Raw genomic sequence first — 72,089 nt, 5'->3', positions numbered from 1 at the left:
AGGGCCCGTAAGCTGGGCGGGTGTCAGAAAACTGTCCCAGAACATTGGCAGTGTTCCCCTGCCTCTGCTGGATTGGAGTCGCATCTCTCTCGCCTGTACGCCTTGGTTGGGCAACGAACTCTGACCTCTGCCACTAGCGTGTTCAGATGGGAATTTTTTTAACAATTCTGCAGCAAGGGCCTTCTGGTACTGCCCCATTTTTGTAGACCTCTCCACCTCAGGAATAAGAGAGTGAAAGTTCTCCTTGTAGCGGGGGTCTAAAAGTGTCACCAACCAGTAATGACTGTCACCAAACATTTTGACAATGCGAGGGTCACGGTTAAGGCAGCGTGACATAAAGTCAGCCATGCGTGCCAGACTGGTAACGGGCAAGACTTCCGTGTCCTCACCAAGATGACGACTGACCATGCTCTTCTCCTCCTCCCCCCTGTCCTCAGGCCACCCACACTGAACCGATGGTATGACAGTTGTACAGGTACTACCATCTACAGCGCATGATACCAGCTCCTGTTCTTCCTCCTCCTCTCCCTCATTGTCCCCAATGCACGTTAGGATGAGATGAGGCTAGGCTGTGTGTAATCACCCGCTACGGCTTCTTGATCCCTCTCATCATACTCTGGCTGCAATGCCTCCTCTATAATTCTCTGCAGAAAGCATTGCAAAAGACAGACAAGTGGGATGCTGACGCTAATGATGGCGTCATTGCCACTCACCATCTTGGTGGACTCCTCAAAGTTTGTCAGGATGGTACATATGTCAGACATCCAGGTCCACACCTGAGGTCTTATGTGTGAAGTCTGACCTGAATATCAACGGCCTTGTTGCAGCTGGTACTCCACAACTGCTCTCTTCTGCTCACAAATCCTTTGCAACATGTGGAGGGTATAGTTCCAACGTGTGGGGACATCACACACCAGTCGGTGTGCCGGAAGCTTCAAACGCTGCTGCAACACAGCAAGGGCAGCGGAAGCTGTAGCCGACTTCCAAAAATGAGCTGACAGGTGGCGTACTTTGACGAGCAGATCTGGAAACTCGGGGTACGATTTGAGAAACAGCTGAACCACGAGGTTAAGCATATGAGCCAGGCATGGTACGTGTGTGATCTAGCTTCGCCTCAGAGCCGCCACCAGGTTACGGCCATTGTCACACATGACCATGCCTGGATGTACGTTCAGCGGTCTCAGCCACAGATCTGCCTGCTCTTTCACAGCTGTCCATAACTCACAAGCAGTGTGAGGTTTATCACCTAAGCTTATGAGTTTCAGCACAGCCTGTTGCCGCTTGGCTGAGGTAGTACTGCAGTGCTTCCAGCTTGTATCTGATGTGGTGATACCTGAGATGGAGGCTGAACATGAAGAGGGGGAGGAGGATGATGTGCAGGAGTTGTACACTGTGGGGGCAACTCTGGCTGACATAGGGCCCGCAATCCTCGGTGTGGGGAGGATGTGTTCTGTCCCAAGGTCCAACTGGGTCCCGGCTTCCACTATGTTTACCCAGTGTGCCGTCAGGGAAATGTACCGTCCCTGGCCACAAGCACTTGTCCACGCGTCCGTTGTCAGGTGGACTCTCCCAGTAACTGCATTGTTGACGGCACAGCAGATGTTTTGGGACACGTGCATGTGTAGTGCGGAGATGGTACACCGGCAAAATAATGTCGGCTTGGGGCCGAGTACTGAGGGACGGCCACCGCCATAAGGTTGCGGAAGGATTCTGTCTCCACCAGCCTAAAAGGCAGCATTTCCAACACAAGCAGTCATGAAATCTGCGAATTTAGGACTGTGGCCTGTGGGGCGTTGGCTGCGAATTTGCGCTCTCGTTCAAAGGTCTGGGATATGGACAATTGAACGCTGCGGTGGGACATGGACGTGGACGTTGATGCTGTTTCTTGAGAAACTGCCATAACAAGTGAAGACTGAGAGGAGGGTGCATCTTTGCATGCAGTATGGACAGGGGATTGCCTTCCACGCACAACAGGCGGTTCTCTTACATGCACAACAGTGGAAGAAGCAGAGGTGACACCCGCTGACACTGGTCGTGGACCCTGGGGTTCATCCCACAAAGTCGGGTGCTTTTCTGACATGTGCATGATCATGCTGGTGGTGGTTTGGCTGGTAGTTTTGTCACCCCTGCTGATGCTGGCATGGCAGGTGGTACAAATGGCCTTTTTGGGGTTCTCAGCATAGTCTTTAAAAAAATTCCAGATTCTGGAAGACCTACCGGTTGTACTGGCAACGTCCCTCGTGTTGGTGTTACGGGGAATGGTTGCCCGCCTTTTGTCGGCGGCCACCACACTGCTTCTTGCTGCCTGTTGGGGTACTCTGCCTCCCTCCCCCTGTGTGCTGCTGGCCTCGCTCTGCGTGTCCTCCTGCCATGTTGGGTCAGTTACTAGATCATCCACCACCTCCTCCTCTTCCATTTCCACACCACGGTTCTCCTCCTCACTATGTGGCAATTGTGTCTCGTCATCATCCACCTCTTGTGACAAATTGTCAGCGTCGCCTTCCTGTGGCCGTGGCTGTTCAAATATTTGGCCATCGCTACATGGGATCTCCTCTTCCACCACTTCAAGCGGAGCAGGCGAGGGGCTCAAATATGGAAATGGACCAGCTCTTCAGAGTGTCCAACTGTGGGATCAGTTGCTGTCTGACGACACTCGGCATGGTGGGAGGAAAGAACATCAGGGTGAGGAGGAGTTTGCAGTCGAGACTCACGGCTACTAACACTTGACCGTGTGGAAGACAGACCGGAGGTGGTGGTGCCCAGATAACTGGAAGTATTATCTGCTATCCAATTAATAACCTGTTCACACTGATCAGTTCGCAATAGTGGTCTTGTTGTGTGCTTCCCTAGTAATTCGGTCTAGAACTGGGAGCGAGAAGATGTGGCTGTTGGTTGTGGCACATTTTCACCTTGGCCACGGCCCCGTCCTCTGCACGCACCATCACCAGAACGTCCAGTTCCAGGTCCCTTGCCTCGCACCTTGCCCATTGTAAATGAAATAAAATAGCTTACTATCAATGGCAAAAGGGTAATAGATTAGGAGATTAGAACCGTGGAAGAGGAAAACCACAGTTCTATTTCTCTGGCCTACACCAGAATCTTTTAAACAGATATATTGGTGTCTGAACAGTCAGCGAGACACTGAAAATGTTTTTTTTATGGAAAAAGACAAAAAAGTGGATAATATAGAGATTTGAACCGTGGAACTGCAAAACCACAGTTCTAATTTCCTGGTGTATACCAGAATTTTTAAAATAGATATATTTGTGTCAGAACAGTCAGCGACACACTCAAACTGTTTTTTTTTATGGAAAAAAGGCAAGCAGGTTGATAACACCCATATTTGAACCGTGGAAGAGGAAAAACACAGTTCTATTTCTCTGGCCTACACCAGAATCTTTTTAACAGATATATTAGTGTCTGAACAGTCAGCGAGACACTGAAAATGTTTTTTTTGTATGTAAAAAAGACAAAAAAGCGGATAATACAGAGATTTGAACTGTGGAACTGCAAAACCACAGTTACAGTATAATTTCCTAGTGTATACCAGACTTTTTAAAATAGCTATATTTGTGTCTGAACAGTCAGCTACACACTCAAACTGCTTTTTTTATGGAAAAAAGGCAAGCAGGTTGATAACACCCATATTTGAACCATGGAAGAGGAAAAACACAGTTCTTTTTCTCTGGCCTGCACCAGAATCTTTTAAACAGATATGTTGGTGTCTGAACAGTCAGCGAGACACTCAAAATGTTGTTTTTTATGGAAAAAAGACAAAAAAGTGGATAATACAGAGATTTGAACCGTGGAACTGCGAAACCACAGTTATAATTTCCTGGTGTATACCAGACTTTTTAAAATAGATATATTTGTGTCTGAACAGTGAGTGACACACTCAAACAGTTTTTTTTTTATGGAAAATAGGCAAGCAGGTTGATAACACCCAGATTTGAACCGTGGAAGAGGAAAAACACAGTTCTATTTCTCTGGCCTACACCAGAATTTTTTAAACAGATATATTGGTGTCTGAACAGTCAGCGAGACACTCAAAATGTTTTTTTTTATGCAAAAAGGTGGATTATGCCCAGATTTGAATTATGGAAGAGGAAAAACAAAGTTCTAGTTATCTGGCCTACACCAGACTCTTTTAAACAGATATATTGGTGTCTGAACAGTCACATACACACTCAATTTTTTTTGGGGGGGTGGAAAATACCAAAAGGTTAATAAGATGCGTATTTGTACATTCTGACGGAGGGAAAAAAAACAAAACAGGATTTAGATGAAAAAAGAGGATTTTTCCTGGCCCCTGAGACCTGGGGATAAGTCCAGCAGGAGCACACAGGACTGTAATGCAGTGTTTGTTGGTATAACCACTGCATCTCCTATACAGCCTGCCTGATATCTGGGATGGATATTAGTCCTGAGAAGGACTGCTTGTTTGATTTGGCAGGCTTTAGAGACCCTACACTACCTATTTTGCACTATATATCTCTCCCTGACTCAGCAGCACTGACCCTACACTGTCAGATCCCGGGCGACTGTGTCCAAGATGGCGGTGCCCGGTTTTAAATACTCGAGGTGACGCTGTGCGGCCAGCCAATCACTGTAATGCCCACAAACAACATGGCTGCGGCATTACAGTGACTGGCTGGCAATCCCTGCATGTTCATTGGCTCTGTAAATAGCGCAAAACATGCAGTGCGGAGACCCGAGCTCCCGCCCAAGTAACCCGGAAATGCTCAGTGCTCGTCGAACATCTCGAGTAGTGAGATGCTCGGGCGAGTACCGAGCAGTGTCGAGCATGCTCGCTCAACACTAGTGAACACTCCAAATTGGGTCTCCATCTATTGGGTTTGGCTGTAGTGGAAGAGGTTTCTGTCTCCATTAAACTACTTCTACTCTGGTGAAATTGATGCCACTTTGGTGGTGCTAGGCCCTAATTTAGGGAAATGTAAATACTTCTGATTGAGTATCCATCTACTCGGTTTGCTTTAGGGGAAGACGTGTCATTCCCAATTCTACAATTTGTACTGTACTGAAATTGATGCCACTTTGCTGGTGTCTGCCACAAATTTTTGGAAATGTGGAGAATCCTGATTGGGTCTCCATATATTGGGTTTAGCTGTAGTGGAAGAGGTTTCTATCTTCATTAAACTACTTGTACTCTGGTGAAATTGATGCCACTTTGCTGGTGTCTGCCATTATTTTTTTGAGATATGGTGAATCCTGATAGGGTCTCCATCTACTGGGTTGGCTTTAGGGGAAGACATGTCGTTCCTAATTCTACAATTTCTACTGTAGTGAAGTTGATGCCACTTTGCTGGTGTCTGCCACTAATTTGTGAAAAATGTGAGGAATCCTGATAGGGTCTCCATCTACTGGGTTGGCTGTAGGGGAAGAGGTTTCTGTCTCCATTAAACTACTACTACTCTGGTGAATTTCATGCCACTTTGGTGGTGTTAGGCCCTAATTTAGGGAAATGTGAACACTCCTGGTTAGGTCTCTATCTCCAGGGTTGGTTGTAGTGGAAGAGTTTTGGTCTCCATCTATTTGTATAGTTATACTGTAGTGAAATTAATTATTTGGTGCAGATATTGTTCTCCAGAAAGGGGTACACAAACATGATTAACTCAAAATTGGCTTTCAATAAACAACCATCAGCCGCCCCATCAAACGCATCTGCTGCTTCTTCCTCCTCCTCTGTTACTGTGCCAAGTATTGTCACGCAGGTCACCGACCACAGAACTTACAGTTGTGTACTCGCTCCAGTCAGGCTGAGTGAGAGTCTGTCAGATGTAACAGAAGCAGACATGCCAACTGTGTTTGTTTCACTGAGCACACCACATGTTTCTCAATCCATCTTAACCTCTCCTCCTGCACCTCACTCACACACGGTCTAGCAGTTTGTCAGTTTCATCGTACTCTGCCCTCTCTCAGTACTGCAGCCAGCCCTCGGTCCTGCAGTTTTGGTTACGTAAAAGATTTACTCCTACACATGACAAAGCTAAGAGGTTGAACTCCACCATCTCCAATCTGTAGGCCATGGAAATGGTGGTCTTAGGCCCTAATTTTTTTAAATGTGAACAGTTCTGCTTGTGTCTCCATCTGCTGGGTTGGCTGTAGTAGAAGCGGTGTCAGTCCCCATTATACTACTTAAACGCTAGTGAAATTCATGCCACCTTGGTGGTTTTAGGCCCTCATTTTTTTAAATGTGAACACTACTGATTGTGTCTTTATAAGAGATGAGCGTTGTTCTACTCGAACTGTTCGCCAATCTCAAATTCGAGCTGTTTTGGGCGGTGTTCAAGCCGTTCGGCGAACACGAACAATTTGAGAAAAATTCGGCTGTTCGAGGTTATGTTCGATAACTGTTCGTGCACCAAAATCATAACTGGATTTTTTCTCAGTAATGATGAAAATTAATGTTAATACGCAGTTTGAGTGTACAGCGGGGTGGGGGGAGGGGCAGGGGATGGATCTCTGCAGGAACAATGAAGATCTCCATTTTTTTTTCTCTTTCCCGCATTTGCAGTGGGGAGGTGCAATCTGTCAGCCTATCAGCAGCGCACACACGGAGCGAAGTGCTTTTTTTCACACAAGCAAGGGCATGTGTCATTGGCAGTGTATGTCACATGTCCTTGCCCTATAAGACCAAGCCATTTTCCCCGTCGCCACCATTTTCTCACTGCTGCAGCTGCGTGTTAGACGGCACCGCTGTTGCTGTGTGCGCTATACCTTGTTAATTTCAAGCCAATTTTCGCACAAATATACAGATAGCTTGGGAGTAGGGAATAGTTGTGATTGCAGTCCTTTTAAGGACTAGGTTACAGCATTTCCTACGACTTTTATCAGGGAGGTCTGTGCTCTTAAATAGATAGATTGTGGAAGTAAAGACTAATTGTAATTGGAGTCCTTTTCAGGACTAGGTTACATCAGTTCCTATCAGTTTATGCCAGGCAGGTCTGTGCCAGTGCTGTGCAAGTTTTTTTCACAGCATTTGGCTGAATCTAGCAAAGCTAATCCTTTTTGGCCTATTGCAGAGTGTGTTAGTCAGTGGAGTAGCCTATCTGTGTTGCAAGATATACCACCTGTGTATAGAATACCAATTTTTTTACTGCACCTAGTGAAGTAAAATCTTTTGGGCATAGCATCATTCTATTAGTCCATCTATACTGACCTCCATCAGGTTGCAAACTGAATATAATTTTTTTCTGCATCTAGCTCTGAAAAAATATTTGGCCTTCTAGCAGTGTGTGGGACTTTCTCTATTAGTCCATCTATACTGACCTCCATCAGGTTGCAAATTAAAAATAATTTTTATCTGCATCTACAGTACCTCTGAAAAAATATTTGGGCTTCTAGCTGTGTGTGGGACTTGTTGTATTAGTCCATCTATACTGACCTCCATCAGGTTGCAAACTGAATATATATTTTTCTGCATCTACCTTTGAAAAAATATTGGGCTTCTAGCTGTGTGTGGGACTTGTTGTATTAGTCCATCTATACTGACCTCCATCAGGTTGCAAACTGAATATATTTTTTTCTGCATCTACCTCTGAAAAAATATTTGGGCTTCTAGCTGTGTGTGGGACTTGTTGTATTAGTCCATCTATACTGACCTCCATCAGGTTGCAAACTGAATATATTTTTTTCTGCATCTACCTCTGAAAAAATATTGGGCTTCTAGCTGTGTGTGGGACTTGTTGTATTAGTCCATCTATACTGACCTCCATCAGGTTGCAAACTGAATATATATTTTTCTGCATCTACCTCTGAAAAAATATTGGGCTTCTAGCTGTGTGTGGGACTTGTTGTATTAGTCCATCTATACTGACCTCCATCAGGTTGCAAACTGAATATATTTTTTTCTGCATCTACCTCTGAAAAAATAATGGGCTTCTAGCTGTGTGTGGGTCTTGTTCTATTAATCCATCTATACAGACCTCCATCAGGTTGCAAACTGAATATAATTTTTTTCTGCATCTAGCTCTGAAAAAATATTTGGCCTTCTAGCAGTGTGTGGGACTTTCTCTGTTAGTCCATCTATACTGACCTCCATCAGGTTGCAAACTGAATATAATTTTTTTCTGCATCTATCTCTGAAAAAATATTTGGCCTTCTAGCAGTGTGTCGGACTTTCTCTATTAGTCCATCTATACTGACCTCCATCAGGTTGCAAATTAAAAATAATTTTTATCTGCATCTACAGTACCTCTGAAAAAATATTTGGGCTTCTAGCTGTGTGTGGGACTTGTTGTATTAGTCCATCTATACTGACCTCCATCAGGTTGCAAACTGAATATATTTTTTTCTGCATCTACCTCTGAAAAAATATTGGGCTTCTAGCTGTGTGTGGGTCTTGTTCTATTAATCCATCTATACAGACCTCCATCAGGTTGCAAACTGAATATAATTTTTTTCTGCATCTAGCTCTGAAAAAATATTTGGCCTTCTAGCAGTGTGTGGGACTTGTTCTATTAGTCCACCTATACTGACCTCCATCAGGTTGCAAATTCAAAATAATTTTTTGTATGCATCTAGCTCTGAAAAAATATTTGGCCTTCTAGCAGTGTGTGGGACTTTCTCTGTTAGTCCATCTATACTGACCTCCATCAGGTTGCAAACTGAATATAATTTTTTTCTGCATCTAGCTCTGAAAAAATATTTGGCCTTCTAGCAGTGTGTGGGACTTTCTCTATTAGTCCATCTATACTGACCTCCATCAGGTTGCAAATTAAAAATAATTTTTATCTGCATCTACAGTACCTCTGAAAAAATATTTGGGCTTCTAGCTGTGTGTGGGACTTGTTGTATTAGTCCATCTATACTGACCTCCATCAGGTTGCAAACTGAATATATTTTTTTCTGCATCTACCTCTGAAAAAATATTGGGCTTCTAGCTGTGTGTGGGACTTGTTGTATTAGTCCATCTATACTGACCTCCATCAGGTTGCAAACTGAATATATTTTTTTCTGCATCTACCTCTGAAAAAATATTGGGCTTCTAGCTGTGTGTGGGACTTGTTGTATTAGTCCATCTATACTGACCTCCATCAGGTTGCAAACTGAATATATTTTTTTCTGCATCTACCTCTGAAAAAATATTGGGCTTCTAGCTGTGTGTGGGACTTGTTATATTAGTCCATCTATACTGACTAGTGTTGAGCCACCCCCGTAGTGTTCGGGTTCGGTTCGGTTCGTCGAACACCGGGATGTTCGAGGAACTGTTCGTCGAACTGTTCGTCGAACACCTTAGAACACCGTCGAACACCGTTAAAACCAATGGCAGGCAAACAAAAACACATAGAAACACATAGAAAACACCTTCAAAGGTGTCCAAAAGCTGACAAACTGCTCAGAAGACACTCTCTTTAAAAAAGCCGGCCGGCAAATTCAGCAGCGGCATACACCGGTACCCGACAATTTAGACAAGAAGGAATAGAGCATCACACATAGATTAGATAGATAGAAACATGTCAGTCACACATATAAGAAGCACAGTGACAGTGTTGGTTACTGCACTTGTCATTTAGTGTAAAGGATTTATTAAAAAAAATATTAGTGTTTTCATGCACCGTCTCTTTAAAAAAGCCGGCCGGCAATTCAGCATCTGTACCCGATAATTTAGAACAGAAAGAATAGAGCTTCACACATAGATTAGATAGATAGAAACATGTCAGTCACATATATAATAAGTACAGTGATAGTGTTGCTTACTGTACTTGTCATTTAGTGTAAAGGATTTATTTAAAAAAATAATAGTGTTTTCATGCACTGTCTCTTTAAAAAAGCCGGCCGGCAATTCAGCAGCGGTACCCGACAATTTAGAACAGAAAGATAGAGCATCACACATAGATTAGATAGATAGAAACATGTCAGTCACATATATATGAAGTACAGTGATAGTGTTGGTTACTGTACTTGTCATTTAGTATTAAAATAAAGGATTTATTATTAAAAAAATTGGCGTGGGGTTCCCCTTAATTTTAGGCTCTAGCGGAGGTTAAGCAGACGGCTGGGGCAGATGTTTGAAGCCTGGGAAGGGGGTAATACCCACGGAGCTTCCCAGGCTACTAATATCAGCCCCCAGCTGAATACATAGCCTTTACTAGCTATTAAAATGGGGGACCCCCCCAAAAAAAATGACGTGGGGTCCCCCCTAATTTAATAGCTAGCAAAGGCTAGGCAGACAGCTGGGGGCTGATATTAATAGCCCAGGAAGGGAGCCATGAATATTGGCCCCCTCCCAGGCTAGAAACACCAGCCGTCAGCTGCCCCAGAAATGGCGCATTCATAGGATGCGCCAATTCTGGCACTTAGCCTCGCTCTTCCACGCTGCCCTGGTGCGGTGGCAGGGGGTAATAGGGTTGGGGTTGATGTCAGCTTATAATGCCAGCTGACATCAAGCCCAGGTTAGTAATGGAGAGGCGTCTATAAGACACCCCCATTACTAACCCCATAGTCAAAGTTAAAAAAAACACAAACACCCAGAATAAAGTCCTTTAATTGAAATAAAGACACAATCCTTTATTGTTCTAAATTAAACCATACTTACCATCACGCCCATTCCAGCTGAAGCCAACGATCTCCTGCAATAAAAGAAAAATAATAAAGCAACCTCATCCTTACCTTTCCATGGTTCCCACGACAGCTTCAGCTCTGCTACATCGAGATGACAGGCTGGACCGCAGCAGAACGCTGCCATCCAGCCTGTCATCCCGCAGACACTGAGAAGCGCAGGCTTGCTTGCGCTGCTCAGCGTCTCTCTGTGACGACATCCAGATGAGCCGAGTTCATGTCCAAAGAACTCGGCTCACCTCATGCACGTCACTGACAGCGTGGGAAAATTCTCACGCTGAAGCGCTGATTGCAGGAGAATTTTCCCACGCTGTCAGTGACGTGCAGGAGGTGAGCTGAGTTCATTGGACATGAGCTCACCTCATGCACATCACTGACAGCGTGGGAGAATTCTCCTGCACTCAGCACTTCAGCGTGAGAATTTTCCCACGCTGTCAGTGACGTGCATGAGGTGAGCCGAGTTCATTGGACATGACCTCGGCTCATCTGGATGCCGTCACAGCGAGACAGTGAGGAGCGCAAGCATGCCTGCGCTTCTCAGTGTCTGCGTGATGACAGAATGGATGGCAGCGTTCTGCTGCGGTCCAGCCAGTCATCTCGATGTAGCAGAGCTGAAGCTGTCGTGGGAACCATGGAAAGGTAAGGATGAGGTTGGTTTATTATTTTTCTTTTATTGCAGGAGATCGTTGGCTTCAGCTGGAATGGGTGTGATGGTAAGTATGGTTTAATTTAGAACAATAAAGAATTGTGTCTTTATTTCAATTAAAGGACTTTATTCTGGGTGTTGTGTTTTTTTTAAATACTTTACTAGAAATTCATGGCGGTCATGTCTAATACTGGCGTGACCCCATGAATTTTGGGCTTGGGGCCAGCTGATAATACCAAGCTGGCCCTAACCCCTTTATTACCCAGTGAGCCACCGCACCAGGGCCCTGGATGAGTTGGGTACAGCGCCAGAAGATGGCGCTTCTATGAACGCGCCATTTTCCGGGGTGGCTGCGGACTGCAATTTGTAGCGGGGGGGGGCCCAGAAAGCTTGGGCCTCCCTGCGCTGCAGATTCCAGCCCCCAGCTGCCTAGTTGTACCTGGCTGGACACAAAAATAGGGCGAAGCCCCACGTACTTTTTTTTTAATTATTTCATGAAATTCATGAAATAATTAAGAAAAAAAGGGCTTCCCTATATTGTTGTGTCCGGCCAGGTACAAATAGGCAGCTGGTGGATGGGGGCAGCCCGTTCCTGCCTGCTGTACCTGGCTGGACACAAATATAGTGCGAAGCCCCACTTCAATTTTTTTAAATTATTTCAGGAAATTCATGAAATAATTTAAAAAAAATTGACGTGGGGCTTCGCACTATATTTGTGTCCAGCCAGGTACAGCAGGCAGGAACGGGCTGCCCCCAACCACCAGCTGCCTATTTGTACCTGGCCGGACACAACAATATAGGGAAGCCCTTTTTTTCTTAATTATTTCATGAAATAATTTAAAGAAAATTGACGTGGGGCTTCGCCCTGTTTTTGTGTCCAGCCAGGTACAACTAGGCAGCTGGGGGCTGGAATCCGCAGCGCAGGGAGGCCCAAGCTTTCTGGGCCACCCCCGCTGCAAATTGCAGTCCGCAGCCACCCCGGAAAATGGCGCGTTCATAGAAGCGCCATCTTCTGGCGCTGTACCCAACTCATCCAGGGCCCTGATGCGGTGGCTCACTGGGTAATAAAGGGGTTAGGGCCAGCTTGGCATTATCAGCTGGCCCTAAGCCCGAAATTCATGGGGTCACGCCAATATTAGACATGACCACCATGAATTTCTAGTAAAGTATTTAAAAAAAACACAACACCCAGAAAAAAGTCCTTTAATTGAAATAAACACACAATTCTTTATTGTTCTAAATTAAACCATACTTACCATAACGCCCATTCCAGCTGAAGCCAACGATCTCCTGAAATAAAAGAAAAATAATAAAGCAACATCATCCTTACCTTTCCATGGTTCCCATGACAGCTTCAGCTCTGCAACATCGAGATGACAGGCTGGACCGCAGCAGAACGCTGCCATCCAGCCTCTCATCCCGCAGACACTGAGAAGCGCAGGCTTGCTTGCGCTCCACAGTGTCTCTCTGTGAGGGCATCCAGATGAGCCGAGTTAATGTCCAATGAACTCGGCTCACCTCATGCACGTCACTGACAGCGTGGGAAAATTCTCCTGCACTCAGCGCTTCAGCGTGGGAGAATTCTCACACTGAAGCGCTGAGTGCAGGAGAATTCTCCCACGCTGTCAGTGACGTGCAGGAGGTGAGCTGAGTTCATTGGACATGAGCTCACCTTATGCACGTCACTGACAGCGTGGGAAAATTCTCCTGCACTCAGCGCTTCAGCGTGGGAGAATTCTCACGCTGAAGCGCTGAGTGCAGGAGAATTCTCCCACGCTGTCAGTGACGTGCAGGAGGTGAGCTGAGTTCATTGGACATGAGCTCACCTTATGCACGTCACTGACAGCGTGGGAGAATTCTCCTGCACTCACCGCTTCAGCGTGAGAATTTTCCCACGCTGTCAGTGACGTGCATGAGGTGAGCCGAGTTCATTGGACATGAACTCGGCTCATCTGGATGTCGTCACAGAGAGACGCTGAGCAGCGCAAGCAAGCCTGCGCTTCTCAGTGTCTGCGGGATGAGAGGCTGGATGGCAGCGTTCTGCTGCGGTCCAGCCTGTCATCTCGATGTAGCAGAGCTGAAGCTGTCGTGGGAACCATGGAAAGGTAAGGATGAGGTTGCTTTATTATTTTTCTTTTATTGCAGGAGATCGTTGGCTTCAGCTGGAATGGGCGTGACGGTAAATATGGTTTAATTTAGAACAATAAAGGATTGTGTCTTTATTTCAATTAAAGGACTTTATTCTGGGTGTTTGTGTTTTTTTTAACTTTGACTATGGGGTTAGTAATGGGGGTGTCTTATAGACGCCTCTCCATTACTAACCTGGGCTTGATGTCAGCTGGCATTATAAGCTGACATCAACCCCAACCCTATTACCCCCTGCCACCGCACCAGGGCAGCGTGGAAGAGCGAGGCTAAGTGCCAGAATTGGCGCATCCTATGAATGCGCCATTTCTGGGGCGGCTGACGGCTGGTGTTTCTAGCCTGGGAGGGGGCCAATATTCATGGCTCCCTTCCTGGGCTATTAATATCAGCCCCCAGCTGTCTGCCTAGCCTTTGCTAGCTATTAAATTAGGGGGGACCCCACGTCATTTTTTTTGGGGTGTCCCCCATTTTAATAGCTAGTAAAGGCTATGTATTCAGCTGGGGGCTGATATTAGTAGCCTGGGAAGCTCCGTGGGTATTACCCCCTTCCCAGGCTTCAAACATCTGCCCCAGCCGTCTGCTTAACCTCCGCTAGAGCCTAAAATTAAGGGGAACCCCACGCCAATTTTTTTTAATAATAAATCCTTTATTTTAATACTAAATGACAAGTACAGTAACCAACACTATCACTGTACTTCATATATATGTGGCTGACATGTTTCTATCTATCTAATCTATGTGTGAAGCTCTATTCTGTCTGTTATAAATTGTCGGGTACAGATGCTGAATTGACGGCCGGCTTTTTTAAAGAGACGGTGCATGAAAACACTATTATTTTTTTTGATAAATCCTTTACGCTAAATGACAAGTACAGTAAGCAGCACTTTCACTGTACTTCGTATATATGTGGCTGACATGTTTATATCTATCTAATCTATGTGTGAAGCTCTATTCTTTCGGTTCTAAATTGTCGGGTACCGGTGTATGCCGCTGCTGAATTGCCGGCTTTTCATGTTTCACTGTTGGCACTGTTCCCATCGATTTGGGCAATCACTGTAATGCCACAACCACCATGGCTGTGGCATTACAGTGAGTGGCAGACAATCCCTGCATGATTGGTGCTCTAAATAGCGCCAGACATGCAGGACACGCTTTTGGTGCACGAACAGTTATCGAACATAACCTCGAACAGCCGAATTTTTTGCAAATCGTTGGGGTTCGTCGAACAACTCGAACACCGCCCAAAACAGCTCGAATTTGAGATTGGCGAACAGTTCTAGTCGAACACCGCTCATCTCTAATACTGACCTCCATCAGGTTGCAAACTGAATATATTTTTTTCTGCATCTACCTCTGAAAAAATATTGGGCTTCTAGCTGTGTGTGGGACTTGTTGTATTAGTCCATCTATACTGACCTCCATCAGGTTGCAAACTGAATATATTTTTTTCTGCATCTACCTCTGAAAAAATATTGGGCTTCTAGCTGTGTGTGGGACTTGTTGTATTAGTCCATCTATACTGACCTCCATCAGGTTGCAAACTGAATATATTTTTTTCTGCATCTACCTCTGAAAAAATATTGGGCTTCTAGCTGTGTGTGGGTCTTGTTCTATTAATCCATCTATACAGACCTCCATCAGGTTGCAAACTGAATATAATTTTTTTCTGCATCTAGCTCTGAAAAAATATTTGGCCTTCTAGCAGTGTGTGGACTTTCTCTGTTAGTCCATCTATACTGACCTCCATCAGGTTGCAAACTGAATATAATTTTTTTCTGCATCTAGCTCTGAAAAAATATTTGGCCTTCTAGCAGTGTGTCGGACTTTCTCTATTAGTCCATCTATACTGACCTCCATCAGGTTGCAAATTAAAAATAATTTTTATCTGCATCTACAGTACCTCTGAAAAAATATTTGGGCTTCTAGCTGTGTGTTGGACTTGTTGTATTAGTCCATCTATACTGACCTCCATCAGGTTGCAAACTGAATATATTTTTTTCTGCATCTACCTCTGAAAAAATATTGGGCTTCTAGCTGTGTGTGGGACTTGTTGTATTAGTCCATCTATACTGACCTCCATCAGGTTGCAAACTGAATATATTTTTTTCTGCATCTACCTCTGAAAAAATACTGGGCTTCTAGCTGTGTGTGGGACTTGTTGTATTAGTCCATCTATACTGACCTCCATCAGGTTGCAAACTGAATATATTTTTTTCTGCATCTAACTCTGAAAAAATATTGGGCTTCTAGCTGTGTGTGGGACTTGTTGTATTAGTCCATCTATACTGACCTCCATCAGGTTGCAAACTGAATATATTTTTTTCTGCATCTACCTCTGAAAAAATATTGGGCTTCTAGCTGTGTGTGGGTCTTGTTCTATTAATCCATCTATACAGACCTCCATCAGGTTGCAAACTGAATATATTTTTTTCTGCATCTACCTCTGAAAAAATATTGGGCTTCTAGCTGTGTGTGGGTCTTGTTCTATTAATCCATCTATGCAGACCTCCATCAGGTTGCAAACTGAATATATTTTTTTCTGCATCTACCTCTGAAAAAATATTGGGCTTCTAGCTGTGTGTGGGTCTTGTTCTATGAATGCATCTATACAGACCTCCATCAGGTTGCAAACTGAATATAATTTTTTTCTGCATCTAGCTCTGAAAAAATATTTGGCCTTCTAGCAGTGTGTGGGACTTTCTCTGTTAGTCCATCTATACTGACCTCCATCAGGTTGGAAACTGAATATAATTTTTTTCTGCATCTAGCTCTGAAAAAATATTTGGCCTTCTAGCAGTGTGTCGGACTTTCTCTATTAGTCCATCTATACTGACCTCCATCAGGTTGCAAATTAAAAATAATTTTTATCTGCATCTACAGTACCTTTGAAAAAATATTTGGGCTTCTAGCTGTGTGTTGGACTTGTTGTATTAGTCCATCTATACTGACCTCCATCAGGTTGCAAACTGAATATATTTTTTTCTGCATCTACCTCTGAAAAAATATTGGGCTTCTAGCTGTGTGTGGGACTTGTTGTATTAGTCCATCTATACTGACCTCCATCAGGTTGCAAATTGAATATAATTTTTTCTGCATCTAACCCAGCCAATAGTTTTGGCCTAATACCACAGTTTGGCCACTCAGCTCTGCTCGGTTACCATCCATTGTTTTTTTGTGCAAACAACTCCAGAGTTGTGAATTAGTTAACCACCAAAATGAGTGGAAAAAGGCCTGCTGCTGGTGGAAAGGGGAATAGGCGTGTTGGGAAGGGGAAAAAAGGTTGTGTCCGTGGGGTAGGTGTTAAAGCAACAGTAACATCTGCAGAAGAAAGACCATCTTCCAGCCAAACTAAAATGTCTACTTCTTTTAGCGGACAATGTGATAAGATCCCTTTCTTACGGCCACGCCAATCGCTACAAATTCCAGATGAGGCACAAAAACAGCAGGTGCTTCAACGGATATCAAGTGCTCCTTTAAGTGGGCTCTCCTCCACATCAACTTCAACATCACAAATACTCCAGTCCTCAAAGGTGTCACCCCAATCGCACTTGCTTCCTCACAGCTCCCAAATCTCCAGCTGCCCGTCTGAGTATGAGGTAGAACAGATGGTTGAGTCTGCAGAGCTGTTTACTCATACTATAGCCTGGGAATCAGAGGTCGACTCCAGCGCTTCTGTGAATCCAGACGAGGAAATGATCTGCACTGATGCCCAGAATCTTTATGAGTCGGATCCAGGACCAGACGCAGAAGGTTCTGACCATAATGTAGACCCTCATTCCCAAACTGTAACTCCTGTTGGTGGAGACAATGAGGAAGACGATGATAAGACTCAAATACCTGATTGGAGCGACAACTTTAGTTTTTTGTCAGGGCAGGAACAGGTTGGCTCTGAGGACAACGGGTGTTATAATGCACAGGGTGATGATGATGAGGTTGGAGATCCCACTTACTGTCAACCCACAGTCAGCCAAGGGATGAGGTCAGCAGAGGAGGTGGAGGAAGATGCTAGTGACGACGAGGTCAGGTTGCGCCTTCCTGGACAGAGACGTAGTACTGGAAGCACGTCAACAACTGCATCCTCAAACACAACTCTGCCTCTCACCACAAGTCGTGGTGGCTCTTCAGGTCGCATGGGTGCTAAGCCTTGCATAGCCTGGGCATTTTTTCAGATCGATAAAGATGACCCAACTCGTGTTATCTGTAACATTTGTCAGCAAAAGCTAAGTAGAGGCCAAAAAATACATAGTTTGAGTACTTCACGCATGAACCGGCACATGGACATGAAGCATAAGTTGCAGTGGGAAGCTCAGTGTGCTACAATGCGGCCTAGCCGGCCGGGCCAACCACCGTCTGCCATATCTTGTGCATTCGCGGCCTCTTCATCCTCTGTGACTGGGGGGACAGCAGTCACACCTCTTTTGGGGCGCAGACCTGCCACCTCTTTACCCGCAACAGCCAGCGTGATTGGCAGGTCATCATTTTCTTTGGAGGTGGGAACACCAGCTGGTGTTGAGCGCTGTCCGACATCGATAGCACCACCTTTGGATCAAGGCAACCTAACATGTCCGCCTGCATCTTCCTCACAGACCGGCAGTTTGCCGGGGACACCCTTATCAACCCCGTCTAAGCACAATAGCCAGCCCTCGGTCCCTCAGATGTGGACAAGTAAAAGACCATTTCCTCCTAGCCATGAGAAAGCTAAGAGGTTGAATTTCACCATCTGCAAGCTCTTGGCTACAGAAATGCTGCCTTTCCGCCTGGTGGACACAGAGGATTTTCGAGACCTTATGTCCGTCGCAGTACCCCAGTACCAGATGCCCAGTCGGCACTACTTCTCAAAGAAAGGTGTGCCTGCGCTCCACCAGCATGTAGCACACAACATCACCGCTTCTTTGAGAAACTCTGTGTGTGACAGGGTGCATTTCACCACAGACACTTGGACGAGTAGGCATGGACAGGGGCGTTACATGTCGCTGACTGGGCACTGGGTAACTATGGTGACAGCAGGACAAGGGGCTGCTGTCCAAGTCTTGCCGTCCCCACGAGTTGTGCGTCAATCCTCTTTATGTCATTTTTCCTCCACTGCTTCTGCCTCCTCAACCTCCTCTCGGTCTTCCACCTGCACCCAAAGCCTGTCTGGTCATGCCACAAGCTTTCTAACTGCGCAGAAGGGATCCTGCACACCTCCTTACTATGCTGGCAGTAGGGCTCAACGTCATCAGGCGGTTTTTACATTGAAATGTCTGGGAAATGTGAGTCACACAGCTGAGGAGTTGTGGTCAGCTCTGGAGAACCAATTTCATGAATGGTTGTCTCCACTGGACCTGAAACCAGGGAAGGCCGTGTGCGACAATGCTGCAAACCTGGGTGCGGCCCTTCGCCGGGGCAATGTCACACACGTGCCTTGTATGGCTCACGTGTTGAACCTGGTTGTCCAGCAATTTTTAGCCCACTATCCCAGACTAGATGGCCTTCTGCAGAGGGCACGGTCGCTGTGTGCTCACTTCCGCCGTTCGCATCCCGCAGCTCAGCGACTTACATCTCTACAGAAGTCGTTGGGCCTGCCACTTCACCGGCTAAAATGCGATGTGCCTACCCGGTGGAATTCAACTCTGCACATGTTGCAGCGACTGTGGCAGCACCGACAAGCCCTGGTACAATACGTTCTGACGTATAGCCGGGGCCAACGAGATTCAGAGGTGGGGCAAATCACGCTGGAGGAGTGGTCTCAGATCAGCGACCTATGCACCCTTCTGCACAGTTTTGAAATGGCGACGAAGATGTTTAGTGCTGACGATGCCATTATCAGCATGACTATTCCGGTGATTTACATGCTGGAGCACATGTTAAACAGAATTCGGAGTCAGGTGGTGGCACAAGAGGAGGTGGAGGAAGTAGAGGAGGAGGAGTTGTATGCGGAAGGGCTAACATCTGCAAGGTCCAGACGGTCGGCAGCACCAAGGCGGCAGGCATGTGAGGGTGGGGGAGATGGTTTTACCAGGGCGCATGGTAGCAGCCAAACTAGTGAGGAAGGTGTAGGAGCCCAGGAAGAAGTGGAGGACGAACTGATGGAAGACTCATCAGATGAGGGAGACCTTGATCACATTTCTGTTGTGCGAGGTTGGGGGGAGAGGACAGAGGAAGGAAGCATGATTGTTACCTCGCCACCAACACAACAGGGACTTGGTGCTCCTGGATGCGCAACACACATGAGTGCCTTCTTGCTGCACTACCTGCAACATGACCCTCGAATTGTGAGAATTAGAAATAATCCTGACTACTGGGTTGCCACACTGTTAGATCCCCGGTACAAAAGTAAATTTGCAGAAATTATTCCTGCCATAGAAAGGGATGCACGCATGCAGGAGTATCAGCAGAGACTGTTGCAGAATCTTACATGTGCTTTTCCACAAAATACCAGTGGTGCACGTAGTGAATCTCACAGTTCCAACTTGCCAACCGTGGGACCGTCAAGTGTTCAGCACTCAAACCGTAACAGAACCACAGTATCTGCTGGTAACATCAATTTTGCGGAATCATTTAACCACTTTTTTAGCCCATCCTTTGCAAGGCCACAGGAGACAAGAAGTCTGACACATAGTCAACGCCTAGAGACGATGGTACAGTAGTATCTCCAAGTAAACATTGAAGCCACGACTGTGTCACTGGACCCTTGCTCTTTTTGGGCTTCCAATCTGGATAAATGGCCGGAGCTAGCCACTTACGCCTTGGAGATCTTGTCATGCCCCGCAGCCAGCGTTCTGTCTGAACGTGTGTTCAGCGCTGCTGGTGGTGTGCTGACAGATAAGCGCACGCGGCTCTCCACTGATAATGTAGACAGACTCACGTTCATAAAGATGAACAAATCATGGATCCGAAACGACTTTTCTACCCCTGTGTCATCCTGGGGAGAGTAAAAGCTTGATGATTGGTTAAAATCACCCTACCAACCGTTTTAAGCTTTCAAATTACTAATCATGTTTATCTGTATCTTGACTGGAAAATAATTTGGGCTTTGCAGCAGTGTGCAGCACTGATCCTATTAGGCCATCTATACTAAAGCTTCACCAGATTTAAAATTAAAAATAATTTTTAGCTGCATCTAGCCCGGAAAATAATTTTGGGGCTCCGAGATGCGCAAGACACATAAGTGCCTTCTTGCTGCACTACCTGCAGCATGACCCTCATATTGTCAGAATTCGAAGTAATCATGACTACTGGGTTGCCACACTCTTAGATCCCCCAAACTTTTCGATCAACCTTTTCATTTTAATAAAGACCAAAAAAATGGTCATTTTTGAAATTATAAGCATTAGCAGGTTGTTAGAAACTGAAATCAAACAGTTTTCAACTCAAAACTTTATTCTAGGTGATGTTACATTTTCACATAGGACCCCTTGTTCGAAAGGAGCTTCTGAACTCTCTCGTCCATTGAATTTGTCAGGTTTTGGATGGTTTCTGCATCAATTGTTTTGCATGAGGACAGAATACCCTCCCAGAGCTGTTGCTTAGATGTGAACTGCCTCCCGCCATCATAGACACTCCTTTTAATGATGCTCCAAAGGTTCTGAATGGGGTAGAGGTCAGGGGAGCATGGGGGTCACACCATAAGTTTGTCCCCTTTTATGCCCATATCAGCCAGAGATGCAGATGTTTTATGTGCAGCATGAGATGGTGCATTATCATGCAGAAAAATGATCTTGCTGTGAAATACACGGTTCTTCTTCTTGAACCATGGCAGGAAGTGCTGTTTGAGAAAATCCACATACATTATGGAGTTCATCTTTAGCACCTTCAGGGATCCTAATGGGGCCGACAATCTCTCTCCCCATGATTCCAGCCCAAAACATTACTCCACCTCCTCCTTGTTGGCGCTGTAGCCGTGTTTGCGTGGGGTGTCCATCAACCAGCCATCCTCCACTCCATCCATCTGGACCATCGAGCGCTGCACGGCACTCATCCGTGAACAAAACTGTTTTGAAATCAGTCTTCATGTAATGTTTGGCCCACTGGAGCCGTTTCTGCTTGTGTGAAGTGGATAGAGGAGGTCGACAGGATGGCGTATGCACAGCTGCAAACCTCTGAAGGACCCTGCATCTTGTTGTTCGGGGGACGTTGGAGGCACAAGCAGCTTCAAAAACTTGTCTGCTGCTATGACAAGGCTTTTTTGCCGCTGCTCTTTCAACCTGACGTAATTGCCTGTAGGAAAGAGTCCTCAATTTGCCCTTATCAGCACGCACATGTGTGTACTGTGAATCAGCTACATACTTCTTGATTGCCAAGACACTTCATCCTGATCATCGCACAATGTTGATTGTAGTTATGCCTTGACCTAAACACTCCACAATTTGTTGCTTCTCAGCAGCCGACACATCCTTTTTCTTTCCCATTTTGGCAGAAAATGTAGGCTGCTTAATAATGTGAGAGAGCCTTCTTAAGTAGTCTTGCCTTTCATTGGACACACCTGCCAAACTAATTAGCACAGGTGTCTGCAATTGCTTACAGTGATATAAAGAGCCCTGACACACATCACCATCAATGAGTTTAACTGACAAACAAACAAATTCTTCCCTTATCACTCCTAAACACTTTTTGCATAATAATTTGGAACGCAGTGTACATGTGCTTTTCCACAAAACACCAGCGGTTCACGTAGTGAATCTTACAGTTCTAACTTGCCAACCGTGGTCTGTATGGAGTTGTTCAATAAAGGGCCCAAAATTAAGATAACATAGATGGGAGAGGTCTCTATGAATAGGAATTCCTAAGTATTTGATACCCTGTGAGGGCCAGGCAAAGGGAAAGTTGGACTGGATGGAATCCTATATGGATTTGGGGAGGGAGACATCGAGGGCCTCAGACTTCGCTGCATTGATTTTAAAATTTGACCATGTAACAAAGTGATCTATTTCAGCCATAACAGCATGGATGGATATATGTGATTGAGTGATATATACTAGGACATCATCAGCAAATAGAGAGCACTTGTACTCGGTGCCTCCCACCTCAATCCACCTAATATTGGGGTTATGGCGAATTGATGAGAGCAGGTGCTCCGTCACTAGGATGTATAAGAGAGGGGACAGAGAACATCCCTGCCTTGTCCCATTGGTGATTGTGAAAGGTGATGAAAATGTTCTGACGCACCCCCTGGGCCTTGGGACACCCGGAGCCGGACCCTTTTTGGTGGATGCTGGTGGTTGTAGTCTTCGTGGCGGCGACCCGGTTCCGTGGCTCAGGGCGGTCAAACCAGTGGCGGAACTATTTATGTGGTTTTGATGTTTAAATGTACGACTACGCCACCCGTGGATTGCGGTCAGAGTGAACCACCGCTACAGGGCAGACCGCTGAGGCTGGTGTTGTGGGTGCAGCAGAGCGTAGCATAACTCCCCACGGGAGGAGTATAGCCTCAGGGCAGTGTATGCGGAGGATGGGGGTGATGGTGCAGGGCAGCAGCAGTAACGACACGGAGTCAGTGATGCAGTTCAGGGCCTTTACTCACAGTTCTTATTATCCAGACCACGTCTGCAGGTAACGGCTGCCCACGTCGTACTGTGCTCACCAGGTGAGGGGCTCAGACAACTCCCAGATAACTTTGGAGCACTTCACAGGACCCCCTTTGTGTGTCCTTTGTCTGGCCTTTCTTACCAACACTTCTGTCCGGCTGCCTCGGGCCTCCTCTTGGTAAACTTGGCGCCAGTTTCCCTGACCCTATGTGGTGCCTTCCTAGCGGGTGTAGCGAGGGGCTGCGCCACATAAAATGTCAGAGCCTCCGGTTTCTAGCTGAGGGTCGTTTCCTGCCTCCACTAGTTCGGGGACCGGTCTCCCCCTTTGGCCTGACCCCTCCACGCAGGTGGATTCGGGCGTGCGGTGGCGACTCGCCCGTCCGCACCCCTGGGATCCCTTCATTCCTCATTCCTGGAGCCTTCTCCGCTCCTCTTCCTTCCTTCTCCCTCTTCCAGGCCTGGGCCTCTGTTACTAGGCCCGCCTCCGGAGCAGAGCTCATGCAGAGCCCCTGCTCCCTGCCACTTCTGCTCAGACTTCTCTGCACTGAACTAAGATGGTGCCCACCTTTTATACTCCCTTCTCAATGCACCCAGGAACTGCTTCCTCCCTGCTCCTGCACTATAGGGTTCCCCTTCCTCAGTGTTCCCTCCCCCCACTCCAGCCAGGGACAGGGACTGTCGTGCCCATCTCAGGGGCATATTGGTCGCCCTGCCCCACGACAATGTGGTGTAATGCATGCAGGTGTCGGGTCCTGATCCACACTCCATCCTTACCTGACAGTGAGATATCACACCTCTGGGTGAGGTGCAATACGTCTGTAGCAACCGAGCCCTCGGGGTGCTACAGTTCCATTTATCTTCAGCCTAGGTGACGTATTGTGATACAGGGCCGTGATTTTGGCTATAAAAGGGTCCCCTAGACCCCTACCCCAAGCTTTTTAAGAGAATCATATATGGCGTGCCAGGAGACTCTATGGAATGCTTTCTCAGCATCCAACGAGAGTATCTAATTACAAATTTTTAACTGCATCTAGCCCAGGAAATACTTTGTGCCTAGTAGCAGTGTCTGCTAGTCAGCGGATTATCCCGGCTGTTAAGCAAGCTACACCACCTGTAGTTTAGACACTTAATTTTTTCAAAGGAAATGCTTCGGGACCATGGGATACTTAGTGAAGAGCATCAGGAGGCACCCCAAGGCATAGGGGCTGGGACTGGCAGTAGGATGCCTTGCGGTGGACAGCCGAGCTCGATCCTTATAAAAGCTTTTTAACTGCAGCAGCTTTAGTGGACGCTACTGGAGCTGGAATTACACGGCTGCTGGCATGAGACTTGCCCTCCAATAGATCCTTGTAAATGGATTTAAAGTGTATTCATTCAAATTAGAGAGACTATTTAAATTAAAAAGCTTAGAGCTGCCTCCACCACAGGGGGGCTCGCTCGACCCACCAGCGGACAGGCACCAGTATTGGGAGAGGGGGGCTGGCCATCAGGGTTCACCGCGGCTCTGGCACAAACCCGGCGACACGGAGGTGGCATGGGCAGGAGCGGACTGGCCGTGTCGGCTTCTCACTTTTTGGATTTTAGAAGGGCATGACATGCCTATATCTGTGTCTCCCCCTCCTTTTACTCCTCCACCTCTTTTATTTTCGCATGACTATATGTACTTGTCACTTTTCCATGTGTTAGTTATGTCTTCTGAGCAGTTTGTCAGCTTTTGGACACCTTTGAAGGTGTTTTCCATGTGTTTCTATGTGTTTTTGTTTGCCTGCCATTAGTTTTAACGGTGTTCGAAGGTGTTCGACGAACAGTTCGACGAACAGTTCGGCGAACACACGGGTGTTCGACGAACCGAACCGAACTCGAACACTACGGGGGTGGCTCAACACTAGTCTTTATCTATTGAGTTTGCCTGTAGTGGAAGAGGTTTTTGTCTCCATTAAAGTACTTCTACTCTGGTGAACTTGATGCCACTTTGGTGGTGCTAGGCCCTAATAAAGGGAAATGTAAACACTTCTGATTGAGTCTCCATCTACTGGGTTGGCTTTAGGGGAAGAGGTGTCATTCCGAATTCTACAACTTCTACTGTACTGAAAATAATGCCACTTTGCTGGTGTCTGCCACTATTTTTTATAAATATGGGGAATCCTGATAGGGTCTCCATCTACTGGGTTGGCTTAGGGAAGAGGTGTCGTTCCTAATTCTACAATTTGTACTGTACTGAAATTGATGCCACTTTGGTGAGTTTAGGCCCTAATTTTTTGAAATGTGGAGAATCCTGATTGGGTCTCTCCATCTATTGGGTTGGCTGTAGTGGAAGAGGTGTTGTTCCTAATTCTAAAATTTCTATTGTACTGAAATTGATGCCACTTTGTTGGTGTCTGCCACTAATTTTTGGAAATATGGGGAATCCTGATTGGGTCTCCATCTACTGGGTTTGGCTGTAGTCGAAGAGGTTTCGGCCTCCCCTAAACTATTTCTACTCTGGTGAAATTAATGCCACTTTGCTGATGTCTGCCACTAATTTTTGGAAATGTGAAGAATCCTGATTAAGTCTTTGTCTATTGGGTTTGGCTGTAGTGGAAGAGTTGTCGGTCACTATTATACTAGTTCTACTCTAGTGAAATTAATTCTTTGGTGCAGATATTTTTGTCACAGGGGTGCACAAGATATAATCGAAATTGGTTTTCTTAGTGGTATATAAAGCAGGCTATATTTCATCTTTTTATTTTTTTGGTGCTTATATTGTTCTCCATACAGTGGTACACATTAGTAATGCGAGAGCACTAAATGTTCTCAACTTAGTGGTTCAGCGGTTTCTCGAAACCTACCCAGATCTGTCAAAGCTGCTTGTGAAAGTACAACGTGTGTGCCCATTTCAGAAAGTCAGTTATAGCTTCCACCACCCTGGCAGTGCTTCAGCAGCATATGCAGCTTCCAGCTCACCGACTGTTGTTCGATGACACCACATGTTGGAAATCAACGTTGCAGATGTTGGGAAGGATTTGTGAGCAGCAGAAGGCAGTTGTTGAGTACCAGTTTCAACACGCCCATTGGCACTCAGGTCAGCCTCTGCACATAAGTACTGATGAGTGGGCATGGGTGTCTGAGATCTGTGCCATCCTCCAAAACTTTGAGGACTCCACCAAGATGGTGAGCGGCGATGAAGCCATAATTAGTGTCACCATCCCGCTTCTCTGTCTACTGAAATGCTTGGTGCTCACAGTTAGAGAGGAGGCATTGCAGGTGGAGCAAGGAACTATGCAGCCCAGCCTCATCTCATCTCAATGCGGATTGGGTTATAATGAGGAGGAGGAGGAGGATTAGGAGGAGAACATGGACTGTCGTCCTCTTGGGGAGGACAGAGAAGTCTTAGCTGTCTTGAAAGTCTTGATACCCCTCTTTTTCAGTCTGTGGGAAAGCTGTATGAGTTTCGCTTAATGACCTTCAGTGGCCTAAACCGTGGCTTTGCTTATGCACATTATTTATCAAAATGCATTGCAGATCAGGCCATTGTCCAACTCTGTAGTGATTAAATTCAAGGCGTAAAGAAAGATCTTGGTCTGTGACTTAGCACCACCAAGAAGTGTGAGCTGATGTTGGACAGGCTGCCATTGCTTATGAAACAAGCTGCATTAGAGGACTTCCTGGGAGAAATGACAGCTGGAGAAGGTACGGTTTTCCTCTATGCCAGTCCTTTCACCGAGGTAAAGAATATGGCTATGGTTAAATACAACTCTCACCAAGAAGCAATGTCATACTGAAGAACATTTGGCCCACCAGAGCATTTGATTGTGAGGGACCAACTTTCTCCCCCACTAAAGAGACCCATAGCAAGGTTTGTGCTATGAATTCTCCTGAAGAAGAAGCCAGGGCACACCGGAGGATTCTCCGTTTCTCTGGTGGGCCCGTCCAACCCTGCCGAGAAGCATCCCTGGCTAAGAAAAGTGTGTGGGAAGGTTCCCGGACATTCTATGGCTTTTTTTTTATTGTGGACACTGGCTCCTTATCATCCCTGGCCACATTCACTTGTCCATGTGTTTGTGGTTAGGCGGTCCTTCCCAGTAAGTGCACTGGGAAGGGCACGGGTATTGTTCTGGGACCCGTATTTGTGGAAGGTGGGGACGACACCAGGAGAAATAGTAGCGGCTGGGGACCAAGTATGGAGACCCGGCCGCCACCAGCATGAGGTTGTGAAAAGCTTCCATCTCCACGAGCCTAAAAGGCAACATTTCAAGTGCAAGCTGCTGTGCAGAAATGTGGCAGTTTAGCATTGCAGCCTGTGGGTGAGTGGCTGCATATTTGCGCTTGCATTCCAAGCAACAAAAAACTAAGGAGATGGATGGCTCATCATCACAACCTGAAAGGTTTGCGGTATGAACTCCCCTGATGGAGAAACCAGGGACCACCGGAGGTCCTCTGGTGGGCCAGTCCAACCCTGCCGAGAAGCAGCCCTGGCTAAGAAAAGTGTGTGGGAAGGTTCCCGGACACTCTATGGCTGCTTTTTTTTTTACTGTGGACTGGCTACAGTAATCCATAAGATTGCAATCTATAAGATTCCTTTACTGGCTCCCAATTGCCCAGCGTATGCTGTGCAAACTACGAACACTGACGTACAAAGCCATCCATAACCTTTCTTCTCCGTACATCTCTGAACTAATCTCCCGATATATTCCCTTCCGTAATCTCCAGTCATCCCAAGACCTCATTCTTTCCACACTTATTTGTTCCTCACCCAATCACCTCCAATACTTCTACCAAATATCCCCCATCCTCTGGAATTCTGTGCCTCAACACGTCCGATTAACCACCACATTTGGATCCTTCAGACACAACCTGAAAACTCATCTCTTCAAGACAGTCTACAGCCTTCCATTGCCTCGCTGCCACCTCACCTCAACACCACAGGAGCTAATGCAACTCCACGACCTACTGTCCCCCCCCCCCATCCTGTAGAATGTAGGGCCACAAGTGCATGGTCTATAAGACTTAAGATGCAATATGGCACCTTGGCAAAGCCCAGTTATGTTATCCCTCTGATATCTAACAATAAAAAACAGGTCATGCTGGAGAAACTTGCACCTACTCAGTGTCTTTAGCTCCTTTGTGAGAAACCAATGTTTGCTCAGCCAGTCTATCAAATAAAATTCCTGAGGTACGGAAAGTGTGGATGACTACGCTTCTGGTACTAGGTGCTAATACCAAACCATGGTGTGCATCAAAACTATGAATTAACACATGTGGAATTATATACTTAACAAACAAGTGTAAAACAACTGAAAATATGTCTTATATTCTAGGTTCCTCAAAGTAGCCACCTTTTGCTTTGATGACTGCTTTGCACACTCTTGGCATTCTCTTGATGAGCTTCAAGAGGTAGTCACCAGAAATGGTCTTCCAACAATCTTGAAGGAGTTCCAGTGTCCGGCTTTGTAAGTCTCTATGCCGGACGAGCTCTTCTAGCTCCCCTCCTGGCCTCGTGTTCCTCCTCTGCCTACAGGGACTCCTCAGCCTACTGCTGACCTGTCCCTATCTCTGGAACTTGTCTCTGGCTTCTCTGTTCTCAGCTAACCCCGCCCCAGATCCAGTTTATAAAGGGCAGATTTCTCCCCTCCCTGGACTGAGGCAGGAGGTGCTGCAAGCTAATTGTCCCCAACCAGGGAACCTCCCACCTGCTCTCAGACATGACATTGCTGCCACTGTGGCAACCAGACCTCGGGGTGCCACATTCCCCCCTAGTGAAATTTAGTACACCGGACTAAACACATTTTTAGGAAACACAAATACAGGGTAAAAGCAATAACATAAACATATATATAAACATTTTTAATTCTTGAGGGTCACAGCTTATCTGCAACCGGGTGTCCATGTCACCCAACAATGTGTAACTTCAACGGTGTGGGGACCTGTCTCCATAAACCCCAAGTTCCTGGCCTTGGGCGTGGCGACAAGGCTGAGCTATCTACTTTGGGCCACAAGGGGCCACGCTGGACAGGTTTTTCTTCCGTGGCCATCTTCGAAAGAGGGCACCAGGTGCAACTATCTACATGACAGTTCCGGTTATTCAGCGTCCATAACCTGTTAGTCCATTGAACTAGAAAGACTAGAAAAACATTATTAATTACCAGGTAACAAACATAAAACATTTGCAATATACAGGTAGATATATACTTTGCATTTGATTCTCCAGCGAGCAGGCATTAGATCTTTAGTGCTCCGGGTGGACCTACGTAACCCACTGTCTGGTGGTACTCTACTTGGGTCCCCTGTTTCCACCTCCTGTGTACTGGGTGTGCTCGTGTCTGCACTAGAGGTATTTGCAGATGTTACGGGTAGGTTGGGCAGCTTTCTGCATACTCTTTGGCTCACCACGGGCATGGCAGGTTCACTACTAGCAGAGGGTAGATTCTCCTGGGCTGCTGGTATGGACTCTTCTGCCTCCAGGGCCACTTGCTCTTCCAACACTACTTGCTCTTCTGCAGGCCCTTGAGGGGCTGGCTGGAGAAAGGTAAGGACGGGTACCACTATAGCGTTGTTGATTTGTGTCCAGGACCGGGGAAATTCTCCAAGCACTGTACTGACCATTTCTTCCCTTTCCTCTGCGGGTTGAGGGCTATCTTGGTCTTCATCAGTGCTTTGCAACTGCTCGGGACACTTCTTCAGGTGGTCTCTGGAGACAGTGGCTGTGGTCTCTCCTCCATCCTTACTGATAACACACACCTTTGGGTTTTCATGGCTTGACGGCAGTACGGTGTACGGGTCTTTCTCCCACTCAACATCCAACTTGTGGAGCCGTCTCTTCCTCTTCAAGACCTGTTCTCCAGGTGCCAGGGGAGCAGAAGGAGCATGCTGGTTGTAATCCCTCTCTTGCCTCTCTCTGGCTTGAGACAGGCTTCGCTCCACGCTCTCCTGTACTTTCCGGTACTGCTGCTGTCGTTCTGTGTCCCAGTCTGCTTCTGGTGTCCTCAGGTGTGAGGACTCCCATCTCCAGGTCAATTGTCAGCTTACCAGGTCTTGCCCTCATTAGGTAAGCAGGGGTGCAGTTGGTAGAACCCACTGGGATATGGTTATACAAGTCGACCAGATCCGGCAGTTTCTCAGGCCACAGGCTACGTTCCTCCAGGGGCAACGTCTTGAGCAGGTCTATTACTACCTGGTTCATTTTCTCACACATCCCATTGGTTTGGGGGTGGTAATGCGTTGTCCTTATCTTCTTGCAGCCATACAGGTTGCAGAATTCCTGAAAGACTTCAGCCTCGAACGCCGGACGTTGATCAGTCAACACTTGCTCCGGATACCCTTGTGGATGGCAGAAATGCTGCTGAAAGGCTCTGGCGGCCATCTGAGCTGTTAAGTCTTTGACAGGGACCACCACTAGGAACCGGGAGTAGTGATCTACGATTGTGAGGGCGTAGACGTATCCCGATCTGCTTGGAGCCAGCTTTACGTGGTCCAGGGCCACCAGCTCAAGGGGCTGCTTTGTGATGATGGGCTGCAGGGGAGTCTTCTGGCTGGCGCGGTCCTTCCTCCTTAGGTTGCATGGGCCACAGTCTCTGCACCATCTCTCTATAGCCCCTTTCATGCCTACCCAGAAGAACCGCTCACGCAACAGGAGCCCCAGCTTCTTCCATCCAAAGTGCCCTGCGCCGTCATGGTATGCTTCTAGGACCATAGCCGCATCCCGCCTTGGGACCACTACCTGCCAGATCAGCTCGTGTGTTCGAGAGTTGACGGTCCTGCGGCACAGCCTCGCCTCGTAGAGAAACAGCTTGCTCCTCTCCTTCCACAGCTGTTTGGCCTCTTCTGGAGTATCCGGATCAAGGTGGGAATCAGCCTGGGTCAGCATCTCTTTTACCAGGCAGACTGCGGGGTCACTATCCTGTGTCTCTGCCCAGCCATGGTGGGATAAGGGATTGCAGAGCACCTCTCCTTTACGCAGTGGGAACACTGGGTAATCCCATGATGGTGGAATGCAGGGAGTTCAATTTCTTCCAGTTCTTCTAGATCCTCTCCCCCGTCCTGCAAGTGAGGCATTCTGGACAATGCATCTGCGTTGGCATTTGCGCGCCCTGTCCGGTATTTGATGGTAAATTCATAATTGGACAGCCGGGCCATCCATCTCTGCTCTAGGGCACCAAGTCTTGCAGTGTCCAGGTGTGTCAGCGGGTTGTTGGCTGTGTACACAGTGAACTTAGAAGAAGCCAGGTAATGCTTGAAGCGTTCGGTGACTGCCCACACCACTGCCAGGAACTCTAGCTTGAAGGAGCTATAATTCTCAGGGTTTCTCTCTGTGGGTCTCAGCTTTCTGCTAGCATAAGCAATTACCCGTTCTCTGCCCAGCTGGATCTGGGACAGCACAGCTCCTAGCCCCACGTTACTGGCGTCGGTGTGGAGGATAAAAGGCTGGCCGTAATCAGGGTAGGCCAGGATCTCATCCCCCGTGAGGGCCATCTTCAGCTGGTGGAAAAACTCCTCCTGCAGCTTGTCCCACTTAAAGGGCGGCTTCTGACTTTTAGTCTTTGACTGACCTAACAGGAGGTCCTGCATAGGGGCTGCCATTTTGGTGAATCCGGAGATGAATCTTCGGTAGTAGCCTACCAACCCGAAGAACTGCCGCACTTCCTTTATGCTGGAGGGTCTTGGCCAGTCCTTAATCACCGTGATCTTGTCAGGGTCTGGGGCTACTCCGTCAGCACTCATCACGTGTCCCAGGTACTATACTTTTGGCTTCAGTAGATGACACTTGGAAGGTTTCACCTTTAGGCTGAAGCCTGCCAGGGCATCGAACACCTCTGCCAGGTGCTTTAGATGGTCCTCATAGGTCTTGGAATACACAATGATGTCGTCCAGGTAGAGTAGGACTGTCTCAAAATTTCTGTGCCCCAGACAACACTCCATCAGCCTCTGGAAGGTCCCTGGTGCGTTGCAGAGTCCAAACGGCATACAATTGAATTCACTGAGACCCATCGGGGTGGTGAAGGCGGTCTTCTCCTTGTCTGATTCTGCTACAGGAACCTGCCAGTACCCGCTAGTGAGATCCAAAGTAGAGAAGAAGTTAGCAGATTTTAGTGCAGCCAAAGACTCCTCTAGTACTAGGTAACGGGTTCGCATCTTTGTGTGTTATTCTGTTGACCTTTCTATAATCTACACACATCCTCATCGTGCCATCCTTCTTTTTTACAAGAACTAGAGGAGCTGCCCAGGGGCTACAGCTATCCCTGATCACCCCAGCCTCCTTCATCTCTCGCAACATACCCTTGGCATTCTGATAGTGTGCAGGGGGTACAGGCCGATATCTCTCTTTTATGGGTGGATGGTCTCCTGTGGGGATTTGGTGTTCTACCCCCTTTACTTGCCCAAAGTCTAGCGGGTGTTTGCTAAAGACTCTTTCGTACTCCTGAACCACCCGGTAGACTCCCTGTTTGTGGTGTGAGGGAGTGGAGTCGGTGCCCACATGCAGTTTCTGACACCAGTCCTCCATTTGTTTCTTGGAGAAGTTACCCTCCTCTGGTTGAGATGAAGGCAAGGGTTCCACGGCCTTTACAGAGTTCTGGTTAATGGTGAACAATTTGGCTAGAGTGGCATACCGGGGCAAGTGTACTTCTCTTTCCCCAATATTTAGGATGAGGACGGGTACCCTCCCATGGCGGACATCAACCACCCCCCATGCTGTCAAAATGGTGGGCCTACTGTCTGAATAAATGGGTTCTACCATAGCTTGGTAGTCTCTACCTCTTAACCCGATTGCCGACCGGCACCAGATCATCATTTCACTTTTTGGGGGCATGGCGATAGGGAATGGGTCACTCATCCTAAAGCTTCCAATCTCACCACCAGACAGTTCTACCTGTTGCCGCTTCATCAGGGCTCTGATCTCCTTTTGTAAGACACGCTGCTGGCTGGAGCTGGCATTCATTGCAACCTGCTGTAATATAACAATTATCTCTGAAAGACAATTTTCAATAACGTTAGTACCCAAGGTTATTTTAGGGTGACTTTCACGACGGTCAATGTCCACAATAATCAGCCCTTGAGCCGGCAGTTCAACTTTACCAATCTTGATGGTCACCTCCTTGAATCCCACCTGCGGCACGGGCTGACCATTGCTGGCGATGATGCTCAAGTCATTATCTGGGTAGCGGGTAATATCCGTGTCATCCCAGTACTGCTTGAAAAGTACATAGGGGATGGTGGTTACCTGTGACCCGGTGTCCAACAGTGCACTCATGGGAATGCCATCCAGTACCACAGGCAAGACCGGTCGTTCCCTCACTTACTTGTCACGCCAGTTTGACGGGCCTGATGATCTTACCCCTGGGGGTTGGCCCTCTGCCCCAGGTACCTCGCAATATGTCCTGGCTGGCTGCAGCGGCGGCAGATGGGCTGTACATCCTGGTCGTAGCAGTCTGTTGGCTTCCCTCTGAACGGTGGGATCCTCTTCTGTCGGCACCACTGGACGTCCTCCGGACTGGTAGCCAGCTGGATATTTCCTGGAGAGGATACCTGCAACGACTGCACAGTCCTGGTTAGTGCGGCAACGCTTTTAGTCAGTTCTTGGACCTGATGGTGCAGGTCTGTAGACGGGGTACTATTCTGTGCGTTGGCTCCTGCAGATTCTGTAGACTGGGGCGCCGCCTCTTGGTGATAAGTGATAGCAAGGCGCCTGGAGGCCGCAACGCCACTGGGTGCGGGTTCTCGGAGTACCCGGATGGCTCTGTCCTTAAACTGTGCAAAGTCTAACTCAGGGTTCTGCAGGGCCATCAGGAGTAACTGGGTTCGGTGGGCGCTGGACAGCAGACCCTCAATGAATTGTTCAGTCAGCAGTTCATCTGCATTCCTCACACTGTCAGGGTCTGCCTGCTTGATGGCTCTGATGGCCTCTTGCAAATTCAAAGCATAGTCTCTGATACTGTCTTGGGCCCGCTGCTTGCACCCATAAAATCTCATTTTGATCTCTGCTGAGGTGCGGGTATCAAAAGTGTCCTTTAGACGGGCTAAAATCTCCTTCACGGTCCCCTTGTCCCTGACTGACACGGACTTTACTTCTCGTTGGGCCGCGCCGGTTAACTGGCCTATCAGTATGGTCACTTTTTGTTCTTCCGTACACCTTGAATAGGCTATATAGTCTCTCTTTAAAGGCGCTCAGGGTATGCGACTCCCCTGAGTACTGGGGCAACCAGGCCTCTCCGGGGATATAAGGCATCGTGAACGGCACTACTGCGGCAGCAGCCGCGCTGGCGGTTACAGTTCCCTCCTCTTCCGTCATCCTCTTCCCCCCTAGTCAACCGTGGCCTACCTTCCGTTGCTTTTCTTCTGTAGGCCGCGGCTCCGCAGGCGATCGTCGGAGTTGAGGACCTTGCGTCGCGTCCTGGTGACGTCAGCGTCCGCTCGGCTCCTTTCAGGACCTTGCGCAGCGTCCGTGCGTAAGGCGGGGCTCCAGTTCTCGTGCGCTTTCGTCGTCCACGCCCCTCTTCTTCCCGCGCGGCGTCCCAAAGATGGCGCCCGATGGCGGGAAAATGGCTGCGGATGGTGGGAAACGGCTGCGGATGGCGGGAAACTCCACCAAGGTAAGTTTTACAGTCTTTCCTCAGGCACACAGTACCCATTGGTGGCGGGTATGAAATCCTGCCGACTACGCCAAAGTTGACGCGCCCCCTGGGCCATGTGGGGAACCCGGAACTCGGCCTTTTGTGGGATGCTGTGGGTTGTAGTTTCCGTGTGGTGGTGACCCGGTCCGTTGCTCAGGGTGGTCAAACCAAATGGTAGTCTGTTTGTTGTATTTTAAATGTCCGACTACGCCACCCGTGGATTGCGGTCAGAGTGAACCGCCGCTGCAGGGCAGACCGCTGAGGCTGGTGTTGTGGATGCAGCAGAGGATAGTACAACTCCCCACGGGAGGAGTATGGCCTCAGGGCAGCAAGTGTGGATGTTGGTGGTGATGGTGCGAGGGAGCAGCAGTAACCACACGGAGTCTGTCATGCAATTCAGGGTCTTTACTGTTGGTGGTATTAAGGGACCCGTCCGGAATACAGGCTAACAATGGAGGCCTGGTCAGGCTGAGAGCAACTGGGAAATCCGCCTGGTCAGGGGGAGTTTTTAGGGCTACCGTGCTGACTTCACTCTTTCTTGGCTATCCCGCTGTAGTGTAGTGGTAGCCCACGTCCCTGAGTGTACCGTGTTGTTCTCATCCGTATGACTGGCGACTCAGGCCTTCCGTGCTTCTCACCCCTCCAGGGCAGTAGTGGTCCCTCTCGTGTGGCTGAGCCTCCAGGCTTCCTTGGGCCAGAGGACTTGAAGTCCCTTGCGTGGTGGTTTTCTGCTGCTGGGCTTATAACCCTCACAACCTCGGACTCCAGTGTCCGGCTTTGTAAGTCTCTAGGCCGGACGAGCTCTTCTAGCTCCCCTCCTGGCCTCGTGTTCCTCCTCTGCCTACAGGGACTCCTCAGCCTGCTGCTGACCTGTCCCTATCTCTGGAACTTGTCTCTGGCTTCTCTGTTTTCAGCTAACCCCGCCCCAGATCCAGTTTATAAAGGGCAGATTTCTCCCCTCCCTGGACTGAGGCAGGAGGTGCTGCATGCTAATTGTCCCCAACCAGGGAACCTCCCTCCTGCTCTCAGACATGACATTGCTGCCACTGTGGCAACCAGACCTCGGGGTGCCACACTATTCTGGCCTTGTCAGAGGGATTCCGGCTGCAAGAGGGGTACCTGCCCCCGAAACCTGACTTTGCTACTCTACGTCCTAGTCAGGGAAGCCCGGCAGGCACAGAGGATCCCACCGAGTAACAGAAGGAGCGGAGTCGCCACCCGTACCATTTTTCTGAGCGTAGTCCAGAGGGAGACCCGACCTATCTACACACGCAGACAGGAGAAGTCTGAAGTCTAGGAACACTCTGGTGCGGGGTCCTGATTAAGCACTTGAATTACTTGGAGGTTGTCGGACCCCCGTTCCTGGTGACCGCAGAACTCCATGAGGAGCAGGGAGAAGCCTTGCAGCTGCACACTCTACCGTGAGTAAAAACTCTGGAAGTCAACCCCTATGGCCTCTGGACTCTTTATTTCTGCACCGAACAGCACCAGACCCCTTTCACTACGACTCCCTCCATCCTCGTCTCTGCCCTGAGGCCCTGCTCCGCCTGTGGGGAGTAGTATCAACGTCGGCTGCCACAACATCCCGCCTCAGAGGACTGCAGCAGCGCTGGTGGCCTTCACCAGGTACCACAGGTGGCGTAGTCGATGAGAACCACTCAACCCTGTAAGCCCATTACTTTTATGTGACGGCCCTGGGCACGGAACGGGTCCAGGCCACGACAGCTCCCCCCAACATCTGACCCAGCTCCGAGTTCCCCATCTCCAAGGGAGGGCTGTGAGCGTCACAGACCCATGAGACAGTAGCTCCTTTGTGGAAACCTGCTAACCCTGTGGTAAAGATTATATATGTACCATTTACAAAAGGGGGGAAATTGATATAGAACGGTTAATATTTTTCTTCTCTGCTCTATATTTCTCTACATTTCTGCCTGTTCTCTGTTTTATACTTTATTTAGAATTATCCAGCCTCATAGTCTCGCAGTCAAGGATTTTATGCTTCTTATCTCATATGCGATATTCTGCTGACTTCTGCAAAAACATGTTATGTTGACAGAGTGAATAAAGTCACCATGACCTAGGCAACGGGAGAGGCTACACAGGCTACATTGAGTTGCATTGCTTGTAAATGGTATAAGAGATATAGTATTCTTTGTGTGACTAAACAGAAATTGATTTGCCCACAACTTATGTGCAGTCCTTTCTCCGAGCGTTTATTATATTGGAGGGCCTGATCTCTTAATTCAGCCTCATTGGTGATCTGGCATATCTGACTTTGAATCAGAACAAAATCATCTACAACAAGAGCTTCCAAATAAATTATGTTTTTAATAATATTTTTTCAATTGTTTTTCTAAAAAAAAAAAAATTTTTGCAGTAGCTGGACTTTTTGTCTTCATGTCCATGCTTTTAAGACTAAGCTGTGAGTCACAGCAAACTTTTTTGTGACAAGGAAGTATGGCTGAGCCATCCTGGAGGAGCTGGACTACCTCTCAGCCAATGTTATTTAGGTGTTGCAGAGCAAATTCATTTTAAAGTGAACCTGTTTGACACATGCTGCCCATTTCATGTACAGCATGTACCAGCCACTTGTTGTATTATCTCAGCCAGGTATATTTGACTCTGAAACGTTGCAGAGTTGCTAAAGAAAAACATACTTTAAGGGTATCTGCACACGATCAGTAATCGCTGCAGATTGGACGCAGTGCACTTGCGCTGCGTGTAAACCGCAGTGGCCAGATGTTACAACATAGTGGATGAAATTTGTAGAAATCCCAGGTCCACTATGCGTCTGCGGATCACTCGCGGAAACTGACATGCGGCGCGTCTTTCCAGACCGCAACATGTCAATTTCTCCAGTGGGTCCGCATGCGGGCTTTCCCAAAAGACCTAACCTCTATGAGGAAAGTTCGAATGTGGGAAAAAAAAAATGATGCTACTCATTGACATTTTCAGCGGAAGCCGGCGGCGGCTTCTCTGCAGCGTCGGGGTGCAGCAGGCTCCGGATGGTGGGCATGTAGCCTAAAAGTCGGCCTGTTTTCCCTGCCTGCAGACCTGTCAATCCAGGGCAGCAGGTGGGGAGAAGCAGCCGGGGAGCCACCTGCCTGACGAGTCTACAGAGTGGTATCTCTCCCTGGTGGCTATTTAAAGTATGTTCTTCTCTAGAAACATTGCAGCATACCTTTTTGAGATAATACAGCCAGTGCCTGATACATGCTGCCCATGGAGTGGGCAGCATATATTCTCTCACAGATCCCTTTTAACCAGAACTTGTATATTTTGAATTTGGTACATATACCCGATTTTATCTTGGTGACATTTCATCTATCTGGGAATGCAGGTTTGCTCATACTCTATTGTAGTTCATACATACTGTATGTATATACAGGTGCTTCTCACAAAATTAGAATATCATCAAAAAGTTAATTTATTTCAGTTCTAAAATACAAAAAGTGAAACTCATATATTGTATAGAGTCATTACAAACACAGTGATCTATTTCAAGTGTTTATTTCTGTTAATGTTGATGATTATTAGTGTTGAGCAAGCACTAAAATGCTCGGGTGCTCGAAGCTCGGGCCGAGCTCATCGTGATACTTGGGTGCTCAACCCGAGCAACGAGCCCAATGTTAGTCTATGGGAGACCCGAGCATTTTTGCGGCGGCACCCCCGGCAGTCTGTAGAAAGCCTAAAAAGTGCCCAAAACGATAGTGACAGTGTTCAAATGACATGGGGACAGCATGAGAATCGCCCCAGGAAGCATTTCTGTCCCCCTGGTCACTGTTGTCAACAACGTGGTCAGAGGTATTAAGCCACGTTTACGGGCTCACAATAAAAAGTTCAAAAAAGAAACTGAAACGGTTTTCCTGTGAAATATGTTAAGGACATTCCTTTCCAGGGTAAAGACTTGTGTATAAGGTAAAATAAATAACCAAAACCAAAAATACTCCTCCAACACCTTGGGCTATGTTCACAAGTAACATTTTTTATGCGTTTTTGCACTTTTGTATTGCTTTCAACCGTGAAAAACAAATTCACCGGGAAATGTCATTTTAACATTTTACAACCTTATCTGGCCATGTGCTGTGTGACACACAAGCATACAGTGCTGAAAAGACATGGGAACAGCATGGGGAAGACCCCTGGAAGCATCTCTGACACCCAGGTCACTGCCTAAAAGTGTGCTCATCAGAAGTCATCCTTGCCGCATCAGAAGATGTAGACTTGCAACTATCCCCATGCAACTCCTTGTCCCAGGGAAGTGTTCAATTGTACCTCCCCCATTCCTTGCAATGCAAGCGCAAGTATGCAGCCTGCCACCCACCCACCCTCAGGCTGCAATACCATACTGCTTGCTTGCTTGCACTAGAAATTGGGCCTTTTAGGCATGTGGAGGCGGAATCTGGTATCCATACTCAGTCCCCAGCCGCCCGGCGGCCGGGTATCCACGCTTGGTCCCCAGCCGCCAGGGGGCGGCCGGGTGCCCACACACGGTCACCAGCTGCCTGGGGGCGGACGGGTGTCCATAAATGGTCCCCAGCCACCCCTATTTGAAGGACAGCCTAACCACAAACACGTGGACAAGTTTTTGTGTCCAGAGATGGTCCATCTGACTGACGCCTTCACACTGAGTTAATATTGTGGAAGCCAGGACACAGTTGGACACTGGGATGCAACACATCCTCCAGACATAGAGGATTGTGGGTCCTGGGTCAATCAGGCTTCAACACAAAGTTCAGAAGGTAGACAGCAGCAGTGGTCGGCCTCCTACACAATGAGTAAATAATTCATGATCATGAGGCCATCCATCTCCTTAGCTTTCTGTTCCTTGGAATGCAAGCGCCTGTATGTAGTAGCGGCTAGGCCTGAGGTGGTCAGCGTTTTGGCGCATATCCTACCTCCTCCGAGGATTGTTGGATGTTCTCCTGCTACTATCCCAGTTTTATGACTCCCGTTAAAACAAAGCTTCAGGTGATGGATGAGGTGGTGGCAAAGGAGAAATAACAGGAGGAACAGGGACCATTCACATCAATATCAGGCCAGTCAACCACACATGTCTTGTAGGATATGCTTCTGTACCAAAAGGAGCGGTTCGGCTACACAGTTATAGGGCATACAGTGAGTGCAATGCCTACCAAAAATTTTGAGGCACTCCAATGCCCCTTGGAAGTGACATGGAGTTCAGAGGGCCTTAATTAAAGCATTTTGAAAGAGACGTGGTTTACAGCGTACTTAAAACCTTCTACCCATTATTGAGGAGTGGGTCTCCCTTAGTGTTCACCTATGCATTGAAAAGCAAAAGCTGACTAAAATTAGGAGGAAATGCAATTCCCGTTGGAAGAGTCGTAGAGGTTAGAGGTAATTAAAAACAACATTTCAATGCAACTTGGAAGAGCTGTGGAGTTCAGAGTGGTTTAACAAGATGGTTTTAATGCCCCTTGGAAGAGACGTGGAGGTCACAGTAACTTAACAAGACAGTTTTAATGCTCCTTGGAAGAGTGGTGGAGGTCAAAGTAGCTTAACAAGATGGTTTTAATGCCCCTTGGAAGAGACGTCGAGGTCACAGTAGCTTAACAAGACGGTTTTAATGCCCCTTGGAAGAGACGTGGAGGTCACAGTAGCTTAACAAGACGGTTTTAATGCCCCTTGGAAGAGTGGTGGAGGTCGCAGTGGAATAAAAAGACAATATCAATGCCACTTGGAAGAGTGGTGGAGGTCACAGTAGCTTAACAAGACGGTTATAATGCCCCTTGGAAGAGTGGTGGAGGTCACAGTAGCTTAACAAGATAGTTTTAATGCCCCTTGGAAGAGACGTAGAGGTCACAGTAGCTTAATAAGACAGTTTTAATGCCCCTTTGAAGAGCTGTGGAGTTCAGTGTGGTTTAACAAGACGGTTTTAAAGTCCCTTGGTAGAGTGGTGGAGGTCACAATAGCTTAACAAGACGGTTTTAATGCCCCTAGGAAGAGATGTGGAGGTCACAGTAGCTTAACAAGACGGTTTTAATACCCCTTGGAAGAGCTGTGGAGTTCAGAGTGGTTTAACAAGATGGTTTTCATGCCCCTTACAAGAGCCATGCAGTACAGCATATTAAAAACATTATTCCCATTATTGGGGAGTGGGTCTCCCATAGTCTTTGCCTATGCCTTCCAAGTAAAAGCTGCCAAAAATTAGGACGGAGGAACTTGCAATGCCCCTTACAAGAGCCATGCGGTACATCATATTAAAAACATTATTCCCATTATTGGGGAGTGGGTCTCCCATAGTCTTTGCCTATGCCTTCCAAGCAAAAGCTGAAAAAATTAGGACGGAGGAACTTGCAATGCCCCTTACAAGAGCCATGCAGTACAGCATATTAAAAACATTATTCCCATTAATGGGGAGTGGGTCTCCCATAGTCTTTGCCTATGCCTTCCAAGCAAAAGCTGCCAAAAATTAGGACGGAGCAACTTGCAATGCCCCTTACAAGAGCCATGCAGTACAGCATATTAAAAAGATTATTCCCATTATTGGGGAGTGGTCTTCCATAGTCTTTGCCTATGCCTTCCAAGCAAAAGCTGCCAAAAATTAGGACGGAGGAACTTGCAATGCTGGCAAACAAGAGCCATGCAGTACAGAATATTAAAAACATTATTCCCATTATTGGGGAGTGGGTCTCCCATAGTCTTTGCCTTTGCCTTCCAAGCAAAAGCTGCCAAAAATTAGGACGGAGGAACTTGCAATGCCCCTTACAAGAGCCATGCAGTACAGCATATTAAAAACATTATTCCCATTATTGGGGTGTGGGTCTCCCATAGTCTTTGCCTATGCCTTCCAAGCCAAAGCTGCCAAAATTTAGGATGGAGGAACTTGCAATGCACCTTACAAGAGCCATGCAGTACAGCCTATTAAAAACATTATTCCCATTATTGGGGAGTGGGTCTCCCATAGTCTTTGCCTATGCCTTTCAAGCAAAAGCTGCAAAAAATTAGGACGGAGGAACTTGCAATGCTGGCAAACAAGAGCCATGCAGTACAGCATATTAAAAATATTATTCCCATTATTGGGGAGTGGGTCTCCCATAGTTTTGCCTTTGCCTTCCAAGCAAAAGCTGCCAAAAATTTGAACGGAGGAACTTGCAATACTGGCAAACAAGAGCCATGCTGTACAGCATCTTAAAAACATTATTCCCATTATTGGGAAGTGGGTCTCCAATAGTCATTGACTTTGCCTTCCAAGCAAAAGCTGCCAAAAATTAGGAGGGAGGAACTTGCAATGCTGGCAACACGGACCAAGGTCACCCTGGTGGTATAGTGGTGGTGGAGGCTGAGGATAAGCAGAAGAGCAAAATGTAGCCGAAATGAGGAAGCGTATACCCATGTGTGGGTGTGAAGAGGTGCATGGGAATACACCTCTCGAAATAACACAGTGGATTTGACTTTATGTTACTCTGCTGTCATTTGGTGGTGATGAGAAGTCTGGCTCAATCCAGCCCTTGTTCATTTTGATAAGGGTCAGCTTATCAGCATTGTCAGTTGACAGGCGAGTGCGCTTATCAGTTATAATTCCCCCAGCGGCACTAAAAACACGCTCCGATAACACGCTAGCGGCAGGGCAGGCCAGGACCTCCAAGGCGTACAGAGCAAGTTGATTCCAAGTGTCCAGCTTGGATACCCAATAATTAAAAGGCACAGAGGAATCACGGAGGATGCTGGTACGGTCGGCTAGGTACTCCCTCACCATCTTTTGAAACTTTCCACTCCTTGTGAGAGTACCCCACGCCTCAGCGCCTCAGCGCCTGTTAGCTGGGTGGGTCTCAGAAAACTGTTCCAGAACGTTGACAGTGTTCTCCTGCCTCTGCTGGATTGGGGTTGCATTTTTCTTGCCTGTACGCCTTGGTTGGGCAACGAACTGTGACCTCTGCCGCTAGAGTGTTTAGATGGGAATTTTTTAAACAGTTCTGCAGCAAGGGCCTTCTGGTACTGCGCCATTTTTGTAGACCTCTCCACCTCAAGAATAAGAGAGTGAAAGTTATCCTTGTAGTGGGGGTCTAAAAGTGTCACCAACCAGTAATGACTGTCACCCAACATTTTGACAACGCGAGGGTCACGGTTAAGGCAGCGTAACATAAAGTCAGCCATGCGTGCCAGACTGGTAACGGGCAAGACTTCCATGTCCTCACCAAGAAGACGACTGACCATTCTCTCCTCCTCCTCCTCCTCCTCCCTGTCCTCAGGCCACCCACGCTGAACCGACGGTATGACAGTTGTACAAGTACTACCATCTACAGAGCATGATATCAGCTCCTGTTCTTCCTCCTCCTCCTCCTCTCCCTCATTGTCCCCCAATGCACGTTGGGATGAGATGAGGCTGGGCTGTGTGTAATAGTCCGCTGCGGCTTCTTGATCCATCTCATCATACTCTGGCTGCATTGCCTCCTCTTTAATTCTCTGCAGAGAGTGTTGCAAAAGACAGACAAGTGGGATGCTGACGCTAATGATGGCGTCATCGCCACTCACCATCATGGTGGACTCCTCAAAGTTTGTCAGAATTGTACATATGTCGGATATCTAGGTCCACTCCTGAGGTCTTATGTGTGGAGTCTGACCTGAATATCGACTGCCTTGTTGCAGCTGGTACTCCACAACTGCTCTCTTCTGCTCACAAATCCTTTGCAACATGTGGAGGGTAGAGTTCCAACGTGTGGGGACATCACACACCAGTCAGCGTGCCGGAAGCGGCAAACCCTGGTGCAACACAGCAAGTGCGGCGGAAGCTGTAGCCGACTTCCGAAAATGAGCTGACAGGCGGCGTACTTTGAGGAGCAGATCTGGCAACTCGGGGTACGATTTAAGAAACCGCTGAACCACGAGGTTAAGCACATGAGCCAGGCATGGTACGTGTGTGATCTCGCCTCACCTCAGAGCTGTCACCAGGTTAAGGCCGTTGTAACACACGACCATGCCTGGATGTAGGTTCAGCAGTTTCAGCCACAGATCTGCCTGCTCTTTCACAGCTGTCCACAACTCACAAGCAGTGTGAGATTTATCACCTAAGCTTATGAGTTTCAGCACAGCCTGTTGCCGCTTGGCTGAGGCAGTACTGCAGTGCTTCCAGCTTGTATCTGATGTGGTGATATCTGAGATGGAGGCTGGAGGATGATGCACAGGAGCTGTACACTGTGGGGGCAACTCTGACTGACATAGGGCCCGCAATCCTTGGTGTGGGGAGGATGTGTTCCCACCCAAGGTCCGACTGGGTCCCGGCTTCCACTATGTTTACCCAGTGTGCCGTCAGGGAGATGTACCGTCCCTGGCCACAAGCACTTGTCCAAGTGTCTGTTGTCAGGCGGACTCTCCCAGTAACTGCGTTGTTGAGGGCACGGCAGATGTTTTGGGACACGTGCTTGTATAGTACGGGGATGGCATACCGGGCAAAATAGTGTCGGCTGGGGACCGAGTACCGAGGGACGGACACCGCCATAAGGTTGAGGAAGGATTCCGTCTCCACCAGCTTAAAAGGCAGCATTTCCAACGCAAGCAGTCGTGAAATGTGCAAATTTTGGACTGTGTCCTGTGGGGCGTAGGCTGCGAATTTGCGCTTTCGTTCAAAGTCCTGGGATATGGACAATTGAACGCTGCGGTGGGACGTGGACGTTGATGCTGTTTCTTGAGAAACTGCCATTACAAGTGAAGACTGAGAGGAGGGGGCTTCTTTGCATGCAGTATGGACAGGGGATTGCCTTGCACGCACAGCAGGGGGTTCTCTTACACACACAACAGTGGAAGAAGCAGTGGTGACACCTGCTGACACTGGTCGTGGACCCTGGGGTTCGCCCCACAAAGTCAGGTGCTTTGCTGACATGTGCCTGATCATGCTGGTTTTGGTCAGGCTGGTAGTTTTGTCACCCCTGCTGATGCTGGCATGGCAGGTGGTACAAATGGCCTTTTTGGGGTTCTCAGCAGAGTCTTTAAAAAAATTCCAGACTCTGGAAGACCTACTGGTTGTACTGGCAACGTCCCTCATGTTGGTGTTACGGGGAACTGTTGCCCGCCTCTGTGTGCGGCCACAACACTGCTTCTTCATGCCTGTTGGGGTACTCTGCCTCCCTCCCCCTGTGTGCTGCTGGGCTCGCTCTGCGTGTCCTCCTGCCACGTTGGGTCAGTTACTAGATCATCCACCACCTCCTCCTCTTGCACTTGCGCACCACGATCCTCCTCCTCACTTTGTGGCAATTGTGTCTCGTCATCGTCCACCTCTTGTGACAAATTGCCAGTGTCGACTTCCTGTGGCCGTGGCTGTTCAAATATTTGGCCATCGCAACATGGGATCTCCTGTTCCACCACTTCAAGCGGAGTAGGCGAGGGGTACAAATATGGAAAAGGACCAGTGAACAGCTCTTCAGAGTGTCCAACTGTGGGATCAGTTGCTGTCTGACGACACTCGGCATGGTGGGAGGAAGGAGCATGAGGGAGAGGAGGAGTATGCGCTCGAGACTCCCGGCTACTAAAACTTGTCCGTGTGGAAGACAGACCGGAGGTGGTGGTGCCCAGATAACTGGAAGTATTATCTGCTATCCAATTAATAACCTGTTCACACTGATCAGTTCGCAATACTGGTGTTGTAGTGCCTACACCAGTATCAGATATATTTGTGTCTGAACAGTCAGGGAGACAAAATTACTGTTTTTTCTTATGGAATAAAGGCCAAAAGCTGGTTAATACTGAGATTTGAACCGTGGAACTGCAAAACCAAAGTTCCAGTTATCTGGCCTACACCAGAATCTTTTAAACAGATATATTTGTGTCTGAACAGTCAGCGAGAAAATATTACTGTTTTTTTTACGGAAAAAAGGCCAAAAGTTGAATAATACTGAGATTTGAACCGAGGAACTGCAAAACCACAGTTATAGTTATCTGGCCTACACCAGAATCTTTTAAACAGATATATTTGTGCCTGAACAGTCAGGGAGACAGTATTACTGTTTCTTTTACAGAAAAAAGGCCAAAAGCTGGATAATACAGATATTTTAACCGTGGAACTGCAAAACCACAGTTCTAGTTATGTGGCCTACACCAGAATCTTTTAAACAGATATATTTGTGTCTGAACAGTCATGGAGACACTATTACTGTTTTTTTTACAGAAAAAAGGCCAAAAGCTGGATAATACTGAGATTTGAACCCTGGAACTGCAAAACCACAGTTCTAGTTATGTGGCCTACACCAGAATCTTTTAAACAGATATATTTGTGTCTGAACAGTCAGGGAGACACTATTACTGCTTTTTTTTACGGAAAAAGGCCAAAAGCTGGATAAAACTGAAATTTGAACCGTGGAATTGCAAAACCACAGTTCTAGTAATCTGGCCTACACCAGAATCTTTTAAACAGATATATTTGTGTCTGAACAGTCAGCGAGACACTATTACTGTTTTTTTTAATGGAAAAAAGGCCAAGAGGTGGATAATACAGAGATTTGAAACGTGGAACTGCACAACCAAAGTTCTAGTTATCTGGCCTACACCAGAATCTTTTAAACAGATATATCTGTGTCTGAACAGTCAGCGAGACACTATTACTGTTTTTTTTTACGGAAAAAAGGCCAAAAGCTTGATAATACCAAGATTTGAACCGTGAAACTGCAAATCTACAGTTCTAGCTATCTGGCCAACACCAGAATCTTTCAAACAGATATATTTGTGTCTGAACAGTCAGGGACACACTATTACTGATTTTTTACGAAAGAAAAGGCCAAAGGCTTGATAATACAGAGATTTGAACCGTGGAACAGCAAAACCACAGTTCTAGTTATGTGGCCTACACCAGAATCTTTTAAACAGATATATTTGTGTCTGAAAAGTCAGGGAGACACTATTAATGTTTTTTTTTACGGAAAAAAGGCCAAAAGCTGGATAATACTGAGATTTGAACCATGGAACTGCAAAACCACAGTTATAGTTATGTGGCCTGCACCAGAATTTTTTAAACAAACATATTTGTGTCTGAACAGACAGGGAGACACTATCACTGTTTTTTTTTATGGAAAAAAGGCCAAAAGCTGGATAATACTGAGATTTGATCCATGGAACTGCAAAACCACAGTTATAGGTATCTGGCCTACACCAGAATCTTTTAAACAGATATATTTGTGTCTAAACAGTCAGCGAGACACTATTACTGTTTTTTTTTACGTGCAAAAGGCCAAAAGCTGGATAATACTGAGATTTGAACCGTGGAACTGCAAAACCACAGTTCTAGTTATCGGGCCTACACCAGAATCTTTTAAACAGTTATACTGCATTTGTGTCTGAACAGTCAGCGAGACACTATTACTATTTTTTTTATGGAAAAAAGGCCAAAAGCAGGATAAAATAGAGATTTTAACCGTGGAACTGCAAAACCACAATTATAGTAATGTGGCCTTCACCAGAATTTTTAAAACAGATATATTTGTGTCTGAACAGTCAGCGAGACACTATTACTGTTTTTTTTTACGGAAAAAAGGCCAAAAGCAGTATAAAATAGAGATTTTAACCGTGGAACTGCAAAACAACAGTTCTAGTAATCTGGCCTACACCAGTGTCTTTTAAACAGATATATTTGTGTCTGAACAGTCAGCGAGACATTATTACTGTTTTTTTTAACGGAAAAAAAGGCCAAGAGGTGGATAATACAGAGATTTGAACGGTGGAACTGCACAACCAAAGTTCTAGTTATCTGGCTTACACCAGAATCTTTTACACAGATATATTTGAGTCTGAACAGTCAGCGGGACACTATTACTGTTTTTTTTTTAAGGAAAAAAGGCCAAAAGCTGGATAATACAAAGATTTGAACCGTGGTACTGCAAAACCACAGTTCTAGTTATCTGGCCTACACCAGAATCTTTTAAACAGATATATTTGTGTATGAGCAGTCAGGGAGACACTATTACTGTTTTTTTACGGAAGAAAAGGCCAAAAGCTTGATAATACAGAGATTTGAACCGTGAAACTGCAAAACCACAGATCTAGTAATCTGGCCTCCACCAGAATCTTTTAAACAGATATACTGCATTTGTGTCTGAATAGTCAGCGAGACACTATTACTGTTTTTTTTTACGGGAAAAAGGCCAAACCTGGATAATACAGAGATTTCAACCGTGACACTGCAAAACCACAGTTCTAGGTATCTGGCCTACACCAGAATCTTTTAAACATGTATATTTGTGTCTGAACAGTCAGCGAGACACTATTACTGTTTTTTTTTTACGTAAAAAAGGCCAAAAGCTGGATAATACTGAGATTTGAACCGTGAAACTGCAAAACCACAGTTCTAGCAATCTGGCCTACACCAGAATCTTTTAAACAGATATATTTGTGTCTGAACAGTCAGCGAGACACTATTACTGTTTTTTTTTACGGAATAAAGGCTTAAAGCTGTATAATACTAAGATTTCAACCGTGTAACTGTAAAACCACAGTTCTAGTTATGTGGCCGACACCAGAATCTTTTAAACAGATATATTTGTGTTTTAACAGTTAGGGAGACACTATTACTGTTTTGTTTAATGGAAAAAAGGCCAAAAGCTGGATAATACAGAGATTTGAACCGTGGAACTGCAAAACAGCAGTTCTAGTAATCTGGCCTACACCAGAATCTTTTAAACAGATATATTTGTGTCTGAACAGTCAGCGAGACACTATTATTTTTTTTTTTAACGGACAAAAGGCCAAGAGGTGGATAATACAGAGATTTGAACTGTGGAACTGCAAAACCACAGTTCTAGTTATCTGGCCTACACCAGAATCTTTTAAACAGATATATTTGTGTATGAGCAGTCAGGGAGACACTATTACTGTTTTTTTACGGAACAAAAGGCCAAAAGCTTGATAATACAGAGATTTGAACCGTGAAACTGCAAAACCACAGATCTAGTAATCTGGCCTCCACCAGAATCTTTTAAACAGATATACTGCATTTGTGTCTGAATAGTCAGCGAGACACTATTACTGTTTTTTTTTACGGGAAAAAGGCCAAACCTGGATAATACAGAGATTTCAACCGTGACACTGCAAAACCACAGTTCTAGGTATCTGGCCTACACCAGAATCTTTTAAACATGTATATTTGTGTCTGAACAGTCAGCGAGACACTATTACTGTTTTTTTTTTACGTAAAAAAGGCCAAAAGCTGGATAATACTGAGATTTGAACCGTGAAACTGCAAAACCACAGTTCTAGCAATCTGGCCTACACCAGAATCTTTTAAACAGATATATTTGTGTCTGAACAGTCAGCGAGACACTATTACTGTTTTTTTTTACGGAATAAAGGCTTAAAGCTGTATAATACTAAGATTTCAACCGTGTAACTGTAAAACCACAGTTCTAGTTATGTGGCCGACACCAGAATCTTTTAAACAGATATATTTGTGTTTTAACAGTTAGGGAGACACTATTACTGTTTTGTTTAATGGAAAAAAGGCCAAAAGCTGGATAATACAGAGATTTGAACCGTGGAACTGCAAAACAGCAGTTCTAGTAATCTGGCCTACACCAGAATCTTTTAAACAGATATATTTGTGTCTGAACAGTCAGCGAGACACTATTATTTTTTTTTTTAACGGACAAAAGGCCAAGAGGTGGATAATACAGAGATTTGAACTGTGGAACTGCAAAACCAAAGTTCTAGTTATCTGGCCTACACCATAATCTTTTAAACAGATATATTTGTGTCTGAACAGTCAGGGAGACACTATTACTGTTTTTTTTACGGAAAAAAGGCCCAAAGCTGAATAAAACTGAGATTTGAACCATGGAACTGCAAAACCACAATTATAGTAATGTGGCCTACACCAGAATTTTTTAAACAGATATATTTGTGTCTGAACAGTCAGCGAGACACTGTTACTGTTTTTTTTTACGGAAAAAAGGCCAAAAGCTGGATAAAATAGAGATTTTAACCGTGGAACTGCAAAACCAGAGTTATAGTTATGTGGCCTACACCAGAATCTTTTAAACAGATATATTTGTGTCTGAACTGTCAGCGAGACACTATTACTGTTTTTTTTTCTGGAAAAAAGGCCAAAAGCTGGATGAAACAGAGATTTGAACCGTGGAACTGCAAAACCAAAGTTATAGTTATGTGGCCGACACCAGAATCTTTTAAACAGATATATTTGTGTTTTAACAGTCAGGGAGACACTATTACTGTTTTGTTTAATGGAAAAAAGGCCAAAAGCTGGATAATACAGAGATTTGAACCGTGGAACTGCAAAACCGCAGTTCTAGTAATCTGGCCTACACCAGAATCTTTTAAACAGATATATTGGTGTCTGAACAGTCAGCGAGACACTATTACTGAATTTTTTTAACGGAAAAAAGGCCAAGAGGTGGAAAATACAGAGATTTGAACCGTTGAACTGCAAAGCCAAAGTTCTAGTTATGTGGCCTACACCATAATCTTTTAAACAGATATATTTGTGTCTGAACAGTCAGCGAGACACTATTACTGTTTTTTTTTACGGAAAAAAGGCCAAAAGCTGGATAATACAAAGATTTGAACCGTGGAACTCCAAAACCACAGTTCTAGTTATCTGGCCTACACCAGAATATTTTAAACAGATATATTTGTGTCTGAACAGTCAGTGAGACACTATTAATGTTTTTTTTAACGGAAGAAAAGGCCAAAAGCTTGATAATACAGACATTTGAACCGTGGAACTGCAAAACCACAGTTCCAGTTATGTAGCCTACACCAGAATCTTTTAAACAGATATATTTGTGTCTGAACAGTCAGGGAGACACTATTAATGTTTTTTTTCATGTAAAAAAGGCCAAAAGCTGGATAATACTGAGATTTGAACCATGGAACTGCAAAACCACAGTTATAGTTATGTGGACTACACCAGAATCTTTTAAACAAACATTTGTGTCTGAACAGTCAGGGAGACACTATTACTTTTTTTTTTATGGAAAAAAAGCCAAAGCTGGATAATACTGAGATTTGAACCATGGAACTGTAAAACCACAATTATAGTTATGTGGCCTACACCAGAATCTTTTAAACAGATATATTTGTGTCTGAACAGTCAGCGAGACACTATTACTGTTTTTTTTTACGGAAAAAGGCCAAAAGCTGGATAAAACAGAGATTTGAACCGTGGAACTGCAAAACCAAAGTTATAGTTATGTGGCCTATACCAGAATCTTTTAAACAGATATATTTGTGTCTGAACAGTCAGGGACACACTATTACTGTTTTTTTTAACGTAAAAAAGGAAAAAAGCTGGATAAAACTGAGATTTTAACCGTGGAACTGCAAAACCACAGTTCTAGTTATCTGGCCTACACCAGAATCTTTTAAACAGATATTCTGCATTTGTGTGTGAACAGTCAGCGAGACACTATTACTGTTTTTTTTTACTGAAAAAAGGCCAAAAGCTGGATAATACTGAGATTTGAACTGTGAAACTGCAAAACCACAGTTTTAGTTATCTGGCCTACACCAGAATCTTTTAAACAGATATATTTGTGTCTGAACAGTCAGCGAGACACTATTACTGTTTTTTTTTACGTAAAAAAGGCCAAAAGCTGGATAATATTGAGATGTGAACCGTGGAACTGCAAAACCAAAGTTCTAGTTATCTGGCCTACACCAGAAACATTTAAACAGATGTATTTGTGTCTGAACAGTCAGTGAGAAAATATTACTGTTTTTTTTAACGGAAAAAAGGCCAAAAGCTCGAAAATACTGAGATTTGAACCGTGGAACTGCAAAACCACAGTTCTAGTTATCTGGCCTACAGCAGAATCTTTTACACAGATATATTTGTGTCTGAACAGTCAGGGAGACACTATTACTTTTTTTTTTTTTATGGAAAAAAGGCCAAAGCTGGATAATACTGAGATTTTAACCATGGAACTGTAAAACCACAGTTATAGTTATGTGGCCTACACCAGAATCTTTTAAACAGATATATTTGTGTCTGAATAGTCAGCGAGACACTATTACTGTTTTTTTTTCCGGAAAAAAGGCCAAAAGCTGGATAAAACAGAAATTTAAACCGTGGAACTGCAAAACCAAAGTTATAGTTATGTGGCCTATACCAGAATCTTTTAAACACATATATTTGTGTCTGAACAGTCAGGGACACACTATTACTGTTTTTTTTAACGTAAAAAAGGCCAAAAGCAGTATTAAACTGAGATTTGAACCGTGGAACTGCAAAACCAAAGTTATTGTTATGTGGCCTATACCAGAATCTTTTAAACACATATATATATGTCTGAACAGTCAGTGAGACACTATTACTGTTTTTTTTTTACGGAAAAAAGGCCAAAAGCTGGATAATATAGAGATTTCAACCGTGAAAGTGCAAAACCACAGTTCTAGGTATCTGGCCTACACCAGAATCTTTTAAACAGGTATATTGGTGTCTGAACAGTCAGCGAGACACTATTACTGTTTTTTTAAACGTAAAAAAGGCCAAAAGCTGGATAATACTGAGATTTGAATCGTGGAACTGCAAAACCACAGTTCTAGTAATCTGGCTTACACCAGAATCTTTTAAACAGATATATTTGTGTCTGAACAGTCAGCGAGACACTATTACTGTTTTTTTTTACAAAATAAAGGCTTAAATCTGGATAATACTAAGATTTCAACCGTGTAACTGTAAAACCACAATTCTAGTTATGTGGCCTACACCAGAATCTTTTAAACAGATATATTTGTGTCTGAACAGTCAGTGAGACACTATTACTGTTTTTTTTAACGGAAGAAAAGGCCAAAAGATTGATAATACAGAGATTTGAACCGTGGAACTGCAAAACCACAGTTCTAGTTATGTAGCCTACACCAGAATCTTTTAAACAGATATATTTGTGTCTGAACAGCCAGGGAGACACTATTAATGTTTTTTTTTTATGGAAAAAAGGCCAAAAGCTGGATAATACTGAGATTTGAACCATGGAACTGCAATACCACAGTTATAGTTATGTGGACTACACCAGAATCTTTTAAACAAACATATTTGTGTCTGAACAGTCAGAGAGACACTATTACTTTTTTTTTTACGGAAAAAAGGCCAAAGCTGGATAATACTGAGATTTCAACCATGGAACTGTAAAACCACAGTTATGGTTATGTGGCCTACACCAGAATCTTTTAAACAGATATATTTGTGTCTGAACAGTCAGCGAGACACTATTACTGTTTTTTTTTACGGAAAAAAGGCCAAAAGCTGGATAAAACAGAGATTTGAACCGTGGAACTGCAAAACCAAAGTTATAGTTATGTGGCCTATACCAGAATCTTTTAAACAGATATATTTGTTTCTGAACAGTCAGGGACACACTATTACTGTTTTTTTAACGTAAAAAAGGACAAAAGCTGGATAAAACTGAGATTTAAACCGAGGAACTGCAAAACCAAAGTTATTGTTATGTGGCCTATACCAGAATCTTTTAAACAGATATATAAATGTCTGAACAGTCAGTGAGACACTATTACTGTTTTTTTTTACGGAAAAAAGGCCAAAAGCTGGATAATACTGAGATTTGAACCGTGGAGATGCAAAACTACACTTCTAGTTATCTGGCCTACACCAGAATCTTTTAAACAGATATTCTTCATTTCTGTGTGAACAGTCAGCGAGACACTATTACTGTTTTTTTTTTACTGAAAAAAGGCCAAAAGCTGGATAATACTGAGATTTGAACTGTGAAACTGCAAAACCACAGTTCTAGTTATCTGGCCTACACCAGAATCTTTTAAACAGATATTTATATGTCTGAACAGTCAGTGAGACACTAAAAGCAGAATAATATTGAGATTTGAACCGTGGAACTGCAGAACCAAAGTTCTAGTTATCTGGCCTACACCAGAAACTTTTAAACAAATATATTTGTGTCTGAACAGTCAGCAAGAATATATTACTGTTTTTTTTACGGAAAAAGGCCAAAAGTTGGAAAATCCTGAGATTTGAACCGTGGAACTGCAAAACCACAGTTCTAGTTATGTGGACTAGACGAGAATCTTTTAAACAGATATATTTGTGTCTGAACAGTCAGCGAGTCACTATTACTGTTTTTTTTTACGGAAAAAAGGCCAAAAGCTGGATAATACTGAGATTTCTACCGTGGAACTGCAAAACCAAAGTTATTGTTATGTGGCCTATACCAGAATCCTTTAAACAGATATTTATATGTCTGGACAGTCAGTGAGACACTATTACTGTTTTTTTTTACGTAAAAAAGGCCAAAAGCAGAATAATACTGAGATTTGAACTGTGGAACTGCAGAACCAAAGTTCTAGTTATCTGGCCTACACCAGAAACTTTTAAACAAATATATTTGTGTCTGAACAGTCAGCAAGAATATATTACTGTTTTTTTTACGGAAAAAAGGCCAAGTGGTGGATAATACAGAGATTTGAACCGTGGAACTGCAAAACCAAAGTTTTAGTTATCTGTCCTACATCATAATAATTTAACCAGATATATTTGTGTCTGAACAGTCAGCAAGACACTATTACTGTTTTTTTTTATGGAAAAATGGCCAAAAGGTGGATAATAATGAGATTTCAACCGTGGAACTGCAAAACCACAGTTCTAGTTATGTGGCCTACACCAGAATCTTTTAAACAGATATATTTGTGTCTGAACAGTCAGCGAGACACTATTACTGTTTTTTTTACGGAAAAATGGCCAAAAGGTGGATAATAATGAGATTTCAACCGTGGAACTGCAAAACCACAGTTCTAGGTATGTGGCCTACACCAGAATCTTTTAAACAGATATATTTGTGTCTGAACAGTCAACGAGACACTATTACTGTTTTTTTTTAAGGAAAAAAGGCCAAAAGCTGGATAATACAAGGATTTGAACCGTGGAACTCCAAAACCACAGTTCTATTTATCTGGCCTACACCAGAATCTTTTAAACAGATATATTTGTGTCTGACCAGTCAGTGAGACACTATTACTGTTTTTTTTAACGGAAGAAAAGGCCAAAAGCTTGATAATACAGAGATTTGAACCGTGGAACTGCAAAACCACAGTTCTAGTTATGTAGCCTACACCAGAATCTTTTAAACAGATATATTTGTGTCTGAACAGTCAGGGAGACACTATTAATGTTTTTTTTCATGTAAAAAAGGCCAAAAGCTGGATAATACTGAGATTTGAACCATGGAACTGCAAAACCACAGTTATAGTTATGTGGACTACACCAGAATCTTTTAAACAAAAATATTTGTGTCTGAACAGTCAGGGAGACACTATTACTTTTTTTTTTTATGGAAAAAAGGCCAAAAGCTGGATAAAACAGAGATTTGAACCGTGGAACTACAAAACCAAAGTTATAGTTATGTGGCCTATACCAGAATCTTTTAAACAGATATATTTGTGTCTGAACAGTCAGGGACACACTATTACTGTTTTTTTTAACGTAAAAAAGGAAAAAAGCTGGATAAAACTGAGATTTGAACCGTGGAACTGCAAAACCACAGTTCTAGTTATCTGGCCTACACCAGAATCTTTTAAACAGATATTCTGCATTTGTGTGTGAGCAGTCAGCGAGACACTATTACTGTTTTTTTTTACTGAAAAAAGGCCAAAAGCTGGATAATACTGAGATTTGAACTGTGAAACTGCAAAACCACAGTTTTAGTTATCTGGCCTACACCAGAATCTTTTAAACAGATATATTTGTGTCTGAACAGTCAGCGAGACACTATTACTGTTTTTTTTAACGGAAAAAAGGCCAAAAGCTGGATAATACTGAGATTTGAACTGTGAAACTGCAAAACCACAGTTTTAGTTATCTGGCCTACACCAGAATCTTTTAAACAGATATATTTGTGTCTGAACAGTCAGCGAGACACTATTACTGTTTTTTTTTACGTAAAAAAGGCCAAAAGCTGGATAATATTGAGATTTGAACCGTGGAACTGCAAAACCAAAGTTCTAGTTATCTCTCCTACACCAGAAACATTTAAACAGATATATTTGTGTCTGAACAGTCAGTGAGAAAATATTACTGTTTTTTTTAACGGAAAAAAGGCCAAAAGCTCGAAAATACTGAGATTTGAACCGTGGAACTGCAAAACCACAGTTCTAGTTATCTGGCCTACAGCAGAATCTTTTACACAGATATATTTGTGTCTGAACAGTCAGGGAGACAATATTACTTTTTTTTTTTCATGGAAAAAAGGCCAAAGCTGGATAATACTGAGATTTTAACCATGGAACTGTAAAACCACAGTTATAGTTATGTGGCCTACACCAGAATCTTTTAAACAGATATATTTGTGTCTGAACAGTCAGCGAGACACTATTACTGTTTTTTTTTCCGGAAAAAAGGCCAAAAGCTGGATAAAACAGAGATTTGAACCGTGGAACTGCAAAACCAAAGTTATAGTTATGTGGCCTATACCAGAATCTTTTAAACAGATATATTTGTGTCTGAACAGTCAGGGACACACTATTACTGTTTTTTTTAACGTAAAAAAGGCCAAAAGCAGGATTAAACTGAGATTTGAACCGTGGAACTGCAAAACCAAAGTTATTGTTATGTGGCATATACCAGAATCTTTTAAACACATATATATATGTCTGAAAAGTCAGTGAGACACTATTACTGTTTTTTTTTACGGAAAAAAGGCCAAAAGCTGGATAATATAGAGATTTCAACCGTGGAACTGCAAAACCACAGTTCTAGTTATGTGGCCTACACCAGAATCTTTTAAACAGATATATTTGTGTCTGAACAGTCAGCGAGACACTATTACTGTTTTTTTTACGGAAAAATGGCCAAAAGGTGGATAATAATGAGATTTCAACCGTGGAACTGCAAAACCACAGTTCTAGGTATGTGGCCTACACCAGAATCTTTTAAACAGATATATTTGTGTCTGAACAGTCAACGAGACACTATTACTGTTTTTTTTTACGGAAAAAAGGCCAAAAGCTGGATAATACAAGGATTTGAACCGTGGAACTCCAAAACCACAGTTCTATTTATCTGGCCTACACCAGAATCTTTTAAACAGATATATTTGTGTCTGAACAGTCAGTGAGACACTATTACTGTTTTTTTTAACGGAAGAAAAGGCCAAAAGCTTGATAATACAGAGATTTGAACCGTGGAACTGCAAAACCACAGTTCTAGTTATGTAGCCTACACCAGAATCTTTTAAACAGATATATTTGTGTCTGAACAGTCAGGGAGACACTATTAATGTTTTTTTTCATGTAAAAAAGGCCAAAAGCTGGATAATACTGAGATTTGAACCATGGAACTGCAAAACCACAGTTATAGTTATGTGGACTACACCAGAATCTTTTAAACAAAAATATTTGTGTCTGAACAGTCAGGGAGACACTATTACTTTTTTTTTTTATGGAAAAAAGGCCAAAAGCTGGATAAAACAGAGATTTGAACCGTGGAACTACAAAACCAAAGTTATAGTTATGTGGCCTATACCAGAATCTTTTAAACAGATATATTTGTGTCTGAACAGTCAGGGACACACTATTACTGTTTTTTTTAACGTAAAAAAGGAAAAAAGCTGGATAAAACTGAGATTTGAACCGTGGAACTGCAAAACCACAGTTCTAGTTATCTGGCCTACACCAGAATCTTTTAAACAGATATTCTGCATTTGTGTGTGAGCAGTCAGCGAGACACTATTACTGTTTTTTTTTACTGAAAAAAGGCCAAAAGCTGGATAATACTGAGATTTGAACTGTGAAACTGCAAAACCACAGTTTTAGTTATCTGGCCTACACCAGAATCTTTTAAACAGATATATTTGTGTCTGAACAGTCAGCGAGACACTATTACTGTTTTTTTTAACGGAAAAAAGGCCAAAAGCTGGATAATACTGAGATTTGAACTGTGAAACTGCAAAACCACAGTTTTAGTTATCTGGCCTACATCAGAATCTTTTAAACAGATATATTTGTGTCTGAACAGTCAGCGAGACACTATTACTGTTTTTTTTACGTAAAAAAGGCCACAAGCTGGATAATATTCAGATTTGAACCGTGGAACTGCAAAACCAAAGTTCTAGTGATCTGGCCTACACCAGAAACATTTAAACAGATATATTTGTGTCTGAACAGTCAGTGAGAAAATATTACTGTTTTTTTTAACGGAAAAAAGGCCAAAAGCTCGAAAATACTGAGATTTGAACCGTGGAACTGCAAAACCACAGTTCTAGTTATCTGGCCTACAGCAGAATCTTTTATACAGATATATTTGTGTCTGAACAGTCAGGGAGACAATATTACTTTTTTTTTTTCATGGAAAAAAGGCCAAAGCTGGATAATACTGAGATTTTAACCATGGAACTGTAAAACCACAGTTATAGTTATGTGGCCTACACCAGAATCTTTTAAACAGATATATTTGTGTCTGAACAGTCAGCGAGACACTATTACTGTTTTTTTTTCCGGAAAAAAGGCCAAAAGCTGGATAAAACAGAGATTTGAACCGTGGAACTGCAAAACCAAAGTTATAGTTATGTGGCCTATACCAGAATCTTTTAAACAGATATATTTGTGTCTGAACAGTCAGGGACACACTATTACTGTTTTTTTTAACGTAAAAAAGGCCAAAAGCAGGATTAAACTGAGATTTGAACCGTGGAACTGCAAAACCAAAGTTATTGTTATGTGGCATATACCAGAATCTTTTAAACACATATATATATGTCTGAAAAGTCAGTGAGACACTATTACTGTTTTTTTTTACGGAAAAAAGGCCAAAAGCTGGATAATATAGAGATTTCAACCGTGGAACTGCAAAACCACAGTTCTAGTTATGTGGCCTACACCAGAATCTTTTAAACAGATATATTTGTGTCTGAACAGTCAGCGAGACACTATTACTGTTTTTTTTACGGAAAAATGGCCAAAAGGTGGATAATAATGAGATTTCAACCGTGGAACTGCAAAACCACAGTTCTAGGTATGTGGCCTACACCAGAATCTTTTAAACAGATATATTTGTGTCTGAACAGTCAACGAGACACTATTACTGTTTTTTTTTACGGAAAAAAGGCCAAAAGCTGGATAATACAAGGATTTGAACCGTGGAACTCCAAAACCACAGTTCTATTTATCTGGCCTACACCAGAATCTTTTAAACAGATATATTTGTGTCTGAACAGTCAGTGAGACACTATTACTGTTTTTTTTAACGGAAGAAAAGGCCAAAAGCTTGATAATACAGAGATTTGAACCGTGGAACTGCAAAACCACAGTTCTAGTTATGTAGCCTACACCAGAATCTTTTAAACAGATATATTTGTGTCTGAACAGTCAGGGAGACACTATTAATGTTTTTTTTCATGTAAAAAAGGCCAAAAGCTGGATAATACTGAGATTTGAACCATGGAACTGCAAAACCACAGTTATAGTTATGTGGACTACACCAGAATCTTTTAAACAAAAATATTTGTGTCTGAACAGTCAGGGAGACACTATTACTTTTTTTTTTTATGGAAAAAAGGCCAAAAGCTGGATAAAACAGAGATTTGAACCGTGGAACTACAAAACCAAAGTTATAGTTATGTGGCCTATACCAGAATCTTTTAAACAGATATATTTGTGTCTGAACAGTCAGGGACACACTATTACTGTTTTTTTTAACGTAAAAAAGGAAAAAAGCTGGATAAAACTGAGATTTGAACCGTGGAACTGCAAAACCACAGTTCTAGTTATCTGGCCTACACCAGAATCTTTTAAACAGATATTCTGCATTTGTGTGTGAGCAGTCAGCGAGACACTATTACTGTTTTTTTTTACTGAAAAAAGGCCAAAAGCTGGATAATACTGAGATTTGAACTGTGAAACTGCAAAACCACAGTTTTAGTTATCTGGCCTACACCAGAATCTTTTAAACAGATATATTTGTGTCTGAACAGTCAGCGAGACACTATTACTGTTTTTTTTAACGGAAAAAAGGCCAAAAGCTGGATAATACTGAGATTTGAACTGTGAAACTGCAAAACCACAGTTTTAGTTATCTGGCCTACATCAGAATCTTTTAAACAGATATATTTGTGTCTGAACAGTCAGCGAGACACTATTACTGTTTTTTTTACGTAAAAAAGGCCAAAAGCTGGATAATATTGAGATTTGAACCGTGGAACTGCAAAACCAAAGTTCTAGTTATCTGGCCTACACCAGAAACATTTAAACAGATATATTTGTGTCTGAACAGTCAGTGAGAAAATATTACTGTTTTTTTTAACGGAAAAAAGGCCAAAAGCTCGAAAATACTGAGATTTGAACCGTGGAACTGCAAAACCACAGTTCTAGTTATCTGGCCTACAGCAGAATCTTTTATACAGATATATTTGTGTCTGAACAGTCAGGGAGACAATATTACTTTTTTTTTTTCATGGAAAAAAGGCCAAAGCTGGATAATACTGAGATTTTAACCATGGAACTGTAAAACCACAGTTATAGTTATGTGGCCTACACCAGAATCTTTTAAACAGATATATTTGTGTCTGAACAGTCAGCGAGACACTATTACTGTTTTTTTTTCCGGAAAAAAGGCCAAAAGCTGGATAAAACAGAGATTTGAACCGTGGAACTGCAAAACCAAAGTTATAGTTATGTGGCCTATACCAGAATCTTTTAAACAGATATATTTGTGTCTGAACAGTCAGGGACACACTATTACTGTTTTTTTTAACGTAAAAAAGGCCAAAAGCAGGATTAAACTGAGATTTGAACCGTGGAACTGCAAAACCAAAGTTATTGTTATGTGGCATATACCAGAATCTTTTAAACACATATATATATGTCTGAAAAGTCAGTGAGACACTATTACTGTTTTTTTTTACGGAAAAAAGGCCAAAAGCTGGATAATATAGAGATTTCAACCGTGGAACTGCAAAACCACAGTTCTAGTTATGTGGCCTACACCAGAATCTTTTAAACAGATATATTTGTGTCTGAACAGTCAGCGAGACACTATTACTGTTTTTTTTACGGAAAAATGGCCAAAAGGTGGATAATAATGAGATTTCAACCGTGGAACTGCAAAACCACAGTTCTAGGTATGTGGCCTACACCAGAATCTTTTAAACAGATATATTTGTGTCTGAACAGTCAACGAGACACTATTACTGTTTTTTTTTACGGAAAAAAGGCCAAAAGCTGGATAATACAAGGATTTGAACCGTGGAACTCCAAAACCACAGTTCTATTTATCTGGCCTACACCAGAATCTTTTAAACAGATATATTTGTGTCTGAACAGTCAGTGAGACACTATTACTGTTTTTTTTAACGGAAGAAAAGGCCAAAAGCTTGATAATACAGAGATTTGAACCGTGGAACTGCAAAACCACAGTTCTAGTTATGTAGCCTACACCAGAATCTTTTAAACAGATATATTTGTGTCTGAACAGTCAGGGAGACACTATTAATGTTTTTTTTCATGTAAAAAAGGCCAAAAGCTGGATAATACTGAGATTTGAACCATGGAACTGCAAAACCACAGTTATAGTTATGTGGACTACACCAGAATCTTTTAAACAAAAATATTTGTGTCTGAACAGTCAGGGAGACACTATTACTTTTTTTTTTATGGAAAAAAGGCCAAAAGCTGGATAAAACAGAGATTTGAACCGTGGAACTGCAAAACCAAAGTTATAGTTATGTGGCCTATACCAGAATCTTTTAAACAGATATATTTGTGTCTGAACAGTCAGGGACACACTATTACTGTTTTTTTTAACGTAAAAAAGGAAAAAAGCTGGATAAAACTGAGATTTGAACCGTGGAACTGCAAAACCACAGTTCTAGTTATCTGGCCTACACCAGAATCTTTTAAACAGATATTCTGCATTTGTGTGTGAGCAGTCAGCGAGACACTATTACTGTTTTTTTTTACTGAAAAAAGGCCAAAAGCTGGATAATACTGAGATTTGAACTGTGAAACTGCAAAACCACAGTTTTAGTTATCTGGCCTACACCAGAATCTTTTAAACAGATATATTTGTGTCTGAACAGTCAGCGAGACACTATTACTGTTTTTTTTTACATAAAAAAGGCCAAAAGCTGGATAATATTGAGATTTGAACCGTGGAACTGCAAAACCAAAGTTCTAGTTATCTGTAGTGTTGAGCCACCCCCGTAGTGTTCGAGTTCGGTTCGGTTCGTCGAACACCCGTGTGTTCGCCGAACTGTTCGTCGAACTGTTCGTCGAACACCTTCGAACACCGTTAAAACCAATGGCAGGCAAACAAAAACACATAGAAACACATAGAAAACACCTTCAAAGGTGTCCAAAAGCTGACAAACTGCTCAGAAGACACAACTAACACATGGAAAAGTGACAAGTACATATAGTCATGCAAAAAGAAAAGAGGTGGAGGAGTAAAAGGAGGGGGAGACACAGATATAGGCATGTCATGCCCTTCTAAAATCCAAAAAGTGAGAAGCCGAGACGGCCAGTCCGCTCCTGCCCGTGCCACCTCCGTGTCGCCGGGTTTGTGCCAGAGCCGCGGTGAACAATGACGGCCAGCCCCCCTCTCCCAATACTGGTGCCTGTCCGCTGGTGGGTCGAGAGAGCCCCCCTGTGGTGGAGGCAGCTCTAAGCTTTTTAATTTAAATTGTCCCTCTAATTTGAATGAATACACTTTAAATCCATTTACAAGGATCTATTGGAGGGCAAGTCTCATGCCAGCAGCCGCGTAATTCCAGCTCCAGTAGCGTCCACTAAAGCTGCTGCAGTTAAAAAGCTTTTATAAGGATCGAGCTCGGCTGTCCACCGCAAGGCATCCTAGTGCCAGTCCCAGCCCCTATGCCTTGGGGTGCCTCCTGATGCTCTTTACTAAGTATCCCGTGGTCCTGAAGCATTTCCTTTGAAAAAATTAAGTGTCCAAACTACAGGTGGTGTAGCTTGCTTAACAGCCGGGATAATCCGCTGACTAGCAGACACTGCTACTAGGCACAAAGTATTTCCTGGGCTAGATGCAGTTAAAAATTTGTAAGTAGATACTCTCGTTGGATGCTGAGAAAGCATTCCATAGAGTCTCCTGGCACGCCATATATGATTCTCTTAAAAAGCTTGGGGTAGGGGTCTAGGGGACCCTTTTATAGCCAAAATCACGGCCCTGTATCACAATACGTCACCTAGGCTGAAGATAAATGGAACTGTAGCACCGAGGGCTCGGTTGCTACAGACGTATTGCACCTCACCCAGAGGTGTGATATCTCACTCTCAGATAAGGATGGAGTGTGGATCAGGACCCGACACCTGCATGCATTACACCACATTGCCGTGGGGCAGGGCGACCAATATGCCCCTGAGATGGGCACGACAGTCCCTGTCCCTGGCTGGAGTGGGGGGAGGGAACACTGAGGAAGGGGAACCCTGCAGTGCAGGATCAGGGAGGAAGCAGTTCCTGGGTGCATTGAGAATGGAGTATAAAAGGTGGGCACCATCTTAGTTCAGTGCAGAGAAGTCTGAGCAGAAGTGGCAGGGAGCAGGGGCTCTGCATGAGCTCTGCTCCGGAGGCGGGCCTAGTAACAGAGGCCCAGGCCTGCAAGAGGGAGAAGGAAGGAAGAGGAGCGGAGAAGGCTCCAGGAACGAGGAATGAAGGGATCCCAGGGGTGCGGACGGGCGAGTCGCCACCGCACGCCCGAATCCACCTGCGTGGAGGGGTCAGGCCAAAGGGGGAGACCGGTCCCCGAACTAGTGGAGGCAGGAAACGACCCTCAGCTAGAAACCGGAGGCTCTGACATTTTATGTGGCGCAGCCCCTTGCTCCACCCGCTAGGAAGGCACCACATAGGGTCAGGGAAACTGGCGCCAAGTTTACCAAGAGGAGGCCCGAGGCAGCCGGACAGAAGTGTTGGTAAGAAAGGCCAGACAAAGGACACACAAAGGGGGTCCTGTGAATTGCTCCAAAGTTATCTGGGAGTTGTCTGAGCCCCTCACCTGGTGAGCACAGTACGACGTGGGCAGCCGTTACCTGCAGACGTGGTCTGGATAATAAGAACTGTGAGTAAAGGCCCTGAACTGCATCACTGACTCCGTGTCGTTACTGCTGCTGCCCTGCACCATCACCCCCATCCTCCGCATACACTGCCCTGAGGCTATACTCCTCCCGTGGGGAGTTATGCTACGCTCTGCTGCACCCACAACACCAGCCTTAGCGGTCTGCCCTGTAGCGGCGGTTCACTCTGACCGCAATCCACGGGTGGCGTAGTCGGACATTTAAACATCAAAACCACATAAATAGTTCCGCCACTGGTTTGACCGCCCTGAGCCACGGAACCGGATCGCCGCCACGAAGACTACAACCACCAGCATCCACCAAAAAGGGTCCGGCTCCGGGTGTCCCAAGGCCCAGGGGGTGCGTCAGAACATTTTCATCACCTTTCACAATCACCAATGGGACAAGGCAGGGATGTCCTCTGTCCCCTCTCTTATACATCCTAGTGACGGAGCACCTGCTCTCATCAATTCGCCATAACCCCAATATTAGGTGGATTGAGGTGGGAGGCACCGAGTACAAGTGCTCTCTATTTGCTGATGATGTCCTAGTATATATCACTCAATCACATATATCCATCCCTGCTGTTATGGCTGAAATAGATCACTTTGTTACATGGTAAAATTTTAAAATCAATGCAGCGAAGTCTGAGGCCCTCGATGTCTCCCTCCCTAAATCCATATAGGATTCCATCCAGTCCAACTTTCCCTTTGCCTGGCCCTCACAGGGTATCAAATACTTAGGAATTCCTATTCATAGAGACCTCTCCCATCTATGTTATCTTAATTTTGGGCCCTTTATTGAACAATTCCATACAGACCACGGTTGGCAAGTTAGAACTGTAAGATTCACTACGTGAACCACTGGTGTTTTGTGGAAAAGCACATGTACACCGCGTTCCAAATTATTATGCAAAAAGTGTTTAGGAGTGATAAGGGAAGAATTTGTTTGTTTGTCAGTTAAACTCATTGATGGTGATGTGTGTCAGGGCTCTTTATATCACTGTAAGCAATTGCAGACACCTGTGCTAATTAGTTTGGCAGGTGTGTCCAATGAAAGGCAAGACTACTTAAGAAGGCTCTCTCACATTATTAAGCAGCCTACATTTTCTGCCAAAATGGGAAAGAAAAAGGATGTGTCGGCTGCTGAGAAGCAACAAATTGTGGAGCGTTTAGGTCAAGGCATGACTACAATCAACATTGTGCGATGATCAGGATGAAGTGTCTTGGCAATCAAGAAGTATGTAGCTGATTCACAGTACACACGTGTGCGTGCTGATAAGGGCAAATTGAGGACTCTTTCCTACAGGCAATTACGTCAGGTTGAAACAGCAGCGGCAAAAAAGCCTTGTCATAGCAGCAGACAAGTTTTTGAAGCTGCTTGTGCCTCCAACGTCCCCCGAACAACAAGATGCAGGGTCCTTCAGAGGTTTGCAGCTGTGCATATGCCATCCTGTCGACCTCCTCTATCCACTTCACACAAGCAGAAACGGCTCCAGTGGGCCAAACATTACATGAAGACTGATTTCAAAACTGTTTTGTTCACGGATGAGTGCCGTGCAGCGCTCGATGGTCCAGATGAATGGAGTGGAGGATGGCTGGTTGATGGACACCCCACGCAAACACGGCTACAGCGCCAACAAGGAGGAGGTGGAGTAATGTTTTGGGCTGGAATCATGGGGAGAGAGATTGTCGGCCCCTTTAGGATCCCTGAAGGCGCTAAAGATGAACTCCATAATGTATGTGGATTTTCTCAAACAGCACTTCCTGCCATGGTTCAAGAAGAAGAACCGTGTATTTCACAGCAAGATCATTTTTCTGCATGATAATGCACCATCTCATGCTGCACATAAAACATCTGCATCTCTGGCTGATATGGGCATAAAAGGGGACAAACTTATGGTGTGACCCCCATGCTCCCCTGACCTCTACCCCATTCAGAACCTTTGGAGCATCATTAAAAGGAGTGTCTATGATGGCGGGAGGCAGTTCACATCTAAGCAACAGCTCTGGGAGGGTATTCTGTCCTCATGCAAAACAATTGAAGCAGAAACCATCCAAAACCTGACAAATTCAATGGACGAGAGAGTTCAGAAGCTCCTTTCGAACAAGGGGTCCTATGTGAAAATGTAACATCACCTAGAATAAAGTTTTGAGTTGAAAACTGTTTGATTTCAGTTTCTAACAACCTGCTAATGCTTATAATTTCAAAAATGACCATTTTTTTGGTCTTTATTAAAATGAAAAGGTTGATCGAAAAGTTTGGGGGATCTAAGAGTGTGGCAACCCAGTAGTCATGATTACTTCGAATTCTGACAATATGAGGGTCATGCTGCAGGTAGTGCAGCAAGAAGGCACTTATGTGTCTTGCGCATCTCGGAGCCCCAAAATTATTTTCCGGGCTAGATGCAGCTAAAAATTATTTTTAATTTTAAATCTGGTGAAGCTTATTATAGATGGCCTAATAGGATCAGTGCTGCACACTGCTACAAAGCCCAAATTATTTTCCAGTCAAGATACAGATAAACATGATTAGTAATTTGAAAGCTTAAAACGGTTGGTAGGGTGATTTTAACCAATCATCAAGCTTTTACTCTCCCCAGGATGACACAGGGGTAGAAAAGTCGTTTTGGATCCATGATTTGTTCATCTTTATGAACGTGAGTCTGTCTACATTATCAGTGGAGAGCCGCGTGCGCTTATCTGTCAGCACACCACCAGCAGCGCTGAACACACGTTCAGACAGAACGCTGGCTGCGGGGCATGACAAGATCTCCAAGGCGTAAGTGGCTAGCTCCGGCCATTTATCCAGATTGGAAGCCCAAAAAGAGCAAGGGTCCAGTGACACAGTCGTGGCTTCAATGTTTACTTGGAGATACTCCTGTACCATCGTCTCTAGGCGTTGACTATGTGTCAGACTTCTTGTCTCCTGTGGCCTTGCAAAGGATGGGCTAAAAAAGTGGTGAAATGATTCCGCAAAATTGATGTTACCAGCAGATACTGTGGTTCTGTTACGGTTTGAGTGCTGAACACTTGACGGTCCCACGGTTGGCAAGTTGGAACTGTGAGATTCACTACGTGCACCACTGGTATTTTGTGGAAAAGCACATGTAAGATTCTGCAACAGTCTCTGCTGATACTCCTGCATGCGTGCATCCCTTTCTATGGCAGGAATAATTTCTGCAAATTTACTTTTGTACCGGGGATCTAACAGTGTGGCAACCCAGTAGTCAGGATTATTTCTAATTCTCACAATTCGAGGGTCATGTTGCAGGTAGTGCAGCAAGAAGGCACTCATGTGTGTTGCGCATCCAGGAGCACCAAGTCCCTGTTGTGTTGGTGGCGAGGTAGCAATCATGCTTCCTTCCTCTGTCCTCTCCCCCCAACCTCGCACAACAGAAATGTGATCAAGGTCTCCCTCATCTGATGAGTCTTCCATCAGTTCGTCCTCCACTTCTTCCTGGGCTCCTGCACCTTCCTCACTAGTTTGGCTGCTACCATGCGCCCTGGTAAAATCATCTCCCCCACCCTCACATGCCTGCCGCCTTGGTGCTGCCGACCGTCTGGACCTTGCAGATGTTAGCCCTTCCGCATACAACTCCTCCTCCTCTACTTCCTCCACCTCCTCTTGTGCCACCACCTGACTCCGAATTCTGTTTAACATGTGCTCCAGCATGTAAATCACCGGAATAGTCATGCTGATAATGGCATCGTCAGCACTAAACATCTTCGTCGCCATTTCAAAACTGTGCAGAAGGGTGCATAGGTCCCTGATCTGAGACCACTCCTCCAGCGTGATTTGCCCCACCTCTGAATCTCGTTGGCCCAGGCTATACGTCAGAACGTATTGCACCAGGGCTTGTCGGTGCTGCCACAGTCGCTGCAACATGTGCAGAGTTGAATTCCACCGAGTAGGCACATCGCATTTTAGCCAGTGAAGTGGCAGGCCCAACGACTTCTGTAGAGATGTAAGTCGCTGAGCTGCGGGATGCGAACGGCGGAAGTGAGCACACAGCGACCGTGCCCTCTGCAGAAGGCCATCTAGTCTGGGATAGTGGGCTAAAAATTGCTGGACAACCAGGTTCAACACGTGAGCCATACAAGGCACGTGTGTGACATTGCCCCGGCGAAGGGCCGCACCCAGGTTTGCAGCATTGTCGCACACGGCCTTCCCTGGTTTCAGGTCCAGTGGAGACAACCATTCATGAAATTGGTTCTCCAGAGCTGACCACAACTCCTCAGCTGTGTGACTCACATTTCCCAGACATTTCAATGTAAAAACCGCCTGATGACGTTGAGCCCTACTGCCAGCATAGTAAGGAGGTGTGCAGGATCCCTTCTGCGCAGTTAGAAAGCTTGTGGCATGACCAGACAGGCTTTGGGTGCAGGTGGAAGACCGAGAGGAGGTTGAGGAGGCAGAAGCAGTGGAGGAAAAATGACATAAAGAGGATTGACGCACAACTCGTGGGGACGGCAAGACTTGGACAGCAGCCCCTTGTCCTGCTGTCACCATAGTTACCCAGTGCCCAGTCAGCGACATGTAACGCCCCTGTCCATGCCTACTCGTCCAAGTGTCTGTGGTGAAATGCACCCTGTCACACACAGAGTTTCTCAAAGAAGCGGTGATGTTGTGTGCGACATGCTGGTGGAGCGCAGGCACACCTTTCTTTGAGAAGTAGTGCCGACTGGGCATCTGGTACTGGGGCACTGCGACGGACATAAGGTCTCGAAAATCCTCTGTGTCCACCAGGCGGAAAGGCAGCATTTCTGTAGCCAAGAGCTTGCAGATGGTGAAATTCAACCTCTTAGCTTTGTCATGGCTAGGAGGAAATGGTCTTTTACTTGTCCACATCTGAGGGACCGAGGGCTGGCTATTGTGCTTAGACGGGGTTGATAAGGGTGTCCCCGGCAAACTGCCGGTCTGTGAGGAAGATGCAGGCGGACATGTTAGGTTGCCTTGATCCAAAGGTGGTGCTATCGATGTCGGACAGCGCTCAAGACCAGCTGGTGTTACCACCTCCAAAGAAAATGATGACCTGCCAATCATGCTGGCTGTTGCGGGTAAAGAGGTGGCAGGTCTGCGCCCCAAAACAGGTGTGACTGCTGTCCCCCCAGTCACAGAGGATGAAGAGGCCGCGGATGCACAAGATATGGCAGACGGTGGTTGGCCCGGCCGGCTAGACCGCATTGTAGCACACTGAGCTTCCCACTGCAACTTATGCTTCATGTCCATGTGCCGGTTCATGCATGAAGTACTCAAACTATGTATTTTTTGGCCTCTACTTAGCTTTTGCTGACAAATGTTACAGATAACACGAGTTGGGTCATCTTTATCGATCTGAAAAAATGCCCAGGCTATGCAAGGCTTAGCACCCATGCGACCTGAAGAGCCACCACGACTTGTGGTGAGAGGCAGAGTTGTGTTTGAGGATGCAGTTGTTGACGTGCTTCCAGTACTACGTCTCTGTCCAGGAAGGCGCAACCTGACCTCGTCGTCACTAGCATCTTCCTCCACCTCCTCTGCTGACCTCATCTCTTGGCTGACTGTGGGTTGACAGTAAGTGGGATCTCCGACCTCATCATCATCACCCTGTGCGTTATCACACCCGTCGTCCTCAGAGCCAACCTGTTCCTGCCCTGACAAAAAACTAAAGTTGTCGCTCCAATCAGGTATTTAAGTCTTATCATCGTCTTCCTCATTGTCTCCACCAACAGGAGTTACAGTTTGGGAATGAGGGTCTACATTATGGTCAGAACCTTCTGCGTCTGGTCCTGGATCCGACTCATAAAGATTCTGGGCATCAGTGCAGATCATTTCCTCGTCTGGATTCACAGAAGCGCTGGAGTCGACCTCTGATTCCCAGGCTATAGTATGAGTAAACAGCTCTGCAGACTCAACCATCTGTTCTACCTCATACTCAGACGGGCAGCTGGAGATTTGGGAGCTGTGAGGAAGCAAGTGCGATTTGGGTGACACCTTTGAGGACTGGAGTATTTGTGATGTTGAAGTTGATGTGGAGGAGAGCCCACTTAAAGGAGCACTTGATATCCGTTGAAGCACCTGCTGTTTTTGTGCCTCATCTGGAATTTGTAGCGATTGGCGTGGCCGTAAGAAAGGGATCTTATCACATTGTCCGCTAAAAGAAGTAGACATTTTAGTTTGGCTGGTAGATGGTCTTTCTTCTGCACCTACCCCACGGACACAACCTTTTTTCCCCTTCCCAACACGCCTATTCCCCTTTCCACCAGCAGCAGGCCTTTTTCCACTCATTTTGGTGGTTAACTAATTCACAACTCTGGAGTTGTTTGCACAAAAAAACAATGGATGGTAACCGAGCAGAGCTGAGTGGCCAAACTGTGGTATTAGGCCAAAACTATTGGCTGGGTTAGATGCAGAAAAAAATTATTTTTAATTTGCAACCTGATGGAGGTCAGTATAGATGGACTAATAGACCAAGTCCCACACACCGCTAGAAGCCCAAATATTTTTTCAGAGCTAGATGCAGAAATTTTTTTTATTCAATTTGCAACCTGATGGAGGTCAGTATAGATGGACTAATAGACCAAGTCCCACACACTGCTAGAAGCCCAAATATTTTTTCAGAGCTAGATGCAGAAAAAAATTATTTTTAATTTGCAACCTGATGCAGGTCAGTATAGATGGACTAATAGACCAAGTCCCACACACTGCTAGAAGCCCAAATATTTTTTCAGAGCTAGATGCAGAAAAAAATTATTTTTAATTTGCAACCTGATGGAGGTCAGTATAGATGGACTAATAGACCAAGTCCCACACACCGCTAGAAGCCCAAATATTTTTTCAGAGCTAGATGCAGAAAAAAATTATATTCAATTTGCAACCTGCTGGACGTCAGTATAGAAGGACTAATAGAACAAGTCCCACACACTGCTAGAAGCCCAAATATTTTTTCAGAGCTAAATGAAGAAAAAAATTATTTTTAATTTGCAACCTGATGGAGGTCAGTATAGATGGACTAATAGATCAAGTCCCACACACTGCTAGAAGCCCAAATATTTTTTCAGAGCTAGATGCAGAAAAAAAATATTTTTAATTTGCAACCTGATGGAGGTCAGTATAGATGGACTAATAGACCAAGTTCCACACACCGCTAGAAGCCCAAATATTTTTTCAGAGCTAGATGCAGAAAATTTTTTTATTCAATTTGCAACCTGATGGAGGTCAGTATAGATGGACTAATAGACCAAGTCCCACACACTGCTAGAAGCCCAAATATTTTTTCAGAGCTAGATGCAGAAAAAAATTATTTTTAATTTGCAACCTGATGGAGGTCAGTATAGATGGACTAATAGACCAAGTCCCACACACTGCTAGAAGCCCAAATATTTTTTCAGAGCTAGATGCAGAAAAAAATTATTTTTAATTTGCAACCTGATGGAGGTCAGTATAGATGGACTAATAGAACAAGTCCCACACGCTGCTAGAAGCCGAAATATTTTTTCAGAGATAAATGAAGAAAAAAATTATTTTTAATTTGCAACCTGATGGAGGTCAGTATAGATGGACTAATAGACCAAGTCCCACACACTGCTAGAAGCCCAAATATTTTTTCAGAGCTAGATGCAGAAAAAAATTATTTTTAATTTGCAACCTGATGGAGGTCAGTATAGATGGACTAATAAACCAAGTCCCACACACCACTAGAAGCCCAAATATTTTTTCAGAGCTAGATGCAGAAAAAAATTATATTCAATTTGCAACCTGCTGGAGGTCAGTATAGAAGGACTAATAGAACAAGTCCCACACACTGCTAGAAGCCCAAATATTTTTTCAGAGCTAAATGAAGAAAAAAATTATTTTTAATTTGCAACCTGATGGAGGTCAGTATAGATGGACTAATAGACCAAGTCCCACACACTGCTAGAAGCCCAAATATTTTTTCAGAGCTAGATGCAGAAAAAAATTATATTCAGTTTGCAACCTGATGGAGGTCAGTATAGATGGACTAATAGAATGATGCTATGCCCAAAAGATTTTACTTCACTAGGTGCAGTAAAAAAATTGGTATTCTATACACAGGTGGTATATCTTGCAACACAGATAGGCTACTCCACTGACTAACACACTCTGCAATAGGCCAAAAAGGATTAGCTTTGTTAGATTCAGCCAAATGCTGTGAAAAAAACTTGCACAGCACTGGCACAGACCTGCCTGGCAAAAACTGATAGGAACTGATGTAACCTAGTCCTGAAAAGGACTCCAATTACAATTAGTCTTTACTCCCACAATCTATCTATTTAAGAGCACAGACCTGCCTGATAAAAGTCGTAGGAAATGCTGTAACCTAGTCCTTAAAAGGACTGCAATCACAACTATTCCCTACTCCCAAGCTATCTGTATATTTGTGCGAAAATTGGCTTGAAATTAACAAGGTATAGCGCACACAGCAACAGCGGTGCCGTCTAACACGCAGCTGCAGCAGTGAGAAAATGGTGGCGACGGGGAAAATGGCTTGGTCTTATAGGGCAAGGACATGTGACATACACTGCCAATCACTGCCCTTGCTTGTGTGAAAAAAAGCACTTCGCTCCGTGTGTGCGCTGCTGATAGGCTGACAGATTGCACCTCCCCACTGCAAATGCGGGAAAGAGAAAAAAAAATGGA

Source organism: Phyllobates terribilis, unplaced genomic scaffold (assembly GCF_046119375.1).
Source record: "Phyllobates terribilis strain yellow unplaced genomic scaffold, ASM4611937v1 Scaffold_4__5_contigs__length_816908805, whole genome shotgun sequence".
Lineage (NCBI taxonomy): Eukaryota > Metazoa > Chordata > Amphibia > Anura > Dendrobatidae > Phyllobates > Phyllobates terribilis.
This window is presented reverse-complemented; position numbering follows the sequence as displayed.